Below are 72,089 nucleotides of genomic sequence, written 5' to 3'. Positions count from 1 at the left end.
CTAAACGGTTATGCAAGTTACGTTTGATTTCTACCTCTCCTTGAATCCAGGAGAAGTTCCAATTTTGATAACCGCCTATAAGAACACTATATAAAGGCTGTTTCAGACAAGGCCAATGTATGTTCATTTTACTCCAAAAAAGTTGGAATTCAGATAACATAGAGAGAAAAACTAACTTTGCCATCAGAGGGTTTTTGGCCGGCAGCCCCGGTCGCCTTTGATTCGCTTTTCTTTCTTTTTTCAGGCCGCAGAGAGAACCAGTAGTCCTTTCAAGTCCGAAGCATCCAGCCTACTGATCTTCTTTGCATCATCAGTTGGCGCCGTCTGTGGGAAAGACACTACTCAGTCCTTTTCGGTTCAATCGTGTTCTGTTGTAAAAAGTTGTTCTATCCCAGACAAAAGGCTGAATGGTTCGAACAAGATCAAGGGCTACCAGCCCAGGCCACCAGGAGAGTAGGGATGCATCCAGCAATCCCCTTCGCGATCGCAGATCAGCACCTGTAATGCAACCGCCTTCTATTCAGCACATACAATCCATGGCTGCCGCTATGGCAGAACTGACACGTCAAAACTAGGAGTTGAATAGGGAGATCAACCTCAGGAGGCAGCGTCAAGAAGGGCACATGGAGGGAAGGGCCCCAAGTCAGGAAGGAGGAGGGGAAAATGTAGAGTCCGAAGATCAAACAAGGGGTACCGCTTCAAGAAGGGTGCCGCACTTGGAGAAAGAGATGGACCAGATGAGAAAGGCCATGGATGAAATGAGGGAAAACATGAGGCGAGCGAACCCAGTGGATGATATGGTTCACCGAACGGATTCCCCCTTCACAGCCTCCATCAACAGTCACCCTTTACCCCCGAAATTCAAAATGCCTTCTTTAGACTCATATGATGGAAATCGCGACCCTTGCGATCACATTGCAACTTTCAAGACGACCATGCATCTGCAGGGGGTCCCAGACGAGATCATGTGCAGAGCTTTTCCCACCACACTCAAGGGACCAGCGCGAGTGTGGTTCATGGTCCCCCAAACTCAGTGGGATCATTTGAAGAACTGAGTAAGCTGTTTGTCAACAACTTCATTGGAGGACAGCGTCACAAACGTTCCTCCTCTAGCTTGCTGACTATAGAGCAAGGGGACAATGAGAGTTTGCGATCTTTTATCACCCGGTTTAATAGAGAAGCCTTAACGGTGGACGAGATGGATGACAAGCTATTGCTGGCCGCTTTCCACAATGGGGTCAATTCTGACTTGTTCATTCATAAGCTCTACGAGCAGGAACCACAGACTATGGCCGAGCTTGTCCATTCGGCCCAGAATTTTAGGAATGCTGAAGACGCTATCATAGCCAAGAAAAGAAAAAGGGCAGAGCGCTCGGAAGTGGGCCACCATCGCTATCCGGACCAGGGACCTCGTCCAAAGAAAGTTCGGGTAGACGAGAGAAAAGATAAGGATGGTAAGAAGGCCAGTTCCTCCGCGAGGAATCAGCAATACACGCCCCTGACTATGCCATTAGAACAGGTTCTTATGCAAATCAAGGATGATCCGTCCTTGAAGTGGCCGGACAAAATGAAGGGAGACCTCAACAAGCGTAATAGGAGCAAGTACTGCCGTTTTCACAGGGACCATGGGCATGATACGGACGAGTGCTTTGACTTAAAGCAGCAGATAGAAAATCTCATTAGACAGGGAAAATTGAGGAACTTCCTTGGACGAGACCAGAGAGATGAGAAAATGAAGGCCAAAGTGGAAGAATCATCACGCCCCCCACTAGGAGAGATAAGGGTAATTGTAGGAGGAAACTCGACGGCGCAGTCGTCCAAGTCAAGGAAGACATACCTGAAGGTAGTGCAGAACATCCAACTGTCTGGACGACCTCCTAGGACGAGGGAGGTAGACCAACAGGCTGTTACGTTCACGGACGAGGAGGCAGGACGAGTTCACCACCCACATGATGACGCGATAGTCATCACCCTACTCATCTCTGACTATACGACCAGGAGGGTATTGATAGACAATGGCAGCTCACTAGACATTCTCTACTACCCAGCATTCCAACAAATGAGGCTAGGACGAGATCAACTTCGACCAGTGAACTCGCCGTTGGTAGGATTCGGAGGAATGAAGGTGCAACCTGTGGGCACCATCACGTTGCCAGTGGTCGTCGGAACGTATCCGCAGCAGATAACCAAGGAGGTAAATTTTCTCGTTGTTGATTGTGCATCGTCATATAATGCAATTATTGGAAGGCCAACTCTGAATAGCTGGAAAGCGGTAACCTCTACCTACCACCTGTCCATCAAATTCCCAACCGAGCACGGAGTAGGCCAGGTATAAGGAGACCAGTTGGCCGCCAGAGAATGCTACTTAGCTATGCTGGCCATGGACGAGCACATGCAGGCGATGAGTATAGACGGAAGAAGGGTCGTGGCCGAGCCCACTAAAGCATTAGAGGACGTCCCTCTAGACGATAACCATCCCGAGAAGTCTACCAGAGTTGGGGCGAGCATGGAAGAGGGGGCAAAGCACGCTTTGATTCGGTTTCTGAAGAAAAACCTCGATGTCTTTGCATGGAGTCATGAGGACATGCCTGGCATTGATCCGAGCATCATTACCCATAGCTTGAACGTGTGTCCCTATTCTAAACCAATGCGTCAGAAGAGAAGAGTTTTTGCTCCCGAGCGAGACAATGCCATCAAGGAAGAGGTGCAGAAGTTGGTTGTCGCGAAGTTCATCCGAGAAGTTCACTACCCAGACTGGTTGGCGAACGTAGTCATGGTCAAGAAAGCCAGTGGCAAGTGGCGGATGTGCGTGGACTTCACTGATCTAAACAAAGCTTGCCCCAAGGATAGCTACCCATTGCCGCGCATTGACCAGTTAGTGGACTCGACGGCAGGTCACAGGATACTTAGCTTCATGGATGCTTTCTCAGGGTATAACCAGATTCAGATGAATGAAGCAGATCAGGAGAAGACCTCATTCGTCACGAGCCAAGGGTTGTATTGCTACAAGGTAATGCCCTTCAGTTTGAAGAACGCAGGAGCGACCTACCAAAGGCTGGTTAACCATATGTTTCGTCCTCAAATCGGGCGAAATGTGGAGGTTTATGTGGACGACATGCTGGTGAAGAGCCAGGACGAGGATAAACATCTGGACGACCTTCAAGAGACTTTTGATACGTTGCGACGGTACCACATGAAATTAAATCCGAGCAAGTGTGCTTTCGAGGTTTCATCGAGTAAGTTCTTGGGATTTATGGTATCGCACAGGGGAATTGAGGCGAATCCAGATAAGATCCAGGCGATACTGAACATGGAACCACCGAAAAATATCAAGGAGGTCCAGTCTCTTACTGGACGAGTCGCCGCCCTCAACAGGTTTGTATCAAAAGCTACTGACAAATGTTTACCATTCTTTAAAGTCCTTAGGAAGGCTTTTGAATGGACGGACGAGTGTCAGAAGGCCTTCCAGGACTTGAAGACGTATCTAATGACGACACCATGCATGTTGAGTCGATGCATTGCACAGGGAAGAGTTGTACTTGTACTTGGCAGTATCCCCACACACAGTAAGCTCAGCGTTAGTCAGAGAGGAGGGGAAAGTCCAGAAGCCGGTCTATTACACAAGCCACGCGATGAGGGGGGCAGAAGGACGATATCCGATGATGGTGAAACTAGCCTTCGCATTAATCACGGCTTCCAGGAAGCTGAGACATTATTTTCAGGCACACGTCATCAACGTCCTAACAGACCATCCCATAAAAAAGGCGATGAGCAAGTTGGAAGCTGCGGGACGGCTAGTACAATGGGCCGTTGAGCTCAGCGAGTTTGATGTCAGGTACTTCCCAAGGAGCACGATAAAGGTGCAGGCGTTGGTAGATTTCATTGCAGAATTCACCCCCTATCAGGACGACCTGAACAAGGACGAAGGAAATGAAATGTGGGTGGTTAATGTAGACGGATCATCCACAATGTATGCAGGAGGGATTGGAATTGTACTGAAGTCCCCTGAGGGTGACAAGCTGGAGTATTCGGCCCGTCTGCAGTATCCAACTACCAACAACGAGGCTGAGTACGAGGCTTTACTCAAGGGATTGGAATTGGCCAAGTCCTTAGGGGCGGAGTCGTTAACAATCAGAGGAGACTCTCAACTGGTCATTAACCAAGTAAATGGGATGTGTGATGTCAAGGAAGATTGAATGAAGAAGTACCTCAACAAAGTGAAACGCCTTGCCCGGAAATTTTCAACCATAAGTTTTATTCAACTTCCTAGGGAGGAGAATGTAGAAGCAGACGCCTTGGCGAAAGCCGCCTCGGCAAGAGTCATAGACGAGTTTGGCGACATCCAGTACATGCCGAGCATAGACATCCCTGACATACAGCAGATAGGAGGAGGAGAGAATTGGACGAGTCCGATAATAATTTACCTCAAAGATGGGAGGCTTCTAGAAGACAAGGATGAAGCGAGAAAGTTAAGGGTCAGGTCGGCCAAGTATGTCCTCATAAATGAGGTGTTGTACAAGCGAGGCTTTTCCCAACCCTACTTAAGATGCCTGGCTCCTGACGAGTCAAACTATGTTTTGAGGGAAGTTCATGAAGGATCGTGTGGAAATCATTCAGGGGCAAGGTCCCTTGTCCATAAGATCGTCCATGCTGGCTACTATTGGCCAACAATGCAGGCAGATGCTAAAGCCTATGTCAAGGTGTGTGACCAATGCCAGCGTTATAGCAATGTGCCTAGACAACCGTCAGAATACCAGACTCCAATGACTGCCCCATGGCCCTTCGCACAGTGGGGACTGGATATCCTAGGTTCTTTCCCCGTAGGAATCCGGCAGATGAAGTTTTTGGTGGTAGGAATAGATTACTTTACCAAGTGGGTAGAAGCCGAGCCTCTTGCAACAATCACTCAGCAGAACGTGAAAAATTTTGTATGGAAGAATATCCTATGCAGGTTCGGAGTACCCAGGGTATTAGTATCTGACAACGGACGTCAATTTGACAACGCACCCTTCAGGGACTTTTGCAATCATTTTGGGATCAAGAATCATTATTCTTCACCCTCCCATCCACAGGCAAACGGGCAAGTAGAAGTAGCAAACCGATCCCTGCTGAAAATCATCAAGACTCGGCTTGAGGGGGCAAAAGGGATATGGCCAGACGAGCTACCAGGTGTTCTTTGGGCCTATAGGACGACTGCACGGACTCCGACAGGAGAGACCCTTTTTAAACTAGCCTATGGGAGTGAAGCTGTCATACCAGCGGAGGTCCATATGGCAAGTCACCGAGTGATGGAGTACCAGGAGAAAGACAACGGGGAACAACTTCGCCTTGACCTCGATCTTATTGATGAGGTAAGAATGGATGCGGAGCAAGGGACGACAAGGTACAAAAATCTCATGGCCAGACAGCATGACGCCATGGTAAAACCCAGACGGTTCGGTGTGGGGGACCTTGTCCTCAAAAGGGTCTCCTTGGCGACCAGGAACCCAGCTCATGGAAAATTGGGACCCAATTGGGAAGGACCCTACAGGGTAATCAACTGCAAAAGGCAGGGGTCCTACTACCTGGAAGCCCTGGACGGGAGAAAGTTAGAGCATCCTTGGAACGTGGAACATCTGCGAAGGTATTATCAGTGATGAGCAGGGACGAGGGAAGTCAGTGGCAAAATTACAGTTGTGATTTGCGTGTTTGCTTATATTTACTTTTGCTTTTACTACTGTTATGGTGTGTTATGAATAAAAGTGCACTAGTTCTTAAACTTTTGCGCTACTTATAGACTAGCTTATGAAAGACGATCTTATGTACTTGAGTATCTTAATAAGGCACTAGCCTATAAGCATGTGCCAAGTTTGTGAACAATGTTCATGTAATAATATGGTTTGAATTTCTTATGTATTTGAATTCCAGTTTTTCTGATAATACCCACGGACGAGGCGAAAGCCTTAGACAAGTAAATTCTCTGGACGAAGGCATGCTCGTCCAAGCTTTCCTTAAAAAAAATGAGGATAAAGCAAAGGGAAAAATGTTAAGGCGTGCTCGTCCAAGCTTTCCTTAAAAAAAATGAGGATAAAGCAAAGGGAAAAATGTTAAGGCATGCTCGTCCAAGCTTTCCTTAAAAAAATGAGGATAAAGAAAAGGGAAAAATGTTAAGGCATGCTCGTCCAAGCTTTCCTTAAAAAAAAAATGAGGATAAAGCAAAGGGAAAAATGCTAAGGCATACTCGTCCAAGCTTTCCTTAACCAGGGCCCACTCGTCTAAGAAGGAAAATAGGCATTAACACATGACCTTCCAACGACGAGCGTATGGTCAAGATGTTGTGAACTTGCGAAAATACTAGTAATCGCCTAAAGAGCAGGCAAAATGATCATCATCGTCCTAAGCTAGTCATCCATAAGGGCATCATGTAAACAATCACCCAACACTTGGGAACATTGCTTAAAAGGCAATTGAATAAAAAATAATAATACACAAACTCGTCCATGGAACAACAATAAGGATAAGCGAAGATAAACATTCATTAGACAATAAAGGGTGGACGACCACCGTCCAAAAACCCTTAAGAAATAAGCCTTGAAAGGCACTGTTTATAAACTTGTCAAAAGTACTCCAGACGAGACAAATGTACTCTTATACATTTTTTTTTTTAAAAAAAAAGAAAGAAAAAAAAGAGACAGGAAGAAAACACTTGAACAAATAATGAAAATCTTCAAATAACAGGCATCAGGCATCAGGGTCGTCTTCAGCGGGCTTGGTCGAGGCATCGTCTTCAACATTGACATCTTCAGAGCTAGTCTGAAGAAAAGAACTAGTAGCACCTCCTAGTTGAAGGACGATGGGGCTGAAATCAACTTCTGGAAACTTTTCTTTCGCCTCCATGCGAAAATCTTCAAATCCAGCTGTATAGTTGGCGTCCAGAAGGTCAGTGAATTGCTTCGAAGCCTTAAATTCCTCCACAGCTTCGTCCTTAGCCCTCACAAGGGAGTTGTTCAGCTCGTCGATCTTCCTCTGAAAGTGGTCAAGACGAGAGTCTTTTTCCACTATGTCAGCCTTTAGCTCCTCGACGAGGTTGACCAAACCCTTGGCCTCGTCCTTGGCCTTAGCAGCAGTCTCAGCCCAGCCCTTGCAATCGTCTCTGACCTCCTGGATCCTCTTCTCCAGTAGTAGCCTCGTCCTGTCCAGCTCAGTAGCCTGCCTGGACGCAGCTATAAACTTGGACATGGCCTGCACAAACAAATAAGAGTTTTCGTACTAAGCAAAGTCAACAATCATAATAACAAAACCAGTGACGAGAATAAATACATATCACTTACCTTGAAAAGATCGTGGACACCTGAGTGTTCAAAATCTTTCAAGGACATGTTGTAGCATGCAGCCACGTCCTCGTTAGACACTGCTTGTTGAAACCTCTCCCAAGCCAAGCCTTCACTCTCAAAAAGGTTAGGCACAACGTCAACAGGAGGCTGGGACGAGGTAGGAACACTGGTTTTGGACGGAGGAGGGTGAATAGGCTCAGACGACTCCACATCGAAAATCTGGACGGATGGCGACTGAGGAGGAGGAACAGGGACAGCAGGAGAGACGACCCAGTCTTGGACGACCTCCTGTGCTTGGCTCTCCGGCTGGGGAGGTTTTCAAGATTGATGGCCTTTGACAGGCTCCTCTTGTCGCCAGCAGCAGGACGAGCCCTAGTCTCGGTGTCTTGCTTAGGACGCTCGTCTGTGACTCCCTTGCCTTTATTTTCCTTCATTGTAGCCATTCCTAAAATAAATAATAATAATAAGTGTAAAAAAAAAAAAAAAAGTGCAAGACGAGAACTCACGTCGACGGACTGTAATTTCGTGGGTTAAGGCTTCTGGAGAGGGCTCGGGGCCAAGTCCCCAAGTCGCAAGACGCTGGAGAGTGACCAAGGTATGGAAGTCCCTCTCTGGGTGAAGACGAGCCTTCTGAACGTGTCCCAGATAGAACTTGCTCAGCGATGGCCTTCTAACACCTGCAATAAGGACGAAGAGATTAGCCCAGAAAGATATGTGATAAAGGTAATGCTACGATAGTGGTGAGCATACCTTCAGGACGAAGGTTCCCTAACTCTCCTGTATATGGGGGAAATGAATCCCTGCTCACCTCAACAGGGCGTCCTGCCCAAAAACCTGAGACGAAGAAGAACTCCATCTTCCAACTCCTATCTGAGGTAACCAAAGATTTTATTATCCTACAGTCTTTTCTCCTGGCCGTGAATTGATAAAAGCCACGAGATTGACTAATTTCAGAGGGTTTATAGCAAAAAAGGAATTCGTCCACGGTAAGAAGACAATCCCCTTCAAAAACCTCTCTCCACAAAACTTGCATAGAAACAACTAGTCTCCATGCATTAGGATTTAGCTGACACAAACCTATACCTAACCTAGTAAGTAACTCCCTAGCAAAAGCGTTGAGAGGAAGCCTAAGACCCCCTAGGAGATAGGCTTCGTAAACCCCAATGCCAAAATGAGGTTGGCAACACCACTCATCACGGACGGCCAATCTAGGATTTAGCTCGTCTGGAATTTGGTACCAGCTTCGAAGAGATGCTAATTTTCTCTCGTCGTTCCTCCGGAACCCTATAGGCAGTGGAAACAGTCTCAACCTCATCCTTACGAGTGGACGAGGCGCGCACTAGAGGGGCCAGCATTAGACCCTGACATCACTCTCGTCCTAAACTCCTCCTGGAAAACTTCTAAGGGAACCTCAGGAACCCCAGAAACATACTCGTCCGTAGTATTGCCACCGCTACTACTGCTATCACTACTAGAACCGTTATAGCTAGTTGTGTTGCGATACTCGTCTATCTCCCTATTAACACTATTGCTAGACGAAGAAAAAACCTCGGACATTGTGGAAATGTAAGGGAAGCCTAAAGACGAGCGTAGAGAAAATACCTGGCTCTAGACGACGGAAACTAGGGACGCTGGAATACTCCTAGACGAGGCGACGGACGAGAGATGTCAAACAAGGAAATTTGAAAAATGGAGAGGGTATGGGAGGAAATCCACTATTTATAGGCGTTGAAAAGTAAGGCCTGAGACGAAATATCCAATCAGGGAGAACCACGTGGCAACTTCCTCAAAAACTCAAATCGACATGACGGTTAACCAAGTAAGTGATGACACGTGACACAATTTGGTGGCCGTTGAAGCCCCACCCTCTACCTTGAGGCACGTGGGATAATATGTTGAAGCGTGTCCAAAAACCGAAGAGCTTTGGACGACCCTTAAACAGGGGGCAACTGATGGGGTATTGATTTTGCCTATCTCCAAGTCGTCCATAAAGGTCGTCCATAACCCACCTACTATTGTAAACACCCTCAGAAGCTTACCTACAATTACCTCGTCCAGGGAAGAAGAGCTCTGGACGAGGTAAGCACCACCAGAGTGATGCACTCGTCCAGAGTGTTGACAACCTTGTCTTGAAGGAATTTGCCTGTTAGGCGAGACAACCCCTGCGCGTGTACCGAAGCACACTCAACTAAGGAACTCCAGGACGAGGGTATCATACTTAGGAAAATCTCCGAATATGACGTGATAATCCCTTATCCCACGCATAACCGCCTGGTATCCGTTGTGGAACAGAAGCATAACTTCTAAACGGTTATGCAAGTTACGTTTGATTTCTACCTCTCTTTGAATCCAGGAGAAGTTCCAATATTGATAACCGCTTATAAGAACACTATATAAAGGCTGTTTCAGACAAGGCCAAGGTATGTTCATTTTACTCCAAAAAAGTTGGAATTCAGATAACATAGAGAGAAAAACTAACTTTGCCATCGGAGGGTTTTTGGCCGGCAGTCCCGGTCGCCTTTGATTCGCTTTTCTTTCTTTTTTCAGGCCGCAGAGAGAACCAGTAGTCCTTTCAAGTCCGAAGCATCCAGCCTACTGATCTTCTTTGCATCATCAATTTTTTATTATTATTAATTTTAAGAGACAGAAAGTGAAACATTTTAATAGTTTAGGGATAAAAAATGATGTTTAAAAGCTTAGGGTCGACAAAATTTGTGCAAATTTTAGGAATGAAAAAAATATTTTAGCCGTTTGAATTTTGTGTCATATCAAACAATTTCATGCCCCAAAACATTAGAAATACATAAAAGGATCCATGTATAGCTATATGCATACATTATTTTAGCCGTTTGAATTATCATTTGCAAAACTTTTTTACTAATAATATTTTAACTCATAGTTGTCATACAATACATGATACATACTGTATCATGTATTAAAAATTCACATCATCAAGGCGTACTGAAAGTTCTCATAAATCGTATGATACAAATTTGTATATTGAATGTATCAGAAGATATATGAACATATAGTTTAAAGGCGAAAACCACATTTTCATCCTTACATTTTCACACGATTCTCACTTTGGTTCCTATTTTTTATTTTCACCACTTTTAGTCCTTGTTTAGAAAAACGCCTTCCATTTTAGTCCTTTCCGTCAGTGCCCTAACGACACTAACCTACGTGGCAGACGGAAATATTAAAATAATAATAAAAAAATTTATTTTGGCAATTAAAAATGTCACATCAGCATTTAAATTAAAAAAATTAATTGGTTTTTTACTAAAATTTTGTACTTTGACTTGAGCCTAAATGCTCTTCTACTTGTTTTCAAAATAGAACTATTGGGCTACTACTATTTTTGCCTAGTACAAAGATTTAGCATAAGGGCTCTCTCTTTCTCTCTCTCTCTCTCTCTCTCTAGAATAATTCTATTTGACAATGGTGAATATGATGAGGAAAAAAAATTATTTTGTCTTATATATTGTGTATTAAGGTATTTACATTTGATAATTTGAATATGGATATTATAAATACATTTTCATGTTTTGTTTGTTTTGTCAAATATCATAGCATAAGTGATAATTAAAGTAGTAATTAGTTGTATGTGTTCTAATTTTATACTAAACATATCATTTAAATATATATATATAATTTTTTTTCATAAATTTTATTTAGTATTGGTATATCTTACGATATACAATACAATCCAATATACAATATATAAAAATGAAAAAAATGATTCACAATTTGAAGATTATGCATTTATATATTATAATTCATGTAAAAAGATGTTTTCTAAAAAAAAAAAAAAAAGAAGATAAAATCCAATTTAAGATCATTATGTAAAAAAAAAAAAAAAAAGTGTATTAACTATCATCATTAAAAAAAAAAGATATTAAGAAAATTTAAGTAAGTAATTTGCATCTCATAATTTTTTAAAAAAATAATAAGAAAATTTATTAGTATATAGAAAGTTAAATAAAAATGTTATTACAAAAATTGGTATCTAAAGTTTTAAACATAGAAAATTCCTAACTTAAATTCATCGAGTCAAATAAGGGCCTGTCTGCATCACAACATGTTCTTTAACTTTTAAATTATTTTGTTTTAGAAAACAGAGAAGCCACAACGCTCTTTGCCGCCACTCAAATAGTTTTAAACGGTCACTATGTCCTCCAACTACTATTGTGCTTTACTGAAACTCTGCAGCAAAGCTCGAGACCAAACCCAAGCTAAGAAGCTTCACTGCCACATTATTAAAGCCTTGGTGAATCCAGAAACCTTTCTCTTAAACAATCTCATCATAACCTACGGTAAACTTGGCAACATAGAATATGCACGCCACGTGTTTGATGAAATTCCCCGCCCAAACCTCTTCTCATGGAACACCGTCCTCTCAGCTTATTCGAAACTGGGTCATCTCTTGGAAATGCAAGAGATGTTTGATCGGATGCCAAATCAAGATGGGGTTTCGTGGAATTCGCTTATTTCTGGATACGCGTGCTATGGTTCACTCGTCGAGGCTGTGAAGGTTTATAAGCAGATGTTGAAGGAAGGGCTTGTTAATTTGAATCGGATTACGTTTTCCACAATGCTTATACTGTGTTCAAATCAGGGGTGTGTTGATTTAGGCAGGCAAATTCATGGGAACATAATGAAATTGGGGTTCCTCTCGTATGTTTTTGTGGGTAGTCCTTTGGTTGACATGTATTCAAAAATGGGGTTGGTTTTTGATGCCAAGCAGGTTTTTGATGAGATGACGGAGAGGAATGTGGTTATGTATAATACTATGATCACAGGGCTTTTGCGATGTGGGATGGTTGAAGATTCAAGGCAGTTATTTCAAGGTATGCAGGAAAGAGATTCAGTTTCATGGACAACAATGATAACAGGACTTGCACAGAATGGGTTGGTTAGAGAGGCGATAGAGATGTTTAAAGAAATGAGGTTGCAAGGTTTAGATATGGATCAATTTACTTTTGGTAGTGTGTTGACTGCTTGTGGGGGTCTCCTGGCACTGGAAGGGGGCAAGCAAATCCATGCTTATATCATTAGGACTGATTATAAGGATAATATCTTTGTGTCTAGTGCTCTTGTTGACATGTATTGCAAGTGTAGAAGCATCAAATCAGCAGAAACAGTTTTCACAAGAATGACCAGTAAAAATGTTGTCTCATGGACTGCAATGCTAGTGGGTTATGGTCAAAATGGGTACAGTGAAGAAGCTGTTAGGATTTTTCGTGATATGCAGAGAAAAGGGATTGAACCAGATGATTTTACTCTGGGGAGCGTTGTTAGCTCATGTGCAAACTTAGCAAGCTTAGAAGAGGGTGCCCAATTTCATGCTCACGCTCTTGTTTCTGGCCTGATATCTTTTATTACAGTTTCCAATGCTCTTGTTACGCTTTATGGTAAATGTGGAAGCATTGAAGATTCCCATCGAATGTTCAATGATATAAAAAATAGGGATGAAGTCTCTTGGACAGCGTTAGTTTCAGCATATTCACAATTTGGAGATGCAAATGAGACGATTGATCTCTTTGAAATGATGTTGGCCCAAGGTTTGAAACCTGATGGAGTTACTTTCATTGGTGTTCTGTCAGCTTGCAGTAGAGCAGGGTTAGTAGAAAAAGGGCATCACTACTTTGAATCAATGATAAAAGAACATGGAATCACACCACTTCCAGATCACTACACTTGCATGATTGATCTTCTCAGCCGATCCGGGAGGGTAGATGAAGCAAAAACTTTTATAAATAAGATGCCTTTCCATCCTGATGCAATTGGCTGGGCTACCTTGTTGAGCTCATGTAGATTTTATGGTAACATGGAAATTGGGAAATGGGCAGCTGAGTCACTTCTAGAATTAGAGCCCCAAAACCCAGCAAGCTATATCTTGCTCTCAAGCATTTATGCTGCAAAAAGGGAATGGGACAATGTGGCCCAATTAAGAAGAGGAATGAGAGATAAGGGAGTAAGGAAGGAACCGGGATGTAGTTGGATCAAATATAAGAAGAAAGTGTACATTTTCTCAGCAGATGACCAGTCAAGTCCTTTTTCAGATCAGATATACTCTGAGCTAGAGAAACTAAATTGCAAAATGAGAGCAGAGGGGTATGTACCAGATATGAGTTATGTTCTTCATGATGTTGACAAGTCAGACAAGATAAAGATGCTTAGCCACCACAGTGAGAAGCTTGCAATTGCCTTTGGGTTGATTTTTGTTCCTACCGACCTTCCTATAAGAGTGTTTAAAAACCTTAGAGTTTGTGGGGATTGTCACAATGCCACTAAATATATTTCTAAGATAACCAAAAGAGAGATACTTGTAAGAGATGCTGTCCGATTCCATTTATTTAAAGATGGATCTTGTTCGTGTGGAGATTTCTGGTGATGCAATTCTCTATCCAAAAATTTATCAGGTGAGTGACTAAAATTCCAGATTTGTTTAGTGTCAGAAGACAGATTCAATACTTCATTTCATCAGATGCAATGAGATATCATTGGAGTACTTTAAGGTTGTTTTGCACAAATCCACAGTTGCAGAAAACATCTTTGTTTCAGGGAGAGAGGGACTTGGAGATGATCAGGGAGAGAGAGAAGGGGGCAAAGAGAGGTATATTTCTAGTCTTGAATGAAATTATTTAGGGAAAAGTTCTTTTAGGTTCTGATTCTCTTACATTTATTTTTTACTGTTTTGATCTCTCTCTCTCTCTCTCTCTCTCTCTCTCTCTTTCAAAACCCTGAGGAAAGGAAAGGACAAGCAGTGTCTAGATCCATGTTTTGTAATGTTTTGGTTGACTTTCTTTTCTTGCCATCATTTTCTTGGCAACCAAATGGTCTAGATCTTCTATTTTCATTGTTTCTTCCTCAGATTTTCTATTTCTTTTTATCTTTGAAAATATGCTGGATTATTTGTTTTTTTTTTTTGTAATAAATTTTAATTTGAAAATTTTTCTTTCTATCTCTTTTTTTTTTTTTTTTTTTTTTTGACTTAAATCTATTTGGCTCCTGAGAAATGATGGAAAATGAGAGGGAGTGAATTCTGAATTCTGCAAAGGTTAAGAAAAAAAATTGAGAGATGTAGGTACATGATTATGAAATATTGGATGGAACAGATTATTCCCACCTTTCAACTCCACGAGACTACAGCTTTGAGTCTTTCAACCAATTAATTTAACCTTTCTATTTTGATATGTATCAAGTATTAAATATATAAAGTATTAACATTCTTTTTGAACCGTAAGAGACACCATATGAACAAATAATAAAGAAAAGGAAATCACCTATCAAAAAAAGAAAGAAAAGGAAATCAAATATATCTTTGATGCTTGCTTAAAATCTTTTCAAGTGAGTACTCTGAAAAATAAAAAATGATTGTTTATTCTTTTATTATTCAATCTTTAAAAAAAAAATTAAAGCCTCATTGTTAGGAACTTGTGAAAGTTTTTGGTTTTAGTGAGGAGCTCTACACATTAGAACCCAAACACTCCCATCGTCAGCACTACCACCATCCCTCCCTCCAATTGTCATAATCCAAATTAAACTTCTAATGAACCCATAAATTTTCATCAAATTCTTTGTGAACTAATCACACTACCAAACCTTTACCCCACTTTTTTAGTTAGAGACAGGTTTTTCTATAATACCATTGGGGTTTTCATCAATTGTCCCTTTTATTCATTAATTTATTTTTTCTTTTTCTTTTCCCAGGACCCAAGTCGCAATCAGACCTGATTCCTAGATGTGTTAACCATGAAATGGGATGATACGGAAAAAGCAACAAACGTAACTTATACACAGTTACATACATGTTATCCTGGAGGGGTTATTTGTCTCATTTATTTGAAATTAATTGTGGGTTGAGGATATTATTTGTAAATTTTGGAATAGAAATATATGTAGAATCACATATGTTTGCCTTGCATACTGATAAAGCATTTTTATGGTAAAATCATAAAAATATTGAATCATTTTTCTATTATCAAAGGAGAACAAATTACTACCTTTTATAGATATATATATATATATATATATATATATATATATATATATATTGATAGGTATAAATTACTGCCTAATATATAATTACAAAAGAAAGGAAAAGTGTGCTCTTTTTTATTTTTATTTTTTAATAATTCAATCTCACTCACTTTTTTAGGAGGGAATTTTCAGACTAGCATAGTGAGGAAGGGCAATATAGTACGTTAACACACGTTTGAAACAAATTAACAAACTAGCGTCTCGAGTTTTAGAAACTCAAGTTCAATTTTAAAACTCGAGTCTCAAAGACTCGCTTTGTACTGATGACTTGGACAGAAATGTGAAACTCGAGTTCTACCATTAATCTCGAGTTTTTGAAACTCGAGATGTCAGTTTCCCACTTTGTTTTACAATAGGACAACTAACTATATTCTTAGAAAATTAAAGTTAAATGGAAAAAAAATTCCTTTTTTAGAGCTTTGATGGGTTGCCATGGCAGTGCTAGCGAAGAAGACAAATTTGGGAGCAGAGAAACCTTGAAGAGAATAAAGATTGAGTTGGGCTTAGAATCCAAAATGATATGTTGCATGAATCTAGGCTTGGGTTAAGATTTGGGCCAGTATGTAAGTGGTCATGCAAAGCTTGATTAGGTTAAAATTTTGGCCTCCATCATAAAGGATTGGCTAAAGAATATTGTAAACTATGACTAATGAGTGCAGGTACAATACACATGTTTACCTCACAGATCACTGCATGTATTATGTCCATTGATCCCACGATGTGGATATATAATGCATGTCCATGGAATGGTCTTTGCTATTCAAGGTGCATCACAACTGTTGATCGATGAGTTGAGGCTTCCTTAGGATGTAGTGGAATACCTTTTCTTAGGATAGTAGTAGAACACATGGCATTCCAGATGGAACCTAGCATTTTCACCTGTGGATTGTAATCCCTGGATCATTTGGCTTCAAGCTTTGCTAGCCAGAAGTCAAGAAAGGGCTTATATTAACAAAAATTTGCCATTGGTACCTTTACTGTCAAATTATTTGTGCAAGAAACTTTTCATGCTCTGTTGTAGTTGTTAGGGTGTATTTATGAGCTAAATTCACGTTTATATTCATGTTGTCTATTGCTACTGTGTGAATTGGTTTTGATGAGCTAAAATTTAGAACTCTTATTTTAATTAAATCTTTTATTTTCCATGTACAGGAGGTAGCTTCCCATGATGATGTTGTACAATATGCAAAGATCAAATGGCAAGCACAAAATCTTGTAGATGATGTTGAAACAGAGGTTGAATTGATTCTTCAACTGGCTTATAATTGATGTGATGAAAAATAAGTGATGAGGTAAGAGAGCTGATAATTGACATTAGACTACACTTTGATTTCTAGCGTTTTTAGTGGTGGACAAGAACAAAGTATTGGATTTATGTTGTCTTCTGCAGAACCAGAAAGTTCAGGCATCAAATTAAGCTCAAGAAAACAAGATTTTTCTATCTGGTTTATGATTGATGTAAAGCAAAGGATCCAGATTCTAATTATTTCAAATAACTCAAATATAGATATGTTTATATGTATGTAGAACTTTATTATGAAGACCTAGTTATGGGGTCTAGCTAGAGAGGGGGTTTGCTCGTGAACGTAGAACTAGTAGAGGAAGACATCAGCTAGGGTTGTTGAGGGCAGCCTCTCTGACATGAGCGGTGACTTCTTGTTTTTCTTCTTCACCTACTTTTTTTGTTTTTGTTTTTGGTTTTTTTTCAACATGGAATTTAGGACTGTATTTGCTTGTCAGCATGTGCTACTCCGTATATCTCTATTTTTTCAAATGATGTGACAAATTTTATTGGAAGGCCTTATAAAATTTAATCTTATATGAAATATTGTAAGACAAATATATTATGTTATTCAAAAACTAGTATAGCCCATACTACTGTACAAAACCACTGTAATGCAAACCTATAGTATCATAAAGCTTTTTTATCAAATAAGAATGTCCCCTCTGAAACTGGAAGTGTTAAGCTTCTTTTCTACTCAAGCTTGGAGGCTAGTAAATGAGTTTAGACTAATAGATGCGTGAAGCATCGATTAGAGCACTAGATTGAGTTCAAATAATGATGCAAGACAGAGCACAATCATGCTAGAGAACTGAAGAGGAAAAAGAAAGAGAAGATGAGAGGACTGAAAACACTTTGTTATCTTCTCTTGCTACCTTACATGAACTTTATTTTTTCCGCAAGGTTTCTTATAACTCTCTGACAGAAAGCAGCTGCAATAAAACTTAATGCTCTTTCATAACTCAAACATGGAATCTAGTTAATTTGTCTCCTGAGAAGTCCACAGTAGCTTTGTAAGAGGATTACACAAGATCAAACCTCGGTAAGATGGTACTAGTAAGTGGTATAAAGCTTGTCTTTTTGCCAAAGGATCAACTGTGGAAAATTTCTATACTAATTGCATGCTACCTATCAAAATCTTACTTGTTATTATCATTTTTTTTTTTTTATCAATAGTGATTTGAAGAGGAAATTTATATGCAATCTCCTCCAAGTTATAATCATTCCTCAACATAGAAGTTTGTTAACTTTAGAAAGCATGTTATGGCACTGAACACGCTGCCAGAGCTTTGTTTACCAAATTTAGTTCTGCCATGGCCCAATTTGGATGCACCCAAGCCATATGATTAGGCTTTTTTTCTTCAAAATTTCAACAGAGGTACCATTCTCATATAATTTTAGGTGGATTATGTGATTGCAATAGCCCGTTTGCCATGGTATTTAAAATCACACTCTTTTTTAAGTACAACTCTTTTTTTAGCTACAATTTCCCTATATTTTTCTTATCTAGATGCAACTTGAAAAAAACGAAAAAAAAACAAAAACCAAACTATAACAAACAGTCACTAGAATGATTTTGTTAGAATCAAGATTTCAAGCATTTTCTTTTGCAAAAGCACATAAAATGTTAGTGGTATATATATAAAATCCTCAAGGAGTGAAGTTACAATTATTAAAATGTGAGAAGGTTTCCTTTTTCCAAACCTCAGGAGAGATTAGGCCATGTTTGGTTTGCAAAGTTTTTATCACTTCACTCACTGTTGCTAGGTCCCACATCATGGGAGTGAACGAGAGAAATAAGGGAAAAACATTAAAGCTGAAAGTGAACAATATCATATAACCGTTGTTGACCATTACTTTTCTATCATTTGATGTGACTAGACACACGAGTGTGACCCACTTGGCTTTAAAGAATCACCAGATTGCCATCAAATCTCATAACTCATGATTCAGAAACTCTTAAAATCTGTTTTCGTTTTCACTCACTCTAACTCATTTTTTTTGAGTTTTGACATGAAAAGTGAGAAAGTTTAGTGTATTTTAATTATTTTTTTTAAAAAAAATTTGTAAAAAAATTGTAGTATGCTACTTTTACTATCAAATCATACTTTTGGTCCTTGTACATTTGTCATATATTTAGTTGTGTTAATTTCTTCCATTAACTTTCAAAATAAGAATCCCTTGACTGCTAATTGTATCAATTTAACCCCTTAACTAAAATCAAATCAATTTTTATTTTTATTATTTAATTTTTATTTTTTTAAAAGTTGAAGGCCCAAACTGATACAATTAATAGTTGAGAGACTTTTAATAGTTGAGACTTGAGAGACAATTTATTGATACAATAACAATGAAACGTGTATGGATGAAATTAAAATTACCCAATTATTGGAGGACCAAAAAGAGTAGCTTGGCAATATTTTTTTTTTCATTCTCACTAAACGACCTGTAGCATAGACTAAAAATAAATGAATAAAAAAACACTCTCTTCCTCAAAAACCCAAAACCCTATAGAGAATCTCAGCCATGGCGGACCAAGAGCTCGATCCCTCGGACCCTTCGTGCCTTCACCTGGTCTCAGCTTTCCTCGCCATGGATTCCACCGACTCCTTAATCTCCTTGTCCCGGTAGGTCCTAAATTTCCGGCACCGGCGTATTTTAGCAAACTGTGGTGCACGTTGCTAACGTGCGCCGCCACCCATGTTCCTATTCTAATAATATTGTGTTGGTTGTTTTTGTATTTTTTGGTTGAATTGTAGGGTATGCGGTGGAGGGTCGGTTACTGAGGGAGTACAGAGGTTCATTCGGGACCATTGCTTAAGCAAAGCTGTAAAAAAAAAAACTCTATTCCTTATATTCTAGGCATTTGTATGCAAAGTTTTACATTGATATTGTATTTATGTGTTTATAAATGAGTTTTTGTGACTTGGGTTTTGATTTCTGTAATGGGTTTTAAGACTTTGTGGCTTAATTGCTAGTATGTGGATTGAATTTTAGGTGTTAACCTTTGTTTGGTTGCAAACTGTATACTTTTATTTGGTGCATTTGAATATAACTGTTTTGTATTTATGTGCTTATTTTTATGAGTTTTTATGACTTGGGTTTTGATATGTGTAATGGGTTTTAGAACTTGGTGGCTTAATTGTTAGCAAGGATGCTGAAAAAAGTGGATGGTGTTTTAGGTGTGTTAAGCTTTATTTGTTTTCTGAAAATGTGGGGATAAGAAATGAACATAATTTGGGGCAAGAATGCTTTTTTCCCGCCCTTTCACGAAGAAATTTAAATGTCAGTTTTTAAACCTTTATTTAGGAAAATTGATGAAGATTTGTAAGGTTAGATTGGTTTCTAGTTCTACTTTCTCAGTGGAGATTTGGGTTTAAAACTACAAGTAGAGGCAAAGAAGTAGCTTTAAAAATTTGAAGAAATTGGGTTTTCTATGTTTTTCTGAACCCTGTTTTCAAAGACGAAGACGGTTTTGTATGTACTGTTTTTGCATGAATGGTATTAGTAGAGCAGAAGTTTTACTTTCATGTCTTCAATTAAAAAAAAATCCTTGTTGTGCATTTTCTAAGCTGCAATCAAATCCTTTGTATGCATTGTTTCTCTATTATAAATTTGGTTCAGTCAAATGGTCAATGCAGGCTGAAAACTTTCATGCTCCATACTTGAAGAATTTCCTGAAGAAGCTTATTGCTGAAATAGAGCTGAACCATGATCTTGTTTTGGATGAATTATATGAACAATATGCTTATTACATGACATCATTGAAGGTACTGGTCAATGGAGGAGTTATTTAACTTAGTTGTCATTTGAATTATTTGCGCTTGTTATTCTCTAAGAACTTACCTGCCTGAATGGGTTTGACAAGATCTTTTTTTTTTTCCCTCTAGGGTGATAATGTGGTCAAAGGAAGAATCTGCAAATGCATTTCATTTCTTTTTCCTGCTGGTAATAATTCTCAATCATGTTATTTTGGTATAAAGTCTATAGTTTAGTTGCATTAACTTAGATTTGGGTGGATAATTTGGTACTTCTAGGTTCTTCTCAATTACCAAGTTGTCCTAACTCAGGGAAACTGGTGGTCCCACTACGGTGTTCTCTCAACATGCTTGATGGAGATACTGGGTATGCTTCATTAATGATATCTCTGTCTTGTAGGTGATATCTGAAAAACTAAAATTGTTGATGAATTTGTTGCTTAGACCAATTGATTATAAACAACTATCAAACTTCAAGATCTGTGAAAAGCATATTCAATTATAGTGAATTTGGGCTTGCCCTGTCATTTAGCGCTTTCTCTTTTTATCACTTTGCATCTGTCGGAATTATTAGGAGATCAGTTTGTAAATCCTTTGTGAGAAATCACAAATTAGGCAATGAATTCCCGTTAGTTGTGTTTATTAAACTACTGGGTAAAAGGGTCATTTGCTGTTTAGGAGAATAAAAAATCAGGCAGCTGATTAAGAGCCTGTGTACAGTTGATTAGCCTCCTTTTGGTTAACTGAATGAAAAGGGTTGTTTCGCTCTCTCTCTCTCTCTCTCTCTCTCTCTTTTAATTGAGGGGGGGGGGTGGTGGTAATGGATCAAATGGTCTTGCCTTTTCTATTCAGTTATATGAACAGTCACTATTCCTTAGAATTAGTAGTGGTCTATGCTATGTAATTAGAATTATTAGTACAGTTTTTAGCAATTCAATGAAAGCATTGACGGGTTCATCTCTACAGCAGGTCTCAATTAAAGTTTCCTAATCCAATTGTTTGTTCATGGCCCATACATGATGTCAAGGTCATTAATCCAGCTCAGCTACCATAAAGCAGGTCCTAAGTCCTAGAACTATGCATGCATAGAGGCCACTTTTATTTATTTAAAGGAAAAAGTTTTCCTTAAAACTGGTTTGAAGGACTCTTCTCCAATCCATTATGAGGCAATTCATGTGGCCATCCTCATTTCTTTTAATTACATGACCTTTTAAGTCATTTGGCTAAGGCACATGGAAATTAATTAAAAAACACTCATGGGTGGCCATTTAAAGCACAGTGTAGCAGCTTGGACGAATTTTCCTCCAAATTGCTTTGGTGAAAATTTCTTTACTTTATTTTTTGAAAATAATAGTTCTATAGAGTTTGTCAATCCGATGGTTTGGTGTCTTTCATATGATCATATCATATCTGTCAGTAATTACCCATGGTTAGTATTTTTCATTTTGTGATGCATCCAGGGAACAATTATTATACATTCGTATGGTTCTGATTTTCTTTGAAGATATCACGGGCTTGAAAGTAAATGTTGGTAAGAGTGAGATTGTGCCAGTTGGTGAGGTTGGGAATTTGGCTACTTTGGCTTGTATTTTATGTTGTAAGGTTGGCTGTTTGCCTATGTCTTATTTAGGTATGCCCTTGGGGGCTCATATAAGGATTCTTCGATTTGGAACCCTAATATTGAAAGGATAGAGAAAAAGCTTTCAGGTTGGAAGCGATTATATTTGTCAAAAGGGGGTAGACTTACTTTATTGAAGAGTACTTTATCAAGCCTTCCCACTTATTATTTATATTTGTTTACTGTTCCACAACATGTGGTGGACAGATTAGAGAGGATTAAGAGGAATTTCCTTTGGGGGAGATCTACTGATGTTTTTAAATTTTTGCTTGTTGCTTGGGAAAAGGTTGTGTGGCCAATGGAGGCAGGTGGTTTGGGGATCTGGAAGATTGGGCTGTTTAACCAAGCTTTACTTGGGAAGTGGCTCTAGCAGTTTGGGAATGAGGTCACATGTTTATGGAGGCAAGTTATAGCCTCCAAATATGGGGAGGCTAGCGGTGGATGGTGTACTAGCATTGTTAGAGGGACACATGGATGTGGTATGTGGAAGAACATTAGGAAGAGGGTTGAGAGTTTCTTTGGTCATATGTTATATGCAGTGGGTGAGGGTATTTGTATTTGATTATGGCATGACCATTGGAGTAGCTCTACTTCTTTGAAAGATTTATATCCAGAAATGATTACTTGTGCTGTGGATAAAGAAGCTAGGATTTCTAATATGGTTGATATTGCACCTAATGGGGGTGGTAGAAGCTGAAACTTACTTTTCCGTTGTGAATTTTAGGACTGGGAGACAACGATTTTTTATGATTTCTTTGCGCATATCTCATCCAAATTACCTGGGGGGGGGGGGGGGTGATGATACCATGATATAGCAATTGAATCGTAGTGGTGTTTTTGATCTGCGCTCTTTCTATTATTCATTGTTGGAAGCTCTATCGGTGTCTTTTCCTTGGAAGAGCATTTGGTGTGTTAAGGTACCTAAAAGGGTGGCTTTTTTCTTATGGACAGCTTCTAAGGGTGGGATTCTCACAATTGACAACCTTGTTAAGAAGAATTTGCCTTTTGTTAATTGGTGTTACCTTTTTTTTTTTGATAAATAACGTAAGAATATTATTAATAATAATAAAAAAATTGCCAAACCGAGTACATTGGGGATATACTATGGGAGCACAAATTAAGAAACAAAAGAACAACGGTCAAGAAAAATAGAAAAGGAAGAACAAGAAAAATGAGAAAAAACCACACTCCATTCAAAGAGTGTGTAAGAAAAAAAACTTAATCTCCAGCAAAGAGCGTTCACAACCCTCAAAACTTCTAGCATTCCTTTCTCGCCAAATGCACCAAATCAAGCAGTGAGGCACTAATTTCCAAACATCAATGTGACGATGTCGCACAAACTTTCCTTGTCAAGCTTCAAACAACTCAAGAACAGTATGAAGCATAACCCACTGAATACCAAACAAGCAGAAAATCAAAGACCACAACTCCCAAGCTATGGAGCAATGAAGTAGAAGATGATCCACCGACTCCCCACACCTCTTACACATATAGCACCAGTCAAGCACTATCACTTGTCTTTTACGAAGGTTGTCTGTTGTTAAGATCTTACCTAAGGAAGCAGACCAAGAAAAGAAGGCTACCCTTGGAGGAACCTTCGATTGCCATATCATTTTCCATGGAAAGGAAACAAGATTATGAGGGTAGAAGGAATTGTAATAACCTCTAACCTCAAAACCTCTACTCCGTGCAGGCTTCCAACAAACCTTATCTGGGCCAAACCCTCGCTCTAACGAGGAATAGACCAGCCCCATAAACCGGTCAAAGGCTTTTTCTTCCCAATCTTGTGGTGGACGACGAAATTGCACATTCCAGTGAAACCTCCCAGCAGACCAACCCATAACTTCAGCCACCGAGGAGTCCTTTGACCTACTAAGACAATAAAGCTCCGAAAAGGCCTCTTGGAGAGTACAATCCCCACACCACACATGCTTCCAAAATTTCACTCTAGTACCATCCCCTATCATAAACAAGGAGTTTAGAGAAGTTCAACCAGCCACTTCTAATATATCTCCACAAGCTGACCCCATAAGGACTTGTCACCTTCTTTGTACACCAACCACCCCAAATGTTCCCATATTTTACCTCTATAACCCTCCTCCATAAAGCATCAATCTCCGTGCCATACCTCTACAACCATTTACCTAGTAAGGCAGAATTAAAATTACCCAACTGTCTTATACCCAACCCCCCATCCTGCAAAGGCCTACAAACCTTGGCCCAATTAACTAAATGAATTTTATGTTCACCACCAATCCCATTCCACAAAAAATCTCTCTGTAATTTCTCCATACGCTTAGCCACCTTACCCGGTAAAGGAAGAAGGGAAGAAAGTATGTAGGTAAAGACGATAGTGAGCTTTTAATGAGTGTCACCTTACTCCTTTTACATAAGTACATTCTCTTCCAACTTGCTAATCTCCTCTCAATTTTCTCTAGAATAGGATTCCAAACAGATAAGTCCTTAAATTTTGCACCTAAAGGAAGACCCAAATATTTCAAGGGCAGAGAAGACTGCCCACACCCTAACAGACCCACCAAAGCCTTCAAGTTGGGTACCCCACCAACAGGTACCAACTCAGATTTCCCCAAATTAATACGAAGCCCTGACACCTCCTCAAATCTAGCAAGAATCGCCCTCAAATTAGCAATATGAGAAAGTTCAGCATCACAAAAAATCAAAGTGTCATCTGCAAATAAAAGGTGAGACACCATCACTGATGGACTAGTCGTACTGCCCACAGAAAAGCCTGAGAATTGCCTAGCGGAGGCAGCCACATCTGACATACGACTTAATGTCTCCATCACAATATCAAACAACAAAGAAGATAAAGGATCTCCTTGCCGAAGCCCCCTAGAACTTCCAAAGAAATCAGTTGGGCTACCATTGATCAGAATAGAAAACTTTACAGTTGAGATGCAATACTTATCTATTTTCTCCATTTTTCTGAGAAACCACAACGCTGCAGCATATACATTAAAAATTCCCAACTCACATGATCATACGCCTTCTCCACATCCAACTTACATCGCACACCCGGAACTCCCGACTTCAATCTACTATCAATACATTCAGAAGCAATCAAGAAGGAATCCAAAATCTGTTTGCCCTTCACAAAAGCATTTTGTGAATCCGAAATAAGCCCATGCGCCACCCTACGAAGCCGATTAGCCAACACCTTAGAAATAATCTTATAAATCCCACCAACTAAGCTGATAGGCCGATAATCCTTTACCTCCAAAGCATCCACTTTCTTAGGAATAAGGCCAAGGAACGAAGCATTAAGACTCTTCTCAAACACCGCCTGAGTATGGAAATTGTGAAATACAACCATAATTTCAGTTTTCAAAACACCCCAACAAGACTGGAAGAATGCCATGGAAAAGCCATCCGGGCCAGGTGTCTTATCACCATTACAATCATGGATCACCTCAAACACCTCTGCTTCCTCAAAAGGCCCATCTAGACAACTTGCATCTTCCACTGAGATGCTAGAAAAATCCACATCATCTAAGACAAGTCTATGAGCCACCCCCTCAAAATAAAGCTACCTATAAAATTGAGAGATACAGTTTGCTATAGCAGCCGGGTCCGAAGACAACACCCCATCCACCATAAGCCTATTAATAGAATTAACCCTCCTGTGAGAGTTAGCTATACGGTGGAAAAACTTAGTATTCCTGTCTTCTTCCCTAACACAAAGAACTCTAGATTTTCTGCCTTCACATATTTCTTCCAACAGAGTAGCTTTTTCTAACTCATCATGAATTCTTCCTATTTCCACTCTTTCCTCCGCTGATAATCCTCGACTCTCCTCCATATTCTCTAGAACACTAAGGTCCTTCCACAATTTTCTAATCCGAACATCAACATGACCAAACACCTCCACATTCCATCTTTTCAAATCATTTTTAAGGAGCTTTAGTTTATTGGCCAGAATAAAACTCGGTGCATCGTGAACTTGGTAGGAATCCCACCACGACCGAACCCTATCCACAAAACCTTCATCCTTAAGCCACATATTCTCAAATCTAAATGGCATACTCCCTCTCTGAAAAGATTCACCCTCAAGGACAATTGGAAAATGATCTGAGCACAATTTAGACATCCGTCTTTGAGAAACTGTTGGAAACTTATCCTCCCAATCTATAGAAAACAAAAATCTGTCTAGTCTAGCCTTTGAAACAACTTCTCTAGAATTAGACCAAGTAAAAGTACCCTCTTGCAATGGCAGATCAATGAGACCCTGTTTCGAAATAAAATTGGAAAACTCCCTCATAGCAGTAGTGAAAGAATTAGACCCCAATCGTTTGGAAGGGAACCTAACCACATTAAAGTCACCACCCACACACCATGGGACACTCCACCAGCTATTCAAGCCACAGAGTTCCTCCCATAATAACCTCCTATCTCGGTGTAAATTGGGACCATAAACATCAGTAAACGCCCATACAAACTGATCTGACACACTAGTAAATTTACAAGAAACCGAAAATCTCCCCACTGCTTCCTCCATTTTATTCACTACCCGAGTGTCCCATATCACTAACACCCCACCAGAAGCACCACAAGAACCTAAGTAAGACCAGTCAACATGTTGGCCACCCCACAAACTACGAATCACTGCTCTATTAATCAGCCCCATTTTGGTTTCTTGAAGACAAACCACATCTGGCCCCCATTTCCTAATCAAGTTTCTAACCCTGAGCCTTTTATCCTGCTCATTCAACCCTCGAACGTTCCAAGAAATAATCTTCACATTCATTGATAAGACACAACCGCCTGCTCAGAACTTGCACTCCTTGCTTTATTTGCATCATACTCAACATTCAAAGATGACAACAAATTCTTCAGCTCCCGCTGACCTTTCTGTCTTGACTTGACCAACTTCGTCTGATCACCCAACACAAGTTTCTGTTTAGCTTTCTTTTTGGCCTTTATGGCTAATAACAATCCTGTAATTTGCTCCTCAAAACCTTCCAGCGAAGTGCCCATAGATTTCTTGAAAGCCTTTATCCTATTAGTTACCCATTGTGAAAGTTGACAATTATCCACACTCTCCTTACACCCAATCTCCTTCATATGACTAAACTCCAACTCCAACGGACCTTCAGTAGCCAAAGGTACCACAACTAATGGCTCATCACCTCCCTCACAAAACCTCAACCTTTCATCAGACTCCCACAGCTCACTCACTAACTCGGGAACCACAGTCAAAGAGTCTACTAGCCCCTCACTCTCATCTGCCTAAGTAACCCTCTGCCCTTCATTAGTACTAGAAACATTACCTGGTACACACTCTCCCTCCAAACTTGAGCAGACTGACATACAATCTGGAGAACGATACAGTGACAATGGGAGCACTAATTGCCTGCCATCACACAATTGTAATATCCAATCTTTGGAATTACCCCAAGACTTATCCAAGTCTCCAACCAATTCCCTTATAGTTGGGCCAGGTAGTTGAGCTCCCTTAAAATCAGAAGTAACCAATCCTTCCGAACTTACAAAATCCTCATCCCCATCCTCCGATGCCACTGAAGAAGACAAAGGCACCAACTCCGACACTATCGGGTCAGCAAGGGTCATTACCAGTTTTGATATCGTGGCCGATGACACCACCAGCGCCATCCTCGACCCACACGGAACATTGATCGGCGATATCTGTTCGTGGGAGACTTGGTCCACCACCGCTGGTCCTGTCGGCTCAGTGGGTGGCTGAGGTAGTCGAATCGAGCTGAGCGGACCACCCTTAACTTCAACTTTCGTCATTGCTAAGTCCAACGGTACCTTCGGCGATGTGGCAGGTTGCTCCGATGTGGTGGGTGTGACCACCGATACCTTTGGCGACGTCACAGGTTGCTCTGATGTGGTGGGTGTGACCACCGATACCTTTGGCGACGTCGCAGGTTGCTCCGATGTGGTGGGTTTGACCATTGAGCACATAAACTCCTTCGTGGCAATGAGATCACTTCTACCTGAGCTTGGCAACGTGAACCCATTCTGGTAAGAAGACTCCAGAGCCCTTGGTCCACTAAAGGAGCTCTCTCCAGCCTCAAAATTAGGTGGGCTTAGCAAGCCCAGGCCCAAAGTGGGTTCTTTATTTCCCAACAAGGCTTGGGCATTCTTCTTGGATGGGCCCAGACCCACTTCATTCATTATGTCGATGTGAAGAGGAAATTGTGGATCATTTATTGCTCCATTGTAAGTTTGTTCATACCTTGTGGAGTGAATTCTTTCTAATGTTTGGGGTTCAATAGGTGATGCCAAAGATTGTTGTTTCTCTTCTCTTTGCATGGTGGAATTGGTTGGGGATTCATTCTTCAAATATTTGGAATATTGTACCGGCGTGTCTTATGTGGTTAACTTGGAAGGAACGCAATGCCCAAACTTTTGAAGAAATTGAGAGACAAGCAGATCGTTTGAAGTCTTTTCTACTTAGGACTTTGTTTGAGTGGTCTCGTAATTGGGGTTTTACACATTGTATTTCTTTGTTTGATTTCCTTAATTTTGTTAGCTTTTCCTTTTGATTGTTTTGTATTCATTTATGTGCAGTGAGTTTACGATTGTACTTTTATTATCAATAAAGATGTTATTACCTATCAAAAAAAAAAAAAATCTAAAATTAGAAACTGCTTGGTTTATGCAGTTGTGCACTTTGGCCCTCAAGTCTTTTCCTATCAGAGTTCATACTTTCTTTTCCAGGATTATTCTCGAATAAATCTTGCTTTGAGGTCAGTCTCTATTCAAGAATCTGTCTGTTCTATTTCTAATTACAATTTTTTTCTGTACATTAATAGATTCATGAATGATCTAGAAATCAGTTTCTGTATTGGATGCACTTGTAATACTAAATCTCTGAGATTGTAGGTTCCATTTTGCTCAATCTTTGTTGTCAAAAAGGAACCTGGGTTAAAATTCCACCTATACCAAAAACAAACCAATTGGTGTCTTTTGGCCTAATGATAAAGAGCAATCATCATAGAGTGGATGTTATAAGTTTCAAATCTTATTGTATCTAAATGAAAATAAAAAAAAAACTATGAGATTATCATTTAAGTAATGTTCTTGTCAAAACATCGTGGGAAGATTTATTTTTCCAATCCAAACATCCCTAGTTTTTTGCTTTTAATGTATAAGTTAAACTGCATTAATCTAGTCTTTGTCTATTTAGCCCAAAGAAAAAAACACTTGTATTTGCCTTTTTTTTTATGGCATGTTAATTTTTTTTCTCTCATATTGCTTGTCTTGTATAAAATGTAGAGTTCTTATTGGTTGATTCTCTCTCTCTCTCTCTCTATATTTGTTTGGCCCAAAACTTCAAAAACAGGTTGGTTCAGGTGTTGGTTTGGTTGGCATTTGTCTTGCCCATGTGGAAGCCTCCAAGGTATGTTTTCAAAATTTAAATCTTGTTGGAAAAAAAGAACCATCTGTTTTTAGTTTTTACAATGGTTTTATGACATATAAAAATCTGCTAATCTGCTGAAATTGGATTCTTTATGATGGAAATTCTGAGATTTTAGTTTCTTTCCTTCAAAGCCTGAGTGACTGAAAACCTATGATACATGCTGGTTGCCAAGCTTGTTTGTTTCTTTCTCTCCAAGTTCTGGGGGTAATTTTTGTCCCTCTGATCCATGAGAAGACTTATTTTACCAACGCATTATCTAAAAATTGTAAATGGGTTAATCACCCTTGAAAATTTTATGTTTGATACGTACAGGTTATACTAAGTGATGGTGACCTGTCAACTCTGATGAACATGAAGCTTAATTTGGAATCAAACAATTTCAGCATTGAAACCAGTAGGCAAGAAAGAACTGAAGATTCAAATACTGTGAGTGATGGTCACAATGAATCAAATACCTTATCATATTGATCACATAGGAATTGATTTAAATCAGTAGTATCTGAAAACCTGAAACACACTATAAATCTCAGATAAAATGCATTCATCTGCCTTGGGAATCTGCATCAGAAAATGAGCTCCAAGACTTCATGCCAGATGTTATGTGAGTATTTATGTGTTTTTTGTGACTTGTTGGACTTTTTGAGCTCTTTGCACGTTGCACCATTTACCAATATCCATGTCAAATAGATGACAAATTTGATTAGATGATTATGTTAACTTTTGATTCCATGGTGGGAGATCAAGTTGCCAAACACTGCGATTTAATATGTTCAATTGTTAGCCTGTTTGGTACTTAATCAGTGCTACTTCCCTCTTTGTTCTCCAGTTTGGGCGCAGATGTAATATATGATCCAGCATGCCTCCCATATCTTGTTCGACTACTCGCCATTCTTTTGAGCAAGAAGATACCATCATTTGCAAAGCGGAATGACAGTTGCCAGGGTTCTTTGTTGGATAGTAAAAGTATGGATGGTAAACTTAATGGTTCTCTTCAAGGGAATGCTAATGCTAATGATAATGGCAATGGATTTGATGCTAATGGAGGCAAAATAATATGTAATGGCACTTCAAATACTGGGTCAAGGAAAGGTCCCGTGGCTTATATTGCTTCTGTTATTCGCAATATTGACACATTCAATCAATTTCTCTTTCTGGTGGACCAGGCAAACATTACCATTACAGACCTCACTGAAACACACAAACCACTCAATCTGCTGCCTTACATGCAGTCATGTGATAGATCCAATGTGCGGCTATTTGTTCTCTCATGCAAATAACTTTGTGTGTCGAGTTTCCATTTTGTTCAGAGCCTCGTGCACGCTATTTTTATTTTTAAAAATAGCTGCTACATTGACATTATAACTAGCTTTTGGCATTTTCTAGTCACGTGAAAAAAATTTGTTGTATTCTGAGTTGCAACCATGTTAGACTTGTAAGATACCAATATCCTAATCCTAGGATATATATATATATATATAGGAGAGTTGAGTTTGGTTTTATTTGTGGTGCAATGGGGGTTGTAATCACGTTGTTACTCCTAAACACATATATATGGGCTAAAGAATGAGGTATTTTGGTCTCTTTGTTCTAAAATGCATATTTTAAGCCAATGGGGTTGAAGAATTGAGGGCTTTTTTTGGTCTTTTTATTTTCTAACTTTTTAAACTAATATTATTGGATATTTCAATTACTGTTTATAGTCACTTGATTTTGCTTTTAGCATCCACTTGAAAAACTCTTTAAAAGCAATTTTGTTGTAAATAAATTATTGGTCATCGTACTAAATAAATAGAAAAAATAAATTTTAAATTAAATAATAATGTGATATAATCATTATATTGTTTATTATTCTCCAAAGGCGATTTACATGTGTGCCCAAACTAATATAACAAGTGTCCTAATAAGAGCAGGAGATCTTGTCTTGTTCATTAGACTGTTCCATCACACAAAGACAAGACACTCAGCCTTGGTAGATGTGTTTAATGACATGGGATGGGTATGGTATTTTTTTGGATGGACTGGATGAGTATGATATTTGTCATAAAGGAAAATGCTTTTTGCACTAATGCTTTGTAAAAGTTTGTGAACAGGGTTGATATTCACTGTTGATTTGACAAAAAAAGAATTAACAAAAGTAATCAACACAAGGTTTGCAAATAGCATCACCCCTATATTCAAATCTTATCAATGGAAAGTAGAAAAGAGTGGATTACAAGCAGATATTTCCATATTAGAAAAGATTGCTGTGTTTGCCAATACACATCAAGGCTGGTGGGGAAGGATGCTACAGCTATACCTACAATTTGATGTTTTAATCATTACTGGTTAGTGACTTTTTTAATGCAAAATAGCAAAATAGTCTATGGAGGAAAATAGACTTTAATGGACATTTGCTATGAGGAAAACAGAAATGGGACTAAAAAAATAAGCTAACCTTTAATTATTTTAATTGAGAAAGTTGCCGAAAGCTGGCAAGTAAGTTGAACTTGAAATAGTCTTTGGAACTGATCACTTTTCATGTCTAGAAAATTGTTCATGTAAGAATAACTTAGCCAGTTATATAGATAGGAAAAAAAAAAAAATTTCTATACTTTATAAAACCCCGAATTAAAAAAATTATACATGCTGACCAAGGCTAGCAATACTTGAAGTTTTGGTTAAAATTAAAATATTTTCGGAAAATTATTTAAAATTTAAAATCAAAGTTGAATCGTATGCTTTGTTTGATTATATATTCAGAAAACTCTTTCTAAAACTTATTTTCAAAGATGAAAATTTTAAATTATATATTTTTATAACCGAGAATAAAAAAAATATCATTTAAAAAAATAAATTCTACATGTGGTATCTGTTTAATGAGTATTATCTATTTATGAATTTAAAAAAAAAATTATCAAGGAATAGGAGTAGCTATTAGATTTTTTTTTTAAAAGAGAGTTTTAACTTATGGAGTTCGCTCCTAATGATAGCACTTTATCATTAGATCAAGATACCAATCGATTTTTGGTGTGGGTGTGAATTAAACCCTAAATCTCTTATTTAACCATTAGAGAATTTACTAAAGATCTCTTATTAGAATTCTTTTATTAAGGAGTAATATTTCTCATATTTTTTTAAAGAGTGGCCATCTCTATGTCCAAGAGTGGCACTTCTCAACATAAATGTTTGGCGATTCAAAGTCAAATCATCTTGTTTCTCCATTATCAAAGTCAAATCACCTTGTTTCTCAATTATCAAAAAATAAAATAAAATTCATTATGTATAATTTTTTCCTATTAAGAAAATGTGGTAGCATTTTTGTATTAAACAATTTAACTGAATAAATATTGGTGACTTAAATATAAAGATGGAGAGTTAATATGAAAGATAAATAGTTAGTTAAATGTATAATCTCTCATTAATAATGAGAGAGACTCTTTTATTATTTATAAGTGTAGTGATCAATGGGTTGAAAACTTGAAATGTATTGGAGTTGAATTAGATGTTTATGCACAATTTTTATTACAAAAAATGAAAATCACCTTGTTTCTCAATTATCAAAAAAATAAAATAAAATTCATTATCTATAATTTTTTCCTATTAGGAAAATGTGGTAGCATTTTTGTATTAAACAATTAAAATGAATAAATATTGGTGACTTAAATATAAAGATGGAGAGTTAATATGGAAGATAACTTGTTAGTCAAATGTATAATCTCTCATTTATAAAGAGAGAGACTCTTTTATTTTTTGTAAGTGTAGTGATCAATAGGTTGAAAACTTGAAATGTATTGGAGCAGATATTGAATTAGATATTTATACACAATTTTTATTATAGAAAATTAAAGAGTCATTCACTCACTTTCTAGATCTATTTATAACTTGTGCAGACATTATTCTAATCATACAAAACTAGGCTTAAATTGAGAGCTTGATTATCTTTGAAGGGAATAAGTGCACTTCAATCTTGTGTTGTGTAATGTATTTAGACATGACCAATATGTCTAAATACATGGGTCCTAGTCTAAAAACTGTTACTAATAGTTATGTCTTTTTTTTGTGATAACCTACTAATAGTTATGTCTAAATACATGACATTGAGACCTGGTCTAAACACTCTTAACTAATAGTTACCTGGCCATTTAATAATTACCTAGGGAAAAAAAAAAACTACATTTTTAACAATTTTCAAAAACTTAGGTGGCAAGTGTGGTTGATGGATAAAAAGGTGATGTAATGCTTGTGAAAACCAGTAACATTTTGCCACATGGGAATAGCCGAACAGGACATGATTCTGACAAAGCTTTTTATATTATTTTGCAACTCTGCAATGTGACAGCATGTCATCATGTTATTAGACGAAAATTAACCGGAGACAGAAACCGAGATTCCTGCTGGCATTACATTCTTAAAAACACAAATTTTTTTGCATAAGAATCCAAAGGTTGCAAAAGCCCCACGAGCAATAAACTCTCTTGTGTTTACTTTGAGAAGAGGTTCATTGCATATAGCACAAAAAGCCATATTTTTTATAACTGAAACCATATTTTTTTTATATTATTATTTCACTCACAGAGTTCAAAGTTGTTTGCAACACATAAACACAGAGAAATACCATCATCATCATCAAGAAGAAAATGTCAGAGCAAAAGGAAGAGATGGAGGAGGTGGAGGTGATTCACTCATGGTCTGCTCCAAGATCACTCAGTACCTGCCTCATGTACTCTTTTGCCCAGGTTGGTTTGTTTTGCTTTTCACTCACATTTGTGTTATTCTTTCAGATTCACTCTCTGCTTGGTTGCTTAGAAAGGAAGTCAATGCAGTGTTTTTTTTTTTGTTGTTGTTGAGTTGGAAGCTGGGTTTTCTTTAATGGGGTTTCGTTTAGGCCTTCTCTCAACTGCCCAACTTTTTTTTTGGGTGTTGGGTTCCCTTGTGCACTAGACAATTGGGTTTGACTTTGTTTTGAATTTGATCGTGTTTTTTTAGTGTAACATAGTGAAACAAAAGGTGGGTTTTTAGTACAAAATCTTTGTTTTTGACATCTGGGTTCAGTATAGTTAAAATATCTCACTGATTAAAGAAATCAAAAATCCATTTTCTTTCAATGCAAAATTGACATTTGTGATAAGCAATATTTGTAAGTTGACTGGCATGAAATTGATGTTTTAAGAATTTGAGGTAATTTGAATTGAGTTATGAACTTTTTATTGTCAATATTGAAGTGATTTAGAATACATATTGATTTTCACCATAAAAAATAAGAAGAAGAATACATATTGATTTTAACCCATAGCTGAACAATTTAAAAAAAAAAAAAATCTTTGTTGTGCTATTGATGTTGCATTCTCTCTTCTTCGTTTCTGATTATTCATCTTGATGAAGAATATTATACATGAATGAATAGGACTGGTTAGTAATGGTAGTTACTATGAGAGGGCTTTGTGAGCGCATTTTATCCTAATGTCATTTAGGCCCTGATGGATAGCTGACATTTTGTAATTCTGTTTCTTGCTTGCTGAAAAATTAGAACATGTTTTCTTCTTTATTAATGTATTTTTTTTTTAATGGTTTTGTTATGTGCTTTGTTGAAGAGGGATGACATGGAAGTGCTTGATGAACCATTATATCCATTTTTCCTACGGACTACAGGCATTGATAGGCCGTACAAGGAAGAACTACTCTCCAAAATGGTATGTTAATGAAACACTACACATTTGTCCTGGGCTGAGTGGTCCATGTGCATCAAATAATTTGTTATGACCCAAAAAAAATAAAAGATAATTTAGTCGATTCGAGGTAGCCTCCCAAATTTGAGAGAGAGAATAGACTTTTTGGGTTAATTTTCTGCTTAATTCTTATTAATGCATTCAACATACATAAACTCATCAACAAATCTTAAAACATAGGAACCAATCCTATCCCAAAACATAGGAACCAATACTATCCTAAAACATAGGAATTAATTTGAATACAAATAAATAACAATACTAATCTAGTATTTAGGAAGCCTTATTCTATTACTAAACTAAATTCAAATATTATACCCTGGGTTATAAAATTCCCTTCTCCTTCAAGATGAATCTTGTCCTTAAGATTCTGAAACATGGAAATAGATGCTTGCTCACACCATATCCTTCTCCCCCAATTGGAGAAAACTCAATCTTGAATTTTAAAGAGTTGAAGGGTAAGAATTCGAACCATGGATACTTGCACCAATTCTTTAACCATTTTTGTGAACGGAAAAGCCTTGATTTTCATATCTTTGAACTCATCCGAAATGACAAATTCAATGTGTGAAATTAGACTAGGCTTATTCGAAATCACTAGAAGATCCCTTTTATCTATCTTTTCCACTTCATTAATCCTTTGATCTTCAAATGCTTATAGCAGGGGCATCCTCCAACATATTACTCTCTAGAATTATTGGTGATGCTTGGAGTACATCACCTTGATTCTCCAAAATTTTATGGGATCCTTGAACTTTTGATTGTTCTTTGATTTCCAAAATTACATTGGATTGTTTATCTAAGAACTCTATTATTTGATCCTTCGAATCTTGCATCCTTGCTATGCTTTTGGACATGTCCTTGAGAATCTCTAACATTCTGTTGACATGCTCTGAAATTGTTTGTTGTTCCTTGAGATCAAAACTTTGATATGGGTTAGACATGATGAACTTTGAGCTTGATGCAAAAACTGATTTTTACAGAGATTTTTTTTTTTTGGAACGGTTGTGGGGATTGTTGTGGTTTTTTAGCAAATGGGCTGGGTGACGTTTTGGGAGTAATGGGTCAGGTTGGGAGAAAAAAAGGTTGGTTTGATGTGGAGAAGACCAAGTGGAAATACAGTGCATGGTGGGTTTGACAGATTTTTTTGTAAATTATGTTTTGGCCTTTTTTGATGGAAATGTGGATTGAAATGTTCTAATACCAAATGTTATGATTTGAAAAAAAAAAAGAAAAAGAATTTATTTGATTCGAGATGACTAGCCTCCTAAACTTGAGAAAGAGAATATAATTTTTGGGTTAATTTTCTTCTTAATTCTTATTAAAGTATTTAATGAACAGAAAAATGATGAGATAAAGTTATCAACAAATCCTAAAACATAGGAACAATCCTATCCTAAAAAGAAATGTTATGTCCACAACATTTTCAGAATGCTATGTCTAGGGAATGAAATAGAATGGAATAGAATGATCATAAGGGAATGGAAAGGAAATAAATGAAATGGAATGTATTTAAGCAAGGGAAAGGAATGGAAAAAAATGGAATGAAATGGAATTAAGGAACCTTGATTGGATGTTTTAAAATAAAGGAATGAAAATAAATGAAATGTAAGTGATCTTGTTTGAGAGTAGCATAGAGGGAATGGAATGAAATCATTTTATGACAATATTACTATTAGACCATTATTTTAAAATAAAGGGTTGAATATATAGGGGTATTTTGAGAGTTTTAGTAAAAAATTCATTACATCTAATTTCATTTCTTCCCAATTTCGGGGGGAATGAAAATTTGAGGTTTTAAGAGAATTGAGGGGAATTAGTGTTCCCTTTTATCCGTTCCATTCTCTCTCACTTAAACTCCCAAACAAGGAAATGAACTTTTCATTCCTTCCATTAAAACTTCCAAACAAGAGAAGGGAAGAATATTCTAAAATTATTATTTTCATTAATTTCCATTCTAAAATTATTCTAAAATTTTAAGTTATGGATTTAAATTAGAACCAATAACTACTTGCCATATATGATTTGTTGTGAAAATGTTGTGGACGTAACACACTTATCCTAAAACATAGGAATTAATTCAAATACAAATAAATAACAATACTAATTTATCTTCTTCTTCCAAAAAAAATACTAATCTATCTAAGAAGCCTTATTCTATCACTAAACTGAAGTATGTCCTTCTCAAAAAAAAACTAAAGTATGTCAAACTAAGTGTTATTTCTCAACGTTAAATCCTTTTAGTTAAAAAGTCAAATATGGGACAAGTTGATGTTCAGACAGGAGTTTTCCTGATCTCTATCATTCTACTTTAGGTTGGATCATGTTATTTAACTTATTTTCTTTATTTGGGTTATAATGATTTATGAAAGCTCTTCCTTCATTTGCTTATCTATTGGTGTGTTGCATCTTAATATCTTTACATTTAGAATGTCCTCAATTAAATTTAGACATTGTCATTTATTCTCATTATATATTGTGGGCTCAAACTCCCTTATAATAGGTGAGGCCCAATATGTGAGATTTTAAATGGAAGGTAGAGTGGAGGAGACAGGAATCGAACTCAAGATCTCCTACTCTGATACCATATTAAAATACCGATTATCTTAAAAGCTTAAGCTATTAGGATAGGGTAAAATTAATCATTTAACCACATACTTCTAACAAGATAATCTATCCCAAAAAAAAAAAAAAAAATGCCACTTCAAGGGATTATTTGTGCTGGGCCAACAGTGCAACTCTGCTTTGGCCCTGTGGGGGCGTTAGAGGGGATTTTTGGCAAAGCAACAACCAAGAATCCTTTTGATGCCCAACCACCAAACAGAAGGTCAAGGCTGGTCAGAAACCTGACAGTTGTCAGTTGAAATTTAGACATTGTCATTTATTTTTCATTATATATTGTGTTCTCTCTTCTCTTACATTCAAGTTAAATTAATGTTGTTTGATTGGAGTAGGAATCTGATGGAAATAAGATCGTTAAAGAGGTCATTTTTGGCCCAGGAAGAAAGAAGTACCGGTTTTGTAAGGTAAACAACAAGCTTTTCCATTTTTTTCCCCCCAAGAATACAAATAATGAAAATAGAGAAATGTTATAATAAAAATAAAAATAAAGAAACTGAAAATTCAACAAAAAAGATGTCAACAAAAATTAGCAAAATTTTATGATGCTTCCATAACTAGAATAGTTCAATATCAAATTCATGATTTTTATAAAATGATCTACAGTCAACACTTTCACTGTTTACAGCATATTGCAAAAGAACGGCTCTATGGTTTGCCGAATGATTTAATGAAGAAAGGAAAGCACTTTATATTGATTCGAAATCCCATTGATATTTTGGTAAGTTGCTTGTGTAATTTATTTATTTGTCATTTGCCTCACAATCTGCAAATGATATAAGCAAATAGTTCCTTTCATCATATAATTTATGGCCTTGCTCATTCTGATTGCTTATTCCTCCTGCCACTGATAGATATACTGTATGTTCTATCTGGTATGTGTTTTCAGCCATCGTTTGACAAGGTTGTGCCTCCAACCTTTCTTGAGTTAGGTTTGGCAGACCTAGTCTCCATATACAATGAGCTCCGTGAGTTGGGAAGGGCCCCACCAGTCATTGATGCAGCAGATCTTAAGCGTGATCCTGAGGTAATATAGCTATATGACTATCATGAAGCAATTTCTCTGCATCAAGTTTAAACATAATTGCACATCACTTGTGGATTTTACTCATTCTGGAATTCTGTGAGTGCTATTCTAAGCTTTTATGGGAATGGTCCTATGGAGAATGTTAAGCTTATTCATATTTAATAGAAATCATGCTTAAACAAGAAAATCCAGGTGGATTATCAAGCTTCGGTATTATTTAATTTGGCTTCAAATAAAGAAACCTTATTCTTATTTTTGCATGAAGGACTTGCATGTTGTCTATATGCTACAGAATTGAAGTCCTTTGACAATTCATTCTTTCAAGAAAGGCCTCGACTCTTTGATAACATAAAGAGTACTTTCTAAGTAAGAATTACTTGTCTTACTCATTGGCCGTCTATGCAACAATAATAACGGCATGGAATCTAGTCAGCATCAAAGAATAATTGTGACTTACCTGAAAATATTACATTTATAAATTTTTACTTCATATTTTATGAGCTGTTAAATGCATTGTATGTGAAAGGCAAGAACATGATATTTTTATAAGTTCTCTGGGAATTTATAGTGGAGGATTTCTATGGAAAGAATTTTTAACTTTTATGAATATTATATGGTTTTGTTTTCAATATGTGAGCTTCTTCCATCTGATATATGAAAAGGCGGAGTTGGCTATATGTGAATGAACAATCTAGATCATATTTAAGACTTGAAAATCAACATGGGTTTCTTGCTAAAGCATGGCCTTACGTCTTCTATGAGTTTAGACTAATCATATTTGGCATTTTTTCATGTGATGTTAAAAATAAGTTAACTTTATGGCTTTTGCCCCACATCCCCCCTTCTCTCTTCCCCCCCCCCCCCCCCACAAACACACACACACACAATTCATATTTGTATTAAATCATTCCATATGCACATTTTTGCCATTGTACTGTACTTGCTGTTCATTTATTTGTAGAGACCTTAGTTAATCTTTCAGATCAATATATTCCTATATATATTTCATGTAGAATGTTATTTATGTTCAGGCTACTTTGCGTGGTCTTTGTGATGACTTGGAAATTCCCTTTCAAGATGCTATGCTCAAGTATGCAAAATCTATTCCCTTTGAGAGTTAAATAGTTTTACACAGTCTACTTTAATTGTTCTTTGTGATTAAAGCTAGATGAACTTCATAAAAGTTGTAAGTTAAACTCATTAAAGCACTCAAACCCTCTTCTTCTTTTTTTCCTTTTCTTTTCGCCATTGAACTACACTCATGGACATATATATTTTTTTTGATAAGTAAAAGCACTCATGGACATATATTTAATTTAGTCTTAAGTTCCTATCTTAAGCAACTTTCTTTTTGGCCTTCCTCTTGTTCATATTCCTCAAGTACTATTCTTTTCATAATTAACATTTACATTAATTGTTTCTTATAATATTGGGTTCCTTTGGAACTCTATTTTATTAGTCCCTCAAACTTTTTGTTTAACGCATCTAGCAAGTTATGGTTATGTTGCATACACATTGACATTGTTAACTCTTTCTTTTCCTCAAATAATGAGTTTTGAATGTGCGCATGATGAGTTACAATTCAATTATTTTCAGATGGGAAGCTGGTCCAAAACCAGTAGATGGCATTTGGGCCCCATGGTGGTATCAGAGTGTACATAAATCGACAGGATTTCAACAATCAAAAAAGCATCCTGTGGTATGTGGTTTGTTGCCTCTGTTACTGCTACATAAATTTACAAATAAATGAGATTTTCGATGAATTTGTTATAAATTTTTTATAGATTGAGATAGATAAAAGCAACGAAAGCATTAAAATAATATTCAAGCTGATAGATATTTAAAGCTTTGCCGTCTGATATTATTGAGCTTATGCACTAACTAAAAATATTTTTTCAGCCATTTCCTTTTTCTCTCTATGAATTGCTGGAGCAAAGTCTACCTTTGTACAACTCGCTTAGGCGCCATGTGAAGCAGACTTCATCCCTTATAAAGTCCTCCTTACCTCCTCCTGATCTTCCAGTTCCTGCAAATGAGAAGCTGCTGGCATGGGTTGGTGATGAGATTTTACCCCGTGAGAGTGCAAAGGTACCCATATACTGGTGGACATGTTAAGATCTGCTACTAAGTGTATTGAAATTTTAATTTATGTTTATGAGTGCAAAGATTTTCTAGGCTTCTCATTCTTACTCTGTGATCTGAATTAGGTTTCTGTGTTTGACTCTGTTGTCCAAGGCGGTGATTCTGTTTGGGAGGGTCTTCGAGTTTACAGTGGGAAGATATTTAAGCTTGATGAGCATTTAGACAGGTTAGTGAAAGAAAAGAGAGAAGTTTGACTAAAGGTGATGCATAGTGGTGATGCATTATTAGGATGTACTTCATATATGGTTCAGACTGATCTAGTATAATAACAATGATGTTTTGTTTTAGCCAATTCAGCAAATAAACTGAAGTTCATGAATGCTGTATTCAGGATATTAATTTGAAAAGTTTGAATCAATTATGGGCAAATTAGTTAGTGTCTCAATGTCTAAAAAAATATGTTAATGATGCTTTTGTTTTAAGTCAATTTGACAAATGAATTGAAGTTCATAATTCATTTAAGCAGGATTTTAGATGGAAAAGTTATTATGGATGAAGTGATTTGTGTTTCAATCACTTGCTTGCCTTCTCTTAAATTTATATTTCTGTTGGAAAAGAATTTGGGAGCATGAGCAGCTTGTGCCATGTAGAATTCGTTAGAATTATGCATCTTGAATCTTTTCTTTTTTTCCAATTTGCTCTCTCTCTCTCTCTCTCTCGGGCATACTCCACAGATGTTTCTCTACTGGCTGCATTAGTTGGAAGATAACTTCCTTTTACTCTCATGTAAAAATGTAATGGAACTATAGGTTCTATGAATTCCTTTTCCAAAAGCAATAATCATATACATTTGTATCTTCATCATCCTCATTATGATTATTTTTCTTTGAACTTGTATGAATAGGTAATTTTCCATCTTGAGTCCTGGGCTCCTTCACCAGCAATGCCTAGTGTAATCTTTTATGTGTGGTGTGTTTTTTCTTTTCTTTTCTTTTCATTAGGTTGTTTGACTCAGCAAAGGCTTTGGCTTTCATCAATGTTCCAACTCGGGAAGAGGTGAGAGTGTGGGGATGATTATTATTCTATTATGATAATCTGTTTAATGCCTTTACTGCTTCCTTCTGTCATGTACAATTTATTTTATTGGGTCTTGTGCAAAAGATATTTGCTCACTTCTCTTTTGCATGTAGCTTCCACAAAGTTGCTTCACTCATCCTGGTAATTATTGCAGGTCAAAGAAGCCATCTTCACTACTCTCATTAGGAATGGAATGTTTGATAATGCACACATCCGACTATCTCTGACACGTGGCAAGAAGGTTTATTCTCTCTTGAGAAATGCTAGGGACAACTTTTTTCACTACTATCACTTTCACATGAGTCCATAATGGCACCACTTTTATTATGAATCAGAATCACAACATGCCACTTTAACAGTTGTTACACAAGTAGTGAAACATTGTGTCACAAGAACTGTTGTTTTCTCCATGTGTTGGTGTATTTAGAATTCTTTAAATTCCACATTCATTCTTATTATGGAGTTACCTTTTATTAATCATAAAATTCAAAATTCAATGGCACTAGCCAACGTTTAAAGGTACAGGCTGGAAGACAGCAATAGTAGAAGGAACCATATCCCTAAACTAATGCGCACCTGTTTTGAAACCTTCACATGGATGACATTTCCTAGAGGCTCCATTAAATTTGCTGATGTGGATATTTGTCAATATCAAATATATAAGCTATTTAGTGAACACTTTTCTGTTGCTAGTGATAATTTGTTCATATTGAAAGAATCATGGTGATAATTTTTCGTTACTTATCAAAAAAAAAATGATAATATTGAAGCAGGGTGGTGATGGTATTTAAGACCTTGAAGTCAAGAAGATTTAAGTATCTTCTTTATTTTTGGGTATTGCTTATAAATGCATGCTCATAGGACATTGTAATAATTTCTTCACTTCATGGTTCTATTACAGCAAACCTAACTTATAAAACAATTAATTTCGTATTTATTTGACTTTCAGCACCATGTATTTTTTACTGATTCGCAATATTCTTGTCTTATTCAGGTTACTTCAGGCATGAGTCCAGCATTCAATCTTTATGGATGCACCTTGATTGGTAAGAGTGAATTCATGCTTCTCTGCAACTACAACAAATACTGCTACGTCAGTTCTGATTTTCCTCTATAAAATTTGCATTTTTGGATCATATGTACACAACCCTGTATCATTTTGAATTGCTTGAGGCTGCTTTTGTGAGAAACCAAAATTTGTTGAAGTGTTTAGTAAGTTGGTGTTGTATGTGTCGTTGTAGTGGAGAAACAGTGAATCATCTCTTACATCATTATGATGTTGCCCATGCTTAATGGAGTAAAGTGTTTAGGATGTTTGGGGTTTAGTGGGTGATGCCATTGTCAGTTGCAATGCTATTATTTGGTTGGAGGAATTGGTTTAGGAAACAATCCTCGGTTATATGGAATTTGATGCTAGCTTGCTTGATGTGGATAGTGTGGAAGGGGAATAGTTCTATGTTTGAGGATTTTGAGAGATCTCTTGATCATTTGAAATCCTTGTTGATTCAATAATTATTTGACTGGTCTCAGGCTTAGGGTCTCACACATTGTATTTCCATTTTGGTGTAATACTCTCTTAGAATTTCAACTTGATGCTCTGGTAATTTTTGAAGATGTTTTGTGTTCATCATCTTGAATATAAAGTAGTCTTTATTTTCAATAAAATTCTATGAAGTGTTTTGAACCACTAACTAGGTTTTTTCTGAAGTAGACAAGGGAAGCTAACCGCCCAAATTGTTTTTTGAGTAGGCAGTATCCTGAAAATTTCAGACCTGCCTCAAGAACATGGAAGTTCTGGTTATCTTCTAGGATTCTAACTGAGATCTGATTAAAAATTTATTTCATTTGACACTTTTTTATTTTTATTTTTTATGGAATGTATATGTTTCTGTAGTTGGTAAGTGTTGTGGGTGTACGTTTGTTGGGTTCCACTTTTGAGAAATAGTAAAGAAAGTGGGTAGGGTAGTTGATGTACATAGTTGGATCTAAACCCATCAGATGAAGGTTTGGGGTTGGAGAGGTGTCCTAACATGTATATAAATTGGCTGTTGGTGGCCTTCTTGGGTGTCTCTCCCCTGATAGTAATATTCTGAACTTCTACTATATAGGTTGACTGACAATCTTAGGACCATGCCCTTCTCCCCTTACCTGTCTTACTTTCTCGTGCAGATATGTAAACTTTGGGGAGGATCCATTAAAATTTGAAACCATTAAAATTTGAAAAATATGAAATAGATTTCTTAAACAATGATTTGATTGCAAGTGACAAGCTTGTTGACTGCTCTGATAACTGCTTTAAATACTGAGGAGATATGGAGACCCACCCAGGTTTCTCTGAAATTTTGAGTTTTGAACATGCCTTTTTAGCCTTGGGCATTAGAGACAATTCTTAATCAAGGTTTGGAAACTAAATTCTTATAATGAGCTTCTCTGTGAACTTCCTTGGTGCTATTTAGGATCTCTGCAAGTATGAATTAGTATATTGTCCTGAATTGCATCTGTTTAACATTCTCAATCTGCAATTGGAGCTGGCATTGGGCTTTGGAAGTGTCGTGAATGTGGTTTGCAAGCATGGAACTAGCCATCATAAATCACTGTTTTCATTAGATATTAGGATTTTTCCCCTTCTCATTTGTTAATTATTGTACAATGATCATTTTTTAACAATAGCATTTGCTGTTACAATACTGTGCTTTCTTATGCTGTACTTATTGTTGCAGTGCTACCTGAATGGAAGCCCCCTGTCTATGATAATACACATGGCATAACTCTGGTGACTGCTACCACACGTCGTAATTCACCAAATGTAAGATTCTTTTTTTGATAGGTAATTATATTTTTATTTATTTGATAAGTAAAGGTAGTTTTATTATTTGAGAAGTAATTAATTACCACTTATCCCAAAAATTAAAGTTGTTAGGAAATGGTGAATTAAAATCATTTAACCATTATTCTAACACATGGAACCAAACTTCCCTTTAATAAATGGGGTCCAACATATGAGAATTTTTAATATTTTAATTGGGAGGTAGAGTGAAGTCATGGTTTGAATGTTGGATCACTCGCTATGATGCCATGATAAATTACTTCTCCCAAAATTTAAGCTGTTAGGAAATGAATTTAATCATTTAACCATTATTATGACAAGAAAAGTATTTTAGTACACAGGAAGTATACTAACAACTCTTAAAAAATTGCAAGCTGAAGTTTAAAAGATCAACGAATTCTATAAAGGAAGAGGACTCTATGCGGGATGATATTTTAATTCAAAACATACAAAGTTCTTAGGAGTAAAGCCTTTTGTGAAATTACCTAGATCTCTACTCCTTCAAATGTTTGGTTATTATTCCTTTCTCTCCAAAGAATCCACATAAGACATAATGGAATAGCCTTCCAAATTTGATAGCATGAAGCCAGATCATACTTCCTTTGCCAACTAGCAAGCAGATCCATTACTGTCAGGAATTACCCATTTATTCCAGCCCAAGTCTAATTTCCAAAATTCTCTAGCCACCAAATAGTGAATAGAAAATGGCCCACTGTTTCTACATGTGCCTTACGAATGCAACACTGATCTACTACAATAATTTCTGTCCCACGACAGTTCTCCACTGTCAAAAACTTCCCCAATGCAGCTGACCAAACAAAGAATGTAACCTTTCTAGCATACTTTGGGCTCCATATACTTTTTCAATGGGAACCCAAGCTTCCAGCTTCCGCTTAAGTGTAGAAGATGAAAAATATATTTCCTGTGTCTTATCATCCCAAAGTTCAACCAAGATGGTTCCTCGAAAATATTCCTCGTCAAATCTCAGAAAATTATGGCACCAAACCTCTCTCCTTAAGAAGACACCCTATCTTAGGAAAATTATTTACTGCTGACATTGAAGTATTGATTTATGCTTAGCAATTTGGTTATCTTATGCTAATATTTATTATTCGTTATTCTCAATGGTGGTCCCTAAAGGGTTTTATTTGATTGATGCACTTTTGTATTCATCCTACCAACTCTGGATTTTTGGTGTTATCAACAGAATTTGGATTCAAAGATTCACCACAATAACCTCCTCAACAACATACTTGCAAAGGTATTGTCCTATTCTCAACATTATATATATATATATATATATATATATAGAGAGAGAGAGAGAGAGAGAGAGAGAGAGAGAGAGAGCAGAAACTATGATGATATTCAACTATTGTACAAATGGTCATCGTCATACTTATAAAAGTGTATGGGGACAAGGAATCCTTCAGGGTTTACCTTATGATCTAATCAATGCTATGGGTGGTATGATTTGATTATTAGTATTCCTAATATAAACCAAAGGGTGGAGATTTCAATTTTGTGAGAGTTTACAGCACAACTCACTCAGTATATGAGAGCATGGTGGAAACCCATAGTTTTTTGATGGGTACCATGGTAGTATTTGTCACTTTGATTGATGTATTTCTTTTGTATTTTTATTTACACTGATTTTTAGTCATCTGGTATGGTGCAGATAGAGGGTAATAATGCCAATGCTGATGATGCCATCATGCTTGACAAGGATGGTTATGTATCAGAAACAAATGCTACAAATATTGTAAGCTTATGCATTTTCTACAGTTTCTAATTTCGGATCTGTATGTACATGAGGCAGTCTTACATTCCTATGGCATGTATTTCTTTTAAAATGAAAAAGACTTGTCTATTTAATTATGCAGTTCTTAGTGAAGAAAGGTCATATTCTGACACCTCATGCTGATTATTGTCTTCCTGGCATAACTCGAGCAACTGTAAGTTGTGTATACTTCCTTTTCCCTTTCTAACAATTTTTATTTTGCACCATGAAAATTTGTTCTTCCTTCTTTAAAATCTCAAATAGGAAATGAGTATTATGCAAAGTAAATCAATGTATATTGGTCAAAATGAATTTAGCTAAGCTAATCTCAATCTTGTCTGGAAAAGGAAATAATCTATAACTGTATAATTAGAGGGTGACTAGTGAATGCTATCCATTATGATATTGACATGGATGGGGGCAATAAAAGATGTAAATATGATTCACTATAAAAACCAAGTCAGCCTGAATTAGGGTATAGTCTTTGTACATTACATGCAGAACAGAAGTTTTTTATGCTATTGGACTCTGATTTCAACTGTTTAGTTGTACATATATTCAACGTGTTATAATTTTTCTATAATTAGAAACATTGTGAGCATCTATGTGAGGACAAAAGATAAGTTTCTGGGAGAATGTTACTCCATAGAGTGACATTGACAGGTTTCTGAACTGGTTCCAGTTGAACTGCATGCTGGCCTTAACCTTTGGTTGCATGACTAGGTGTTGACTTTTTTTTCTTTATTCCTCTTTCCCAAACAGATGAGCTAATTATAATTTAACTGCTGTCCGAAATACATGTATGATTGGTAAATCGTAATATTTTGGCATGACATGACCCATTTGTTTCTGGTTTTGCAGGTCATGGACCTTGTGGTAAAGGAACAGTTGGTCCTAGTGGAACGAAGAATCAGCTTATCAGAATTCCACACTGCAGATGAGGTTTTTATATTAATTTGTTTTTTGGAATCTCTGTTGTGAAATACCCTAAGAATTTTTGACAAAGAACTCTAGTAATTTAAAAATAATTTATAGGAACATTTACTTAGGTTATAACAAAGTGTCTTGGTATTTTACAAATCAATTATTAATTTTTATTTGACTGTTAATTTTAGTATATCTTGGGACTAAGGCTTGGTGGTGTTGTTGATTGTTCATTTTAGTATCAGAAGCATCATGAAAAAATCTCTATGTAGATCATCATTAACTGTTGTTGGACGATTTTCACTAGATTATTGAACTGGCATCAATATTATATTCCTTAAAATGTACAGCATATCTTGATTAATCATGTAGATCATTTTTCTTTTACTTATGTCATGTTAAGTTTTTCCTTTTGTTAGTGTTAAGTTATGATAGTCCTTTCTGTTAAACTGAATGGTGATATCATTCCTATTAATTGCTCGTTTAATTGTAATGGTTACCTAGTATTGGCATGCAAAGTAATAATGCACACATGCAATGAATGGGAATAAGTCCCATGATTTGATTGGTAAATATGACTTAATTCTCACCAGACACTCAGTTTAATTTTTGCTCTTATGGACGGAATATAGGGTCAACTATGAATGGGTTCAAACCCATTTAATATCTTGTTCATGAACTTTCTTTCTAGTTTAAATCCCTGCCTTATTTTTTGTTCAAATTTATGTTTTTAGTTTAAGCAAGATCAATACCTTGCAGGTATGGACGACAGGGACAATGGGAGAACTCACACCGGTAAGTACATTTTTTCCTGAAATATTGAAATGTTCTCAAATAAGATCTGCTCATGGGTCACTCACATAATAACTGATGGGATTTTTTTTTTTTTTTGGGTGTATTTCCTACCTATTTGTTAGTGATGGGATTGGATAAGGTCATTTTGAACCCAACCCTATGCCAACCATAGTTTATTTTAAAATTATGGAGTCTAGTGCAGGCTTTTGGTGTACTAAGTAGGTTTTCTGTCTAATTGATGGTCTAGCAGTTCCAATTGCTGTTCTTTTTTTTCTTTTCTATTTTTAATGAAGGGAATTTCTGTTCACTTGATAGATAAGTTTCATTCTAAAAACAAATTACACCAATGTTGCTCACATAATTTCATTTTATCTTTTACTCTCATTCTTGAACCTTGAAAATTTATTTATTGAAATGAAAATCATGGTAAAGCTTTATATTTTAGTTATCCAAGATAGACTTGCCACTTCATGGGATATGTTAAATTACCGATTTTCTAAAAAATTTAAGCTATTAAGATATGGTAAATTTCCTATAAAAAAAAAAAAAAAAAAGATACGGTAAATTTAATCATTTAACTACATCTAACACTTCCTCTCACGTGTGGGCTCAAACTCCTTTATAATAGGTGAGGCCCAATATGTGAGATTTTAAATGGAGGGTAGAGTGGAGGAGACAGGAATCGAACTTAAGATCTCCTACTCTGATACCATGTTAAAGTACCGATTGTCTTAAAAGCTTAAGCTATTAGGATATGGTAAAATTAATCATTTAACCACATACTTCTAACAAGATAATCTATCCAAAAAAAAAAATGCCACTTCAAGGGATTATTTGTGCTGGGCCAACAGTGCAACTCTGCTTTGGTCTTGTGGGGGCGTTAGAGGGGATTTTTGGCAAAGCAACAACCAAGAATCCTTTTGATGCCCAACCACCAAACAGAAGGTCAAGGCTGGTCAGAAACCTGACAGTTGTCAGTTGAAATTGGATGTTTTTGTCACCCACAGGATTGAGTCGAGTGGTGGGTAAACCCTATACCCATGTACACCCTAATATCCATGGGAATCAGCCTTTTATAGAATTTGATCATTTGAGTCACTTGATGTGATACTGCAGAACCTATAGATAGTAAAACTTAATAAGCAAAACAGTGAGAGAACTTGAAATCAAAGATGCATAAGTTGGGCTCTACTGCCAGTTTTCTTTCAACGTTATAATGCTTGCCTCTTCATGTTAAGTAATACATAAATGAAAAAAAAAATCCTTTTCCAGGTTGTGAAGATAGATGGACGCATAATTGGCACTGGACAAGTTGGGCCTGTCACTCTAAGAGTGCAAAATGCTTACAAAAAACTGACCGAAGAGTCAGGAGTGCCCATACCAACTTATCATAGGACTTGATTACCATGTTACCAGCAGGTGCGTCTTCACTTGTTTCAATATTTGTCTGAATTGATCTATTATCTAGTTGTCATTTGGGATCTGTGTAATTGTCTATGATGCAAATAAAGCCCCCTTTAGTGTAGCAAATAAAAATTCGGTTCTAGAAAATTTGCTATGTAAGGACCTAGACTTGGCAAACAGGTCAGGTACCAACCAAAAACGGGTTGCTAATCTTATTATCCTCATCCAATTTTTGATTTGATAGGTTAGGTCAACTTGATATGATCCATACTTTTTTTTTAAACAATAAATAAATAAGAAACTTGAATGTATTTTTTTTATAAAAGAAAAGAAAAATTGGATACCATTGTCCTGAGTTCAACCTCAGATGCACCTATTATATGTAAAACATTAATAAAGTTAAATAGCATATAAAAATACCTAAATGTTTATATTTTTAAGAATATATATATATATAGATAGATAGATAAGTAATAAAATATAACATGTTAGGTGAAGGAAAATAAGTATTTAGTATGAAAATTTACAAAAAACTACTCAATATTAGTTGTGAATGCGATGGTAGAAATATTCATATTTATGTATTACACTTTAAGTTGACAAGTAATGATTTTAGTATTTTCATCGACATTTGACAATATAGAAAATTTAATATAACTTAGTATATAATGAAAATGGGTCAATAAAAAAATTAAAAGAAATAGTCTACCTGAGTGACCCAAGGGTCAACCCAACCCATCCCATCTCTTTAGTGGGCAGGATGCAGGTTGACCTGTTTTTCATGGATTCCCTACCCATACCCATTTTTATTCGCTAGGATGGAGTGAGTAACAGGTTCGGGTGCAATTTTACAAGTCTATAAGAACCAAGTAAAATGTGTACACATACAAACATCAAGGAAAAACAAGAAGATGGAAGAAATAACATGCATTAGTTGGTCTGAAATTTATACTTGTGATTCAGTTATTTTTAATTATGTTTATTATTCTAAGCAATGCAATTTCTGTCGTGCCAGATTCTCTTTGTTTGTGCTTGCGAATATAAAATGAAGTGTGGGACTCCTGGCCTAAAGTTAAAACGGCCAGTAAGTTGCTACCAGAGATGTGAACAAAGATTTGAGTATCAATCAATTTGAATTTTGGTATTAACAGGTGCTGTATAATTAATCTTTCAACCAAATAATTGGGGATCCTAGCATCTGGTCCGCAATGAATAAAGTTCTTGTATCATTGTGTATATATCATGTTTGTTTGTACTGCCTATTACCAAATGCATAGCAATAGTATGCAGCAACAACATTAAATTTATTTAAGCTAAACTGCATTTTTAATTGTTGTAATTTGGGCTAGGTTTCAATTACTTAGTGTTTGTTTGGATTAAAATGAAAAATTAAAATTATTTCATTATTCAGCTTATTTTTGCTACTATTCATGAGTCCTATTATACTTTTTGGCACCATTCATGATCCCCATTGTACTATTTCAACTAAATTTTACTTTTATTTACAGTATTTTTAGCAATAATTTTTCAGTTTCAACAAAATAAGTATTCGGAAGTAGTATCCAAATACACCCGCAGGCTTACCAAATTCTAAGAGGGAAATTTGGGCTCTCAGAGTACACGTGGGATGAAAACAGGTTGATTACATTACAGATAAAACTTCCACTAACTCTAAAAAAATTGAATCCTACATACTACAAGGGAAGCTATAGAGTCAAACATGAACATGATGTAATGGACAGATAGCATGCAGGACCTGTTCTTAAGTGTACAAATGAAAGTTTTTTTTTTTTTTTTCAATTATAATAGGAGACATTGACAAAGTTCAGTTAATTAGATAATCTTACCCATGTCCATTTTAAGACCAACCAAGCAAACTGAGCAAAAAAGCACCTTCATGCTTGAGGAGGTTCAATCCAAACACTATTAAGCCCTTGCTTAGCATTCCTATCGTAAGCTTCAGAACCCTCACACTTATAAGTCTCAAGATCCTTAAAGCAAAAGAAGTGAAAGCCATTGAATTCGTTGGTGCAGAACACATTGTTAACTTGCATGCTTTCTCAACTGCTGGAACCGAGAATGAGTTGCAGCTACGAAATAGTGCTTGATTCTTCCAGCCTGGCTTAAAATCCCAAGCCATCTTGAGACTTGTCAAACTTGGATACATAGAACAAGAGTCCTTGACCGAGCCAATGTAGCTCTGCACTGAGCCGATATAGCTCTCCATTGGAGTCAAACAGGTGAGGTATCCCCTTATATTTGAGAGGTGTCTACTTTGTGAGCACATGCAATTCTTTGTGTAGTACTAAAAGCAATCAGTGTCTGCATACCTAAGAGACAATAAAAGTTTCCATCCTATGTATTTAGGCCGAATATATCAGAAATGAACCATCCTCTAAACCAAAAGGAATGGACTATTCTAAATTCGTACCTTAAACAAAAAATTTTAACAAGGGAAGCAGTAGAATCAAACTTGAACATGCTGTAATGGACAAATAGTAGGACCTATCCTTAAATGTACCAATGAAAGTTGTGTTTTTTTCAAAAAATCAATTCTAATAGGGAGACATTGACAAAGTTCAGTTACTTATTCAGCGCGTGATCTAATTCTTGTCCATGTTCTCTAGAACCAAGCTGACTGAACAAAAAGCATCTTCATGCTCAAGGAGGTACAATCCAAACACTCTTAAGCCCTTCCTTAACATATTCATCCTCATAAGAATGAAAACCCTTACGATCACAGCTCCAATAATGGTCTTCCATAGATATAAAAAAAGGGGATGCCATTGAATTCCTCGTAGTTGTAGAACACTTTGTTTGCTAACTTTCTTGCTCTCCCAACTGCTCGAATGGAGAATGAGTTGCAGCTAAGAAATAGTGAATGATTCTTCAAGCTTTAATTACAACTCCAAGCCCTCTGAGACCTGTTAAACTTGATTATATAGGTGGAATCACCATTGGATAGAGGGAAGGGATCCGAGTGATCATAATATACCACAAAAAGCTTTCCATGGGAATCAAACAGGCGAGGTATCAATTATCAAATGGTACCTATGATATTCCGGAGGTCTTAACTTTGCGATCAATCACAATTCTTTATGTGTAGTGTTAAAAGTAGCCAGTGTATACGTACCAAAAAGACAATAGAAGTTTCCATCAATATAGACCACGTCTCTCATTGGACCTAGATGTTCTTCAATTCGAAATTCATGTGTTTGCCATGATTTATCACTCAACTGGCAAGTGTTGATGGTAATAGACTTCATCGGCGACTGTTCCATCACAAAGAAAACACACTCTGGAGAATTAGGAGGTGAAGAAAATGTCTTATCAAAATTTGCATCTAAATCTGGTAGGTTTATAACCTCATTGCCGAAAGGTGTATACAAAAAGAAAGATGTGCATGTGCCATGCACCCTCTTTTTGTTTGTTACAGAAAAGTACCCAACAAAATTTTGTAACACGTACGAGCATAGGCACCAACAAAGCTCTCCCTACTACTTGTATTTGTTATTTCACCCTCAATTATATAAGGACCTTGTTTTCTAGAGAAGGGTCCACAGAGCTTGCACTTACTCACCACTTGGTCATTATCGTTCTTGACCCACTTACACTCTGTTTGTTTTGCTAGAAAACTTTTTGTAAAGATAGTTTTCCACATTTTCCAGTATTTGGTAGCATAAAAAAAACTGGTCAACGGAAAACTATCTTTAGTCAATGGAAAATCCTAATAAAAATAAGGCTTGTTTTTTATAGGTTATTTTCCAAAATTTTTTTTTGGAAAACAATCTCTCTCACGGTATGCTCTCTTACTCTTTCTCTCTTCCCTTTTCTTTTTCTTTCCTCGCACCCTCATTGTCACTAACTCTGGTCTCTCCTCTTCCATAGATCTCTCTCTCTCTCTCTCTCCATATTTCTCTTCCCCTTTATAACACAGTTCTCTGATTAGATTTTTTTTTTTCTCTCATTGCTCAGTAATTATTTCATTACTCTCTACCAACTTGCAAAAGAGAACATAATTGCAACGGTAATTATTTCATTCCTCTCAACCAAAATCTCAATTCTTTACTTTGAATTTCAAACTTAATTTTATTTTTTCTCTAAGAAATTTTTGGTTTGATGGATTCTAGATAGAAGTTTTGTTTACACATAAAAGTACTAAAAAAAATAAAAAAGAAGAATGAATGAAGTAAAAGACGAAAATTTTAAACATAGTGTCTAATGGCTCTAAATTGCTTTTACATAAGATAATCTTTTTTGTTGACAAATACATTATGCAGATACTATGTAGTGATGATATATTATGTGGATACATTATATAAATACATAATTTTGAGTAATATTAAAGACTAGTGGCTGACCATAGTAGACAATTAGTGTACCAACAAAAAGAGTAGACAATTAAAAGTTATTGTTATTTGTACTTATTAAAGATGTATTCCCCTGTCAATTTTATGTATATAGACACATGGTTGATATATGTGTGTGTGTGTGGACGTTCATAAAAATTTGACAACTAATTGTGATTGTATCTATTGTCAAAATTTTAGTATGAAAACCAAATTCATTCTTGGTTTTTTATTATTATTTATATTGATTACATTCGTTGGTTTACATAATACACATGTTTTAAATTACACAAAAAATATAAAAACTAAAAATAAAAATTTGCATACCAAACACCAAAAAACATTCTTAAGCTCATTTTCAAGGTCGTTACCAAACACTGAAAAATGATATAGTTTTCTAGAAAATGCTATTTGGAAAATGAACCATTTTCCAAAAAACGTTGATGCTTCTTAACATGTTTGATTCGATGATTTGGAGGTAATCGCTGGCCCTTGCACATAGCTTGGCATTGATGTCGATTAATGAAACAAAGTTTGCTTATGATTTTGCGTAAGATGCCATTGGGAAGATTGGACCATGGTCGGGTTTCTTCTTCTTCATAACCCTTTTGCGTAAAATCATGTCTTCTTCTCTTCTCTGCAGTCTTCGAACTCGGCTTCAGATTCTTCTCCATGTTCCATTCTTCCCTATGAATGCTTAGAAACTTAGTGTAGACGACTAAATTTCTTAGTTCGAAATAAATCAAACAAGTAAAATAGTTTCACAAATACGAATTTGTATTGATAAATGTGTGGTACAATTCTCTGTAATTACAAAAGAGTGATCCTCTGATTCGATCTCCTTGAAAGATTTATTGATTGGAATCGTGGTAATGTGATTTTGATTTGAACATAAGATATTCTTCAATTTGGCTGAGGAATGGATCGAAGATCTTTGAAACGGAATTACAATGAATCTCTAGCTATGAGCTTGTTAGAAATTCTTTGTTCTTCATGTTCTTCGTGTGTTCTTCGTGTTCTTCGTGTTTGAAGGTTTGTGGTGGAAATTCTTCGATGCTTTAGAGGCTTGATTCCGTAGAGCTTCGTTTTTATGGTTTGTTGAGGTTTCTGGAGGCTTTTGAGCTTGATTCCAGTGAACTTTGAGATTTAGGAATATGATTTAGATGATTCCTCTTCGATTGTTCTTCGTATTTGAAGGTTTGTGGTGGAAGTTCTTCGGGGCTTTGGAGGCTTGAATCCGTAGAGCTTCACCAATTTGTGGTTTGTTGAGGTTTCTGGAGGCTTTTGAGCTTGATTCCAGTAAACTTTGAGATCTGGACGAGTAGTTTGGATGATTTTGCTTCGAATGTTGTTTGTATTCGAGGTTGAAGTTCTTGAAGTTCTTGGAGGCTTCGGGGTTTGATTCCGGCAGAGCTTCTGGATTTCTGAACTCAAGATATCTTCTTCCTTCTGTCTCCGTCCTCTTTGTCCTCTGTGTCCCTCTAAATGTCTTAGGAAGGCTTCTATTTATAGGAGTTTAGGGGTAGGTGAGCGACACGTGGCGGAGTTTGATTGGTGACACTTGTCACAGCTTGATTGGTCCGCTTATGTCATCGCTTACACGTGCAGGGTTGCTTGTGTCATCGCTTACATGTGCGGAGCTGCTTGTGTCATCGCTTACATGTGCGGAGCTGCTGGTGCCATTGCTTACACCTGCTGATGCAGTTTCATGCCTTTATTTCAATGACACTTGGCAGATTTCTATTGGTTTCTGAATAGTGATGGCAAAATCTAACAGCAATACGTGGCGCTTTGTAATTGGTTGTATTTTGTGGACTTGGTAGTAGGATGTGTCAGCTTGTGATAGGTCGGGAATTTTCCCTCTCTACACTTAGCCGTCACTGTCTCAGTCTCCTTGTATAATGGATTGAGATCTGGTGCAATAGCAAAATACTATTGCACCGTGCAATTAACCATGGGGTGTGAGAGAGGTGAAAAAATAAAGTGTAAAAATGAAATGATAAAAAGTTGAGGGTTAAAAAAATTTGATTCAAGGGTTCAGATTAAAAGTGATTTTTGCAACTTTTAATCTTAACCATTAATTTCCAATTGCATGGTGCAATAGCTAGGGTTATTGCACCGGATTTCAATCCATGTATTATACTTATAAAATTTAAAAGGTTTGACAGAAAAGTCCTATTCTAGAGCAATCTCTCTTCTCCTTTACCTAATTGGGCTAGAAATCTTGTTTTCCTTGATAGCAATTCGTCACTTTAAAGTTTGGCCCATTAGGGCATTGTCTGTAATACACACCACTTTTGCACAAAAATTGTGACTTCAAAATTATGACTTCAAGTCATAATTTTAGTTCCAAAAAATGTGTAAGGTGTGTAAGTAGCAGGGCTGGCCTAACATAATTTGGGGCCAAAGTGAAAGATTTGTGTTGGGCCTTTTATATATATATATATATATATATATATATATATATATATATATATATATATATATATATATATATATATATATATATATATATATATATATATAAATTAAATAAAATTATTTAATTTTAATCAAATCGAAGTAAATTTGATGCATTTAATACATAATTAAATGAAGAATACTAACTAAAACTTAGGCTATTTTCATATAGAGAATTGAATATCATAGTTAAAGTATAAATTTTAACAAAAAGAAAAAAAATATTATTTAAAAAAAAAATTACTTTATCTTGGATTTATGAAAATACATAGTTAAGTAAATTTGTAATCTAATTTAAGTGAAATAGATATATATATTATTTTGTGTGGCTTTGTAGGAAATTAGTTTACAATAATTAAAGTCTCGAACTATTAGAAAAAATTAATCATCATTGATGATTTAACACATTTGCAACTTTTTTTCTTGAAATATTTTAGGATATCAATTAGTGTCGGTTTCTATTAGTCTTATATTTTGAAAGCCTTGTTAGAAATTAAAAAAAAAAAAAAAAAAACGTAAAGGTACTGCAAAATGTTTACAATATGTGTGACAATAATTGTGATTGATGAACTTTAATAACATAATTAATGGAAGTTTGAATTATTTTTTATGATTGGTAACATGTCTGTTTGTAAGCCTATAGTGAAATTTGTGACATTCCTAACATCACTAATAATAATAATAAAAGTGCACAACTATTTGAAAAAAAAAATTATATAAAATTTTGCGTCTTTTAGAACGGAGGATGCGGTCTTTTCTAAGAGGTAAAACTTTTTTTTTGTAATGGGGGCCTTGGGCCTAGGCTTTGGGCCGGCCATGGTAAGTGGGTGTGTGTAAGAGACATTTCCCTTGGAGATAGAGTGAAGTAGTTACCTCATTTTTATTTATATATAAAAAATAAAATAAAAAACAAAACAAAACAAAATTGACGGCCATAATTTTGATATATTTTTCTTAAAGTCTCAATCGTTTTTTTCTTCATTATATTTGTATTTCTACTCTCTTTTTTTTCTTACTACAAAAGATCCAACTAATTCATTTATTCATTTAATCTTTTTTTTTTCATATGTCTTAAATTAAAAATAAAAGGTACACAAATAAAAATAAACTTTTATCATTATAAAAGATGACATTTTTTTGTAGTAATAATAAATGGGTATGAATAGAACAAAAGAGGAGGTGGTAATTAATATATAAAAAGTAATACAAAGTTAAGTATGTCCCTTCTTTTGTTCTATTCATTAATTAAATTTAATTTGTTGATTAAGGAAAAGTCATGATGCTTAATTTAATTTTTTAAAATCAAATAAGTGATTGAATTTCAACTATCCTAATGTACACTTAATGGTAGGATTGAGTTTGGTAATTTTTGTTAACATGATTTTTCGAGCTGGAAAATAAATTTTTTTTTTTCAAAGTTGTACTTTTCGGAAGAATTGGCATAACTCACTTGCATCTTTCAGGGTTTAAGAGTATTTACAATCTACCTTTTCAATGGGAGGAAACATATTAATTATGTATTAAGCTGAAGTGGATGAATTTTAGAATTTTGAAGTAGTAGTTATATAACATTGATATGATGAGTCCAAGTTCACATTTGTAGGTCCTGTACATGATACTTCTACTAGAGTTTGATTTGCAGAATGATATCAATGTAGAACGAGCATCCCACGCTTTATTGGAACACGGATATATCCTCATTAATCGCAATGCATGGAGTGTGATATAAATCTTATGAAATTTAGTGATCTAAAGGGAATCGACATGGGGAGCAAAACTCCCTACCTCACAATTATGTTCTAGGTTGCTTTACTTTACTTAATGATATTATGTCAAATTATTAACTACCCCAAAAATTTAAGTTATTAGGATATAATAAATTTAATTATTTAACCACATAATTTTAACCGAATAAAATTTAATTCAAGAAACAATTTTTTTAAAGAAGTTTACTTTATCTTGAATAAGGTAACATAAGATTAATTAAAGTCATAATTTAATTTTTAACTTTGATTTTGGTATTAGAAAGAGACGAAAAGAAACCAAATAAAAAAAAATTATACAAAAAGAAGAGAAAATGCAATTCCTTGCCAAGCCTCAATACACCAAATCTAAGACGAATAAAGGTCGCAGCTTTTAAATCATCAAAGACAAGATAAAATAATAATATTGAAATCTAATTTTAAACTATAAGAGCATTACATGTTTTGGGTGGTTAAAGATGTAAAATAGATTGCTTATAATCCATGCTTAAAGTTAAAAGTAGGTGGCTTCTTGGTATTGAAGGGAAATTGAATTAATTGCATCTTGAAGCTAAACATACAAGTCCTCAAAACTAACATCAACTTGACCTATTTTGTAAAACAAATAACTTAATTAATTTCTAATAAGACAGTTTCATGTATAAAATGAAAAGAACAATCCTGAAAAGGTTATATATAGAGGGATCAAAGAAACCAAGGAAGATAAAGAGACAGCTCAATGTAAGAGACACAGATGAGATTTTTTTATTTGAGTGGAAAGAGTCATAGTCATGGTCTTACAATGTATATATTACGTTTGAACAGGGGATTAATCTGTGTTTGACTGAAGATCTGCTTCCGTGATGTTTGCAGGAACAGTCAGATTACCGCACAGCTTGCAGGATCTTTTTGTACCATTAATATTTTTTTAATAAATAAAAAAAGAAAAAGAAAAAGTCTAAATTTCTATATATAAATTTCAATATATTACAGCGTAATGTCTAATGTAGTGATTAAATGGTGAAGCTTAGCATCTATTGTTATTACATTTTTATATGTTGAAGTGTAGCATATATTGTTGTTAAGTTTTTATTGAGCCATAATAACGTAGCATTTCAGTTCACTTCAGTCCAGTGTAATCCATTCAGCCACATCAGTATAGCATTTCAGTCTAGTTTGGTCTATTTGGACATCTTTGGTGATGCTTTGGGAAAAAAGGTTTGTGTAGAAAAGGGATTGTTTCGTGCACAATAATGTCACATTTTCAACATAATGTAATTAGTAGGTTCTTGATCAAATTAAAATTTTCATATATGTTATTAAAGTCTTGCATATTTTTCTCTAATATAAGTGATAAATTTACTTATATTTTCTCGTTCTTTAGGTCATTCAAGAGGATGAACTGTTTTTAAGGAGCATTAGAAACAAATTCCAACCACACATTGCATCTAAATTTTTCAAAAATGCCCCCTCCCCCACTATATAGTGTTAAAAGTGTTAAAATATTGAGTAAATTTTAGGTGATGACCCCCTTTCATTTAAATACGCATCTATATAGAGAGTTAAAGTTAACAAAATATAATGATACATTTGGCTTGCCCCACTTGAGAAAATTTTCTGGCTATGCCACTAGTTTATAAAATATCTTACCTTATATAATAATTAAATATAAAAAATGCATTATGTTTCTTTGAAAAAAAATACTTACAAAATTTAAAACACTTTCAAATAACAAAAATATATAGCTTAATTTAGAAAATTTAAAATATTGTATCAACTATATTTTGTTAGATATTAATCACATCATTTTAAGAAAAGTTCGAAATTAACACTTTTAAATCTCATTTACTATTTTCTTTCTTAAATAACAAAACAAATCATCAAATTTTTCTATCACACCAGTTTGCAACTACTAAATAATAATTATAAAATTGCAGGTAAAGCGACCCAGTTGACTAAATATCCATGGACATGACCATTAGAAAGGACTAAGCCGGATTATTGGGCCCAATTTATTTTTAATGGGCCAATTGGATTGATTATTCTCTTGAATCCGGTCCTCTTTAGATAATTTACGTGGGAATCTTAATTTCTTTATTTTTCCCTAAAAAATGGAAACTAATACTATATACTTAAATACTTTAACACTATTTACAAAACATTAATTTATGTGGGATATACTGTAATTATGTATATAACTGACATCTCAAAATATTAATATGATACAACAAAACTAGGAGGCTGATTATGCATGTCCATTTATCAAGTTAACATCTATCTTATTTTGTTACTTACGAACTTTATACTTATGCTCAAATAATTTTTATTTATTTATAAATAAATATAATAGAATTTCAATCTATGATATTCATTCTTTGTTAGCGTAATAAACTCTTATCATTTTTATGTATTATTATTTTCATTTCTTTGAAGAACATTGTTTTTTGGGTAAAAATTCAAATATTAGTTTTACAAGCCTTCAAATATAGTTGGGCTTAAAATCTATATATTGTGTCATATATTCCATCCCATTTTATATAAACTAGTTTAGAACCCATGTATATGCACATGCAAATACGCAATACACACACACACACATCATATACTTAAATAACAAAACGTACTGTAAGGACACAATTCAAATTCTCAAACCACGACTGGGAGGAAAATGGGCTTGAAAGGCCTTTCTTCACAATGAATTTGTAGAGGATGGGTTTGTAATTTAGATTTCAAGGATGGCTTAGACAATTACAAAAAGAACGGGCTTTGGGCCCAATGGAACAAAACAAAGAATCGTTTGCAAAGAGTAAGACTGAGAATTCCTCCTCGGACTGTTTCCGAGGATAGTTTCTAATAGTATTTCTCAAGTTTGGATACAAATATTGATTATCATACACTTTTCCTTTCTCAAAAAGCCTCCCCCTGCTTCGTATGCCTTCCCTCCTATTTATAATCCTCCTCTTCTCTTCATCATCTTCCACTTTATGGTTGCAATCCTGATTTTTGGATACTTGTCCCATCCATTCTTCCCTAAATCCCGCTGGGATTTGGGACCAAGTTCCAAGCTCTATGCTCAGGTCCCATCCTTCCATCTATACAGTCAGCGTATCAATTACAGAGTCTTTAATATATGGGCGGTGGTAGCAGCTTTACTTTAGACACTCCACCGCTCTTTCTATTATCCTCCACGTATACTGTGTATCCTCGGCTTAACATTCCGAGGACAAATCTACTCCTCAGACAGTATAGGTCATTTAAATACTCCATGATCATTTTGATGTTTTCGGATTTGGGTTTCTAGCCCAAAAGACTTCGTTGGGCCATCCTCCATAAATTACTGGGCCCAATACCCCTACAATAGCCCCTCGAGATTCTTTATTTTTCTTTCACCTCGGGAGAAAAATAGGATCTCGACTTAAAAGACCTTTTTACCCTGCAGAATCCTGGAATATTACTAACGGAAATAACTTCTGAATTACCCGTGGCGTGTTCCCGATGCTTCGGTATGCGAAACGCCCCCGAATTTATTATTGGCGCTTCTATGTCCCCCACGTTTCATTGATATGACACATATCCAACGGTCGAGAGCGATTCCTGTGTTGAGGCGGGAATTCGCCCGCTTCAAAACACCTTTTGACATATAAATAACAATTTTCTTCAAAATTCTTCACACTATAGAAACCTCATAACGTACCTGCCACACTTTCCATCTCCCCGTACTCTCTCTTTCTATCAAGTACCCTGTCCGAGGTGACGTGCTTTCTTCTTTTTTTAAAAGTAAGTTCTCCAATACTCTTTCCCCTCCTTATCAGCTTTTTGTTTCTTTTGTTTCTTTTCCTTCCCGTCTTCTCTTTTTCACTGTGTCTTTCATCCTCGGCGTAGTTAGTTTTCTTCACACCCCCCTTTTTTCAAAAAAAAAAAAAGAATGGGTAGATTTGCGTCCCTGGTAGATTCAAACGAAAAAATAGAGCAGTTTAAGGTCAAGTACAAAATTCCCTCGGATGTATCCATTAGGTACTGTAACGAGGAAGAGTATTATACAAAAAGAAAAACGGGGGAAGTTGTAATCCCGATGATTGCGTTCATCGAAGGGGGAATGAAAATCCCCATGGGAACCGTGACTAGGGATTATCTTAGGGCTTTTAGATTAGCTCCCACCCAGTGCGCCCCAAATGTCTTTAGGATCCTAGGTTCCATAGATGCCTTAAATGAGAAGATGAACCTAGGGCTCACCCACCACGACGTGAACTGGGTTTACAACCTCCATTACCTAAGCAAAAAAGACGAGTATTACCTAAAATCTAGATACCTAGAAGTTAGGCTAATTCAATGTCTGCCTGAATCAAATAAGGGCCTAAAAAATGACTTCCTGATCATATCAGGAAATTGGCACGACGGCCTCCCCTGTCCGACAAGGGAAGGGACTCCAGGTAAAATTTCTTTTACATACTATTATCCTCTGTCTTTTTACTTATTCTTACCCTCTTTTACTTGGATAACTCTACAGATCCACACGCCGCGGATCGTCATCCCAATCTCGTTGACTTCGGACGGTTGGATAGGATCCTACAAGCTGAGGTTTTCGTGCACACTGACGGCCAACTCCGAGCAGCTCATCTGATCCTCGGCTACAATCCAATATCCAAAGCTTTTCAGGCGCCGAAGTGCGTGATCAAAGCCCACGATCCTCGTCTTCCTCGGATCAGTGTTACCGTTGAAGGTTTCTTGCTACCGGAGGGGACTACCATTCCTCAAGGCACCTTGGTCACCCAACCAATCCAACCACCACAATTCGTTCCAGTTGGGATTCCCACAGTTCCTTTCTCCACAAAATTAACCTTTGGTGAAGCCGCGTCTTCCCACTCTACTGTAAAAGAAGAAGAAGAAGAAATAGTTGAGGTATTAGATTCCGAGGACGAGTTTGAGGTTTTTAATCAACCCTACTCTCCTGAAGATTCAACTTTCATCCTCGGCACCTCTACCCAAATCTCAAAGGCTACTACTGAAGAATTTGACAATATGGGCATTCAACGAAAGATTAAGCCCAGCCTAAAGGATATCCTTGAGGGCGCTGACAAGGGCCTTAAAGTTCAAGAACCACCAAAAGAGGTGAGCCCTCGGACTCAAGAAAAGGGTGCTGACAAAGGCCCTGAAGCTAGGCTTCCTCCTCCTCCCCATCCTCCCAAACTCAACGCACCAACATAGCTGATCTCAAAAGAAAAAGGGATCAGCCGAAAAGAAAGGAAGTGGTGGAGGTAGGAAAGGGCTCTGTTTCCAAGGAGCCCGAGGTGGAAAAGGGTGGAAAGCAGGCCCGCACTATGCAGACTAGGTCGGAAAGAAGAACCGACCAACAGGTGGCCGTGCGCGCCCCTGTATGGCTCCCTGACATGTCTATGGACGACGAGGTCATTACCGTGGATGCGTCCATTAGAAATTCCGATGAAGGGACAGCTGCATGCGTCGCAGATGCATTGGAGCAGGCGCTGTTACTCCCCGAGGATATGGTTGAGCTGAGAAAGAAACGGGACCATACCGTCTTCATGACTTTGAAGAAGGAGCTTGCAATGGTAAGTTTTCTTTCTCTAAAACCTTGGCTTTTGTTTTTATTTCCTATATATATATATATATGTCTAATTTTTATATGTTTTGTTCGTAGGCCGTTCAATCTGCCCATAGGGCAGAGGAGATTGCCATCAACTCCTACAAATCTCTGAGGGCCGAGGAAGCCAGGCGTGAAACCGCCCAAAAGATCTCGGACCTTCACAATAAGAAACCGGCAGGAGGTCACGGCAAAGTTGGCCAAGGCAGAAAGTGATAAGGCAGGCTTGGAGGCTGATCTGAAGACAACAACTAATCAAGCCGAGGATCAGCGCCTAAAGCTCCGTGAAGCCGACAATAACCTCTCAGTAGCACGAAGGCTCGTAGAGGATCTCAAGAAAGATCTGAACGAGTCTGAGAAGGCCAAAGAGGAAGCCATCAAGGGCAAAGAGGAAGCCATTGAGGAGAAGAAAAAAGCTGAGAAAGCAAAAGAAGAGGCCGAGATCTCAAGGGACCAAGCCGAACAAGACGGTTATGATATAGGCTTGAAGGAGGTCACCGAAACCTTCAAGGCTCAGGTTCCCGAGGTATGTAGGCATTACTGCCTCCAAGTGTGGAATGAGGCACTTTCCCAAGCTGGGGTTGATGCCTCTTCCACTCTTTGGAAAGCAGAGAGTGTCTACTATCCTCCCGCAATTCGCGCTTCTTCCATTCCTGAAGCTGCCCAAGAAGCTGCCCAGGGATCATCTGAGGATAAGGGGGGTGATTTGGTTGAAGATTCAACTCTTCCTGAAGATGCTTCTAAGCAAGTTGATCCAGTACAAGAAAAGGCGCTTGAAGACGTACAGCCCTCAAGTGACCTTCAGGAATCTTCGAAGGATGAGTTGGGTGATCAAGCTAATCCAATACCCTTGATAGATGATCCCAAAGGCAAAGGAATTGCCGTTGAGTCCTCGGTCCAGCTTCCATCTCCTAAAGACCCCAAAGGCCCTCTGAAGATCAAGCTGAAACAATGAATGCCTGCTGCCTTTCTCTTTTTTTATTTTATTTTATTTTTATCTCTAAGTGTAATTTCTAAATGTGATTGAAAAAGTACTTATTTTGAATTTAATATAAGCACGAATGTTGTTTTCCTTGTTTAGATGATTCTTACTTTTTTGCTCTGTTTTGATCATATCATTCCATAAATACCATCTCTTTGTTTTTTACCAAAGTTATTAGCAACAATTTTGAATTGAAATTGATACTCCAGGAAGGTTTAATTATGCCGGGAACTGCATTAAGTGATGCATTTTAAGTATTTGGTTCTTCATTTTGGATCTCTAGTTGAACTGTGTAAAAATAAGGCATATGGTCTTTTGATTTAGACATGCAAAGATCTGATGTTTTTGACAAAAAAGAAAAGAAGTGTTAATTTTTCCCAAGTAAATGATCCGAGGATCTAGGCATACCAAGCTTCAGCTTGGTACTTAGATAAATAAATTCGAAATGTTAATTTTCCCAAAGTAGATGATCCGAGGACCAGACGTAACTTAGGTTCTGTTTAACACTTAGTAAAGAGTATCAATTTAGACGAGGTATGTGGTCCGAGGATCCAGGCATACCAAGCTTCAGCTTGATACTTAGACGAATAAATTTTAAAATGTTAATTTTCCCAAAATAGATGATCCGAGGACCAGACGTAACTTAGGTTCTGTTTAACACTTAGTAAAGAGTATCAATTTAGACGAGGTATGTGGTCCGAGGATCCAGGCATACCAAGCTTCAACTTGATACTTAGACGAATAAATTTTAAAATGTTAATTTTCCCAAAGTAGATGATTCGAGGACCAGACGTAACTTATGTTCTGTTTAACACTTAGTAAAGAGTATCAATTTAGACGAGGTATGTGGTCCGAGGATCCAGGCATACCAAGCTTCAGCTTGATACTTAGACGAATAAATTTTAAAATGTTAATTTTCCCAAAGTAGATGATCCGAGGACCAGACGTAACTTAGGTTCTATTTAACACTTAGTAAAGAGTATCAATTTAGACGAGGTATGTGGTCCGAGGATCCAGGCATACCAAGCTTCAGTTTGATACTTAGATGAAAGAGTTGAAATGTTAATTTTCCCAAAGTAGATGATCCGAGGACCAGACGTAACTTAGGTTCTGTTTAACACTTAGTAAAGAGTATCAATTTAGACGAGGTATGTGGTCCGAGGATCCAGGCATACCAAGCTTCAGTTTGATACTTAGATGAAAGAGTTGAAATGTTAATTTTCCCAAAGTAGATGATCCGAGGACCAGACGTAACTTAGGTTCTGTTTAACACTTAGTAAAGAATATCAATTTAGACGAGGTATGTGGTCCGAGGATCCAGGCATACCAAGCTTCAGTTTGATACTTAGATGAAAGAGTTGAAATGTTAATTTTCCCAAAGTAGATGATCCGAGGACCAGACGTAACTTAGGTTCTGTTTAACACTTAGTAAAGAGTATCAATTTAGACGAGGTATGTGGTCCGAGGATCCAGGCATACCAAGCTTCAGCTTGATACTTAGACGAACGAATTTTAAAATGTTAATTTTTCCAAAGTAGATGATCTGAGGACCAGACGTAACTTAGGTTCTGTTTAACACTTAATAAAGAATATCAATTTAGACGAGGTATGTGGTCCGAGGATCCAGGCATACCAAGCTTCAGCTTGATACTTAGACGAATGAAGATAATGAATATAATGTAGCTTACAACAAAAAACGGCCGAAGTGCCTTTTATTTAATAATAGTACCTTCATAGATTATTTACCTTCCAGGGACGTTGTACAACACGTTCGTCCAAATCTTCCAGATTGTAGGCCCCTATTCCTGCGACCGAAGTAATACGATAAGGTCCTTCCCAGTTGGGCCCCAATTTTCCCCAAGCAGGATTCTTCGTCGTACCCAAAACTTTCCTTAACACTAAGTCACCAGGTCCAAGAGGTTGAAGTTTCACATGAGAATCATATCCCTGCTTGAGCTTATGTTGATAATAAGCTAGTTGAACCATGGCGTTTTCTCGTCGTTCCTCAACTAAGTCTAAGTTTCTCATTAATAGATCATCATTGCTATCTGAAAAGAAAGAGCTTTTCTTCAGGGTTGGGAACCCAGTTTCTAATGGTATTACTGTCTCGGCTCCATAAGTCATGGCGAAAGGTGTTTCACCTGTGGATCTTCGTGGTGTAGTTCGATACGTCCACAAGACATGTGGCAATTCTTCCACCCACTTCCCCTTGGCGTCACCCAACCTCTTTTTGAGTCCGCTCACTATTACTTTGTTGACAGCCTCGACCTGCCCATTTCCTTGGGGATAAGCCGGAGTGGAATATCTATTCGTAATGCCCAGATCACAGCAGTATTTTCGAAAGGCTTTGCTATCAAATTGTAAACCGTTATCTGAAATGAGAGTATGAGGGATGCCGAACCTGGTAACGATATTCTTCCATACAAAATTTTTTGCTTCCATGTCTCTGATATTTGATAATGGCTCAGCTTCAACCCATTTGGTGAAATAATCTGTTCCCACGAGAAGCCACCGCCTGTTTCCTGTTGCTTTGGGGAAGGGCCCAACAATGTCCAAGCCCCATTGAGCAAAAGGCCATGGGCTAGATAGAGGATTCAGGACTCCCCCTGGTTGATGTATATTTGGAGCGAACCTTTGACATTGGTCGCACTTCTTTGCATAATCTTGCGCTTCTCTCTGCATATTTGGCCACTAATAGCCCTGAGTAAAGGCTCTGTGAGCTCAAGACCTTCCCCCTGTGTGACTTCCACAAATCCCTTCGTGTAACTCTTCCAAAAGTAGCTCCGTTGCCTCGGGGTGTATACATAACAAATATGGTCCGGAAAAGGAACGTTTGTACAATTTCTGGTTCTCGGATAACCAAAAACGAGTGGCTTTCCTGCGAACTTTATCTGCTTCAGCCTTTTCTCCAGGCAGGATGTCATTTCTGAGAAATGTTACTATTTGATCCATCCAACTAGGCCCAATCCTAATTTGGAGAATTTGAGTGGAGTTACCGTCCGTCCCAGTGGGTCTCAACAGATCTTCAACAAGGATAATTCGTGGTAGACTTTGTGCCGAGGACGTTGCGAGCGTGGCTAATGAGTCGGCATGGGTATTGCCACATCTGGATACATGCAATAGTAAAAAAGACTCAAATTTAGATTGCATATACCTGACCTGGGTTAGGTACTCTCGCATTCTGGAATCCCTTGCTTCTAGCTTCCCTTCTACTTGGCCTACCACCAATAGTGAATCCGAGAACATTTGCACCGTCTTTCCTCCCATTTTATGAACCATGTTCATCCCTGCGAGGACGGCCTCATACTCTGCTTCGTTGTTGGTGGCCGAGAATCCTAATCTCAAAGATTTCTCAAAAGTAATTCCCTCTAGGGATATCAAAACTAGTCCTATACCCGATCCCCTCTGATTTGCTGCTCCATCAACATGGACTTTCCATAATGGAGGCCCTTCACACGAAATCATGCCTACTGATTTTTTACCCATGCCTTCTTGATAGTCTTTTAACGAAGGCTCAGCAAATTCCGCCACAAGGTCCGCGATGACCTGTCCCTTTATAGAGGTGCGAGGCATATACTTGATATCGAAAGCTCCTAGGACAGTTCCCCATTTGGCAATTCTTCCCATATAATCTGCACTTCGCAGAATTGATTTAAGAGGGAGTTGTGTAAGAACAACAACTGTATGAGACTGGAAGTAATGGGGAAGTCTTCGTGTAGCATGTACCACCGCCAAGATAGCTTTCTCCAGTGGTAAATAACTCAGCTCGGCCTCGTGCAGAGATTTGCTTACATAATAAACCGGTCTCTGGATGTTATTGTCATCTCGGATAAGAACCAAACTAACTGCATGGTTGGCCACCGCAATATATGCAAACAAAATTTCATCCACTTCTGGTCGAGACATACCTGGTGGTCGCGAGAGATATTCTTTTAGCTGTTGGAAAGCCACTGCGCACTCCTCGGTCCATTCAAAACCTTTTTATTTATTTAATAATTGAAAGAAAGGTCTGCATCTGTCCGCGGACCGAGATATAAATCGGTTGAGAGCAGCAGTCATACCTGTTAGCCTTTGCACTTCTTTAGGATTCCGAGGTGGGTGTAAGCTGTTTATTGCCTTAACCTGAGCAGGATTCACTTCAATTCCCCGGTGAGTCACCATATATCCTAGAAACTTGCCCGATCCCACACCGAAAGAGCATTTAGAGGCATTGAGCCACAATTTATATTCTCTCAGCTTCTGAAAAGTGTTGCTCAGATCTTCCAGATGTGCAGAAACTTCTTTACTTTTTACCACCATATCATCTACGTATACCTCAATAGTTTTTCCTAGCTGGGCCTCAAACATTCTCGTCATCATCCTTTGGTAGATAGCCCCTGCATTTTTCAAACCAAAGGGCATTACCTTATAGTGATAATTCCCTGTCGGAGTGACGAATGCAGTCTTCTCCTGGTCCTCAACGGCTAAAGGTATCTGGTGATAACCTTGGAAAGCATTAAGAAAACTCATCCGAGGATGTCCAACAGTAGCGTCAACCAATTGATCAATCCGAAGCATCAGGAATGAGTCCTTCGGGCAGGCTTTGTTTAAATCTGTGAAGTCTACACAAACTCTCCACTTCCCATTATTCTTTTTCACCACCACCGTATGGGCTAACCATTCAGGATAAAACACTTCTTTGATAGCCCCTGCCTCTTTGAGTTTGAGCACTTCCTCTTTTACGGCTTCAGAATGTTCTTTGGAGGACCTCCGAGGTGGTTGCCTCCTCGGCACTACAGTTGGATTGACCTTTAAATGATGACATATGAAGTTCGGATCAACCACAGGGGCCTCATACGCGTTCCAAGCAAATACATCCATATTTTTCTTTAAAAATAAAATCAGTTATGTCTTCTCTTCCTGCGGCAATTGAACTCCAACCTGGAAGAACTTCTCAGGATCATTATCTATGAGAATTTTCTCCAATTCTTCACATACCGCTTCATCTACCTCGGCTGTGTGAAGAGACTTTGATTGCTATGTCTCTCCGTTAGCCGAGGCCGAGGAGTCTGGTTCTGGTCGACGCAGAATTGCAGCCGTGACACACTGTCGAGCCACAGATTGACTCCCAAGTAACTCCACCACCTGGTCTCCAGAATGAAATTTGACTTTGACATGCAAGGTTGAGGAAACAGCCCCTAACGCATGCAGCCAAGGTCTTGTAATAATAGCTGTATAGGGAGAATAAGCATCGACCACGATGAAATCTACGTCTACCACCTCCGGACCTGATTGCATAGGCAGTCTAATTTGTCCCTTTGGAACGACAGCTCTCCCTTCGAAGCTTATCAAGGGTGAGTCATATGGCATAAGATCTTCAACTCTTAATTTCAAGCCTCTAAATAGGTCAGGGTACATGATATCTGCGCCACTGCCTTGATCAACCATTACCCTCTTTACATCATAGTTCTCTATTCTGAGGGTTACCACCAAGGCATCATCATGAGGCTGGATGGTCCCCATCTTGTCCTCTTTAGAGAAACTTAGGACTGGCAGGATACTTGCCTTAATCCTCTTCGGCTGATCCCGTGACTCTTCGGCCAATGTTCGAGCCACTGACATTACCCTGAAAGGAGCTGAGCCAGTCCTACCAGGTGCTGCAAAAATGACATTGATAGTACCTAGAGGAGGTCTGGATGAAGGACCGTCGTGGTTTGCCACTCCTGATTGGTTTCCTTGCCCGTTGGGTTGGTACAGAAACTGCTTTAGCTTTCCCTCTTTAACTAATTGTTCCAGATGATTCCACAAAGTGCAACAATCCTCGGTGGTATGACCTCTCTCCTGGTGATAATGGCAGTGGAGATTTTGGTTGCGTCTCAAAGGGTCCCCTGCCATTTTATTTGGCCATTTGAAAAAAGGCTCATGCCTTATTTTCTCCAACAGCTGCTGCACCGGCTCTCTGAAGACGGTGTTGACCACTTGTGGGGGTATGTGACCAGCCTGCCTGGAAAAATCCCGTGCAGGTCTATTGTTGTTGTATCGGTCCGACCTGAAATCCCTCTTTTCTTGTGGGATAACCTTCACCTTGCCTTTTCCCTGCTGCTGATCTTCCTCAACCCTTTTGTACTCGTCGATGTGATCCATCAGTCGACGTACGCTTCTGACAGGTTTCTTCATTAAGGATTTCCTCAAGTCATGCTCCGTTGGTAGGCCGACCTTAAAGGTCCTTATTGCTACATCGTCAAAGTCTTCGTCAATTTCGTTGAACATTTCCCAATACCGGTCTGAATATGTTTTCAGGGTTTCCCCTTCCCTCATGGCCATGGATAGTAAAGAATCCAATGGACGAGGAACCCTACTGCACGTGATAAAGCGAGAACCAAATGCCCTAGTAAGCTCTTTGAAAGAATCAATGGAGCCTGCCCTTAAGCTGTCAAACCATCTCATGGCTACGGGCCCTAGGCTAGAAGGAAAAATCTTGCATAACAAAGTTTCATTCCTGAAATGCACTGCCATTCTCTGGCTGAAGTGGCTTACATGCTCCACAGGATCCGTCCAACCATTGTAAAGAGTGAAGGCCGGTTGTGTGAAGCGCCGAGGCAACCTTCCTTCTTCCAATCTGCGCGCGAAGGGTGATCTAGAGATTTGGTGTAATGCTCTTCCCATTGCGTCATTTCCTAAGCCCCTAGGGGGTAGTCTCTGCCACGCCTCCCATGCAGATTGTCTTCTTCGGAAGAGACAAATTCACCTGGGGGAGTTCTGGATCTTTGCCAGTAATTGTCATCCTCGGATCCTTCCGAAGATGGGTCAGAGACCGGAGGAGTTCTCCTTCGCCTTTCGTGGCGCAATCTCCTCTTTAGGCCGTCAATCTCCTTCTGCATGGCCCTGGCATTTCTTTCATAAGGAGCTCTGCTTCCTCCTTGCGAATGAGTTGCACTTCTGATGGTGTGTGTAGTATGTACACTTCCTTCTCGGTTCTCTCCGTGATCAGGATGTAAGGAGTGATCCTCACACTGAGAGCCCACGGACTCCGCGCTGCGTTGTGGTCCTGATCCTACCATGATGTCCTAAACTTCCTTAAAGACTAAATCCCCACAGACGGCGCCAATTGTAAGGACACAATTCAAATTCCCAAACCACGACTGGGAGGAAAATGGGCTTGAAAGGCCTTTCTTCACAATGAATTTGTAGAGGATGGGTTTGTAATTTAGATTTCAAGGATGGCTTAGACAATTACAAAAAGAACGGGCTTTGGGCCCAATGGAACAAAACAAAGAATCGTTTGCAAAGAGTAAGACTGAGAATTCCTCCTCGGA

At 37.3% G+C, this 72,089-nt stretch overlaps 2 protein-coding genes across 4 annotated transcripts; both read left to right on the top strand.

Annotated features, from left to right (window-relative positions):
• Nucleotides 1-11,434: 11,434 nt before the first annotated feature.
• Nucleotides 11,435-16,875, top strand: LOC142627552 (putative pentatricopeptide repeat-containing protein At1g68930). 3 transcript variants are annotated; one of them, XM_075801430.1, is made up of 4 exons: nucleotides 11,435-13,738; nucleotides 13,857-13,932; nucleotides 15,030-15,104; nucleotides 16,512-16,875. In XM_075801430.1, exon 1 carries the CDS (start codon nucleotides 11,485-11,487, stop codon nucleotides 13,708-13,710), a length of 2,226 nt encoding a protein of 741 aa, XP_075657545.1. In that variant the 5' UTR covers nucleotides 11,435-11,484; the 3' UTR covers nucleotides 13,711-13,738; nucleotides 13,857-13,932; nucleotides 15,030-15,104; nucleotides 16,512-16,875. The 3 variants fall into 3 exon arrangements, with proteins under 3 accessions (XP_075657545.1, XP_075657547.1, XP_075657546.1); XM_075801432.1 differs by having other exon boundaries at nucleotides 13,881-13,932; nucleotides 16,512-16,644; XM_075801431.1 differs by lacking the exon at nucleotides 15,030-15,104 and having other exon boundaries at nucleotides 16,512-16,650.
• A 2,246-nt stretch (nucleotides 16,876-19,121) lies between these two features.
• LOC142627673 (branched-chain-amino-acid aminotransferase-like protein 1) lies at nucleotides 19,122-51,089 on the top strand. Its single transcript, XM_075801541.1, has 31 exons — nucleotides 19,122-19,268; nucleotides 19,401-19,470; nucleotides 20,283-20,411; nucleotides 20,532-20,589; nucleotides 20,679-20,766; nucleotides 28,667-28,751; nucleotides 29,348-29,404; nucleotides 29,738-29,851; nucleotides 29,956-30,026; nucleotides 30,252-30,653; nucleotides 33,428-33,437; nucleotides 34,012-34,140; nucleotides 34,996-35,094; nucleotides 38,085-38,156; nucleotides 38,378-38,470; nucleotides 38,639-38,776; nucleotides 39,808-39,866; nucleotides 40,373-40,475; nucleotides 40,676-40,864; nucleotides 40,984-41,084; nucleotides 41,860-41,914; nucleotides 42,090-42,176; nucleotides 42,930-42,981; nucleotides 44,656-44,741; nucleotides 45,970-46,023; nucleotides 46,438-46,521; nucleotides 46,643-46,714; nucleotides 47,401-47,481; nucleotides 48,223-48,258; nucleotides 49,531-49,677; nucleotides 50,678-51,089. Exons 1-30 carry the CDS (start codon nucleotides 19,168-19,170, stop codon nucleotides 49,657-49,659), a joined length of 2,904 nt encoding a protein of 967 aa, XP_075657656.1. The 5' UTR covers nucleotides 19,122-19,167; the 3' UTR covers nucleotides 49,660-49,677; nucleotides 50,678-51,089.
• Nucleotides 51,090-72,089: the final 21,000 nt, after the last annotated feature.

The sequence above is a fragment of the Castanea sativa genome, chromosome 3, assembly GCF_040712315.1.
Source record: "Castanea sativa cultivar Marrone di Chiusa Pesio chromosome 3, ASM4071231v1".
Taxonomy (NCBI): domain Eukaryota; kingdom Viridiplantae; phylum Streptophyta; class Magnoliopsida; order Fagales; family Fagaceae; genus Castanea; species Castanea sativa.
Note: the sequence above shows the minus strand (reverse complement) of the source record. Positions and strands in the feature narration are given on the sequence as shown.

Bases quoted from the DNA above. Each gene is read 5' to 3' on its own strand.
- LOC142627552 (XM_075801430.1), top strand. From the start codon at position 11,485: ATGTCCTCCAACTACTATTGTGCTTTACTGAAACTCTGCAGCAAAGCT.
- LOC142627673 (XM_075801541.1), top strand. From the start codon at position 19,168: ATGGCGGACCAAGAGCTCGATCCCTCGGACCCTTCGTGCCTTCACCTG. The intron at 28,752-29,347 runs GTCAGTCTCTAT...CTTCAAAAACAG, and splicing joins CGAATAAATCTTGCTTTGAG to GTTGGTTCAGGTGTTGGTTT. The intron at 46,024-46,437 runs GTATTGTCCTAT...GGTATGGTGCAG, and splicing joins TCAACAACATACTTGCAAAG to ATAGAGGGTAATAATGCCAA.